The sequence below is a fragment of the Zea mays genome, chromosome 4, assembly GCF_902167145.1.
Source record: "Zea mays cultivar B73 chromosome 4, Zm-B73-REFERENCE-NAM-5.0, whole genome shotgun sequence".
NCBI classification, from domain to species: domain Eukaryota; kingdom Viridiplantae; phylum Streptophyta; class Magnoliopsida; order Poales; family Poaceae; genus Zea; species Zea mays.
The window spans coordinates 109,460,446-109,532,534 of record NC_050099.1 but is presented as its reverse complement, the minus strand read 5'-3'; positions in this window follow the sequence as shown (position 1 = coordinate 109,532,534).

Sequence of the window (72,089 nt, the reverse complement as noted above, 5' to 3'; positions counted from 1 at the left end):
CTAGCCGCCACCAAGAACAGCGGGTTTTGTTTAGATCAAGTTTAGCTCTCGCTACTTACTTGCAAGCGCGCGTGCTAGTTCAGCCGCCCGTCTTCTTGTCTTCGGAACCCCACCATATTGTAGTTTGATCTTTAAACCTACATTTAGATCTGGTAATTCAGTACTTGTTCTACTTGTTCTTGCTAGTTCTTCGATTGCTTGCTGATGTGCACCCGTTGGGTGATTGCCCGATCTTTCGATGAGAGGGTGTGGAATAACTCAATTGGGGGAGGAGACGACGTTCACGGCCCGACTACAGCCTTCCAAAGACGCTGCGCCTTAGCAACCGATACACCACCTCCTATGGCTGTCACGATCTTGTGGAGCGTGACACCCTGGCCACTAGGGCACTCGTCCTGCAAGCAATCGAAGAACTAGCAAGAACAAGTAGAACAAGTACTGAATTACCAGATCTAAATGTAGGTTTAAAGATCAAACTACAATATGGTGGGGTTCCGAAGACAAGAAGACGGGCGGCTGAACTAGCACGCGCGCTTGCAAGCAAGTAGCGAGAGCTAAACTTGATCTAAACAAAACCCGCTGTTCTTGGTGGCGGCTAGGGGGTTTATAAACATGGGAGGACGACCACAAGGGTATTGGGGTCGTGCTGCAACCCTAGGATGCGTCCCTAATGGACCTAACTTGATACACGACCCATTGGGCCAAAATAGGGTGACGCAGCACCATGGGCAGAAAAGGCAGGAAATGTCTCGGTAAGAAAACAATGATTACGGCGGCCTCAGAACAGATATGACTATAATTCCGGATCCATATGAAAGTAGACTTGATAAGCTTTCCATGTTGTGCTTGAACATTCCAATCCGAGCCCGCATCTGACCGTGGTGACCGTCACAAGTTGGTGTTCTTCTGCAGTCCGAATCCAGCATGTTCAAATCCTTTTCCCTTTCGGTCTTCTCCCTGATTCCTAAGCAAAACAAGAGTGCACGGGTCTCCATGGTCTAAATATGATGGACATGAACTCAAGAGTGTAATCACCTGATGGTTGAGTTGACGAGCACGAGCGCGAGTAATGGGACCAGAAATTGGTACTTGTATTGGTATAGATGCATCAGTAGTGTGGATGTCTTCATCATTCTCCCCTTCTTGCATTTGAGTCGTCCTCGACTCAAGCTCAACTTCCTCTCCCAAGTAGGGCTTTAAATCTGCAATGTTAAATGTGGGGCTAACCCCAAAGTCTGCAGGCAGATCTAGCCTATATGCATTGTCGTTAATTTTCTCTAGCACTTTAAACGGTCCATCGGCTCGAGGCAACAATTTAGATTTTCGTAATTCAGGAAACCTTTCCTTTCTCAAATGCAACCAAACTAAATCTCCAGGTTCAAAATTTATTTCCTTTCTACCTTTATCACTAGCAAACTTATATCTAGCATTCATACGCTCTATGTTTTCTTTAGTAGTTTCGTGCAGTTTTAACATCAATTCAGCACGCCTAGTAGCATCAAAATTTAGTTTTTCAGAAGATGGCAAAGGCATTAAATCAATAGGAGCACGAGGTAACAAACCATATACAATCTGAAATGGGCACATCTTTGTAGTAGAATGCAATGATCGATTATAAGCAAATTCAATATGAGGCAAACAGTCCTCCCACATCTTAATATTCTTCTTTAGAACTGCCCTTAACATAGTAGACAAAGTTCTATTCACAACTTCAGTTTGACCATCAGTTTGAGGATGACATGTAGTAGAAAATAAAAGCTTAGTCCCCAATTTTGCCCACAAAGTCCTCCAAAAATGACTAAGAAATTTAGCATCACGATCAGAAACGATTGTGTTGGGCACACCATGCAAGCGAACAATTTCACGAAAGAACAAATCAGCAATATGAGTAGCATCGTCAGTTTTATGACATGGTATGAAATGTGCCATCTTAGAAAATCTATCAACAACCACAAACACACTATCACGTCCCTTCCTAGTCCTAGGCAATCCCAGCACAAAATCCATAGAAATATCTTCCCAAGGAGCACTAGGAACGGGTAGAGGCAAATACAAACCGTGTGGATTTAACCGTGACTTCGCCTTTTGGCATGTCGTGCAACGAGCAACCAATCTCACCACATCTCTTCTCATCTTGGGCCAAAAGAAATGACCAGCAAGTATGTCCTCCGTTTTCTTTGCTCCAAAATGTCCCATTAAGCCACCTCCATGTGCTTCCTGTAACAACAACAAACGAACGGAGCTAGCTGGAATGCATAGCTTGTTAGCTCTAAACACAAACCCATCACTAACGATATATTTGTTCCATCCTTTCCCATCTTTACAATGCAGCAACACATCTTTAAAATCAGCATCATGAACATATTGGTCTTTAATCGTCTCTAATCCAAAGATTTTGTAGTCAAGTTGATTCAGCAAAGTATATCTCCTAGACAAAGCGTCAGCAATGATATTCTCTTTTCCTTTCTTGTGCTTAATAACATAAGGAAACGATTCGATAAATTCAACCCACTTAGCATGTCTACGGTTCAGTTTTCCTTGACTACGAATATGTTTCAAAGATTCATGATCAGAATGAATAACAAACTCTTTGGGCCACAAATAATGCTGCCATGTTTCTAATGTTCGCACAAGAGCATATAATTCCTTATCATAAGTAGAATAATTTAGAACAGACCCACTCAATTTTTCACTAAAATATGCAACAGGTTTGCCTTCTTGTAACAAAACACCACCCAATCCAATTCCACTAGCATCACATTCAAGCTCAAAAGTCTTATTAAAATCAGGAAGTTGGAGGAGAGGTGCATGTGTCAACTTATCTTTCAGCACGTTGAAAGCGTGCTCTTGTACTTTGCCCCAACTAAAATGCACTCCCTTCTTCGTAAGCTCATTCAAAGGTGCAGCAATGGTGCTAAAGTCCTTCACAAAACGGCGATAGAAGCCAGCAAGTCCTAGGAAACTCCGCACCTGTGTGATAGTCTTTGGCATAGGCCATCCATGTATCGCTTCTACCTTGGCTTGATCAACCTCAATTCCCTGTGGAGTCACAACATAACCAAGAAACGAAACTCGATCGGTGCAAAATGTGCACTTCTCAAGGTTACCAAATAAACGTGCATCTCGTAAAGCATTAAAAACAGCACGCATGTGATCAACATGTTCATCCATAGATTTGCTGTAGATTAATATGTCATCAAAGTATACTACCACAAATTTTCCAATGAAGGCACGCAAAACCTCGTTCATTAATCTCATGAAAGTGCTAGGTGCATTAGTTAACCCAAAAGGCATGACTAACCACTCATACAATCCGAACTTAGTTTTGAAAGCAGTTTTCCATTCATCTCCCAATTTCATACGAATCTGGTGGTACCCACTACGCAAATCAACTTTAGAAAAGACAATGGCACCACTCAATTCATCAAGCATATCATCTAAACGTGGAATAGGGTGTCGATAACGTATCGTGATATTATTAATAGCCCTACAATCAACACACATACGCCATGTTCCATCTTTTTTAGGCACTAAAATAACCGGAACAGCACACGGACTAAGAGACTCACGCACGTAACCTTTGTCGAGTAGTTCTTGCACTTGTCGCTGAATTTCTTTTGTTTCCTCTGGATTTGTCCTATATGGCGCACGATTCGGCAAAGATGCACCAGGAATAAGATCAATTTGGTGCTCAATCCCTCGTATAGGTGGCAGCCCCTCTGGTATCTCACTTGGAAATACATCAGAATACTCCTGCAAAATGTTAGTAATAACAGGAGGCAAAGAATGCTGCATATCTTGAATTGAAATCAAAGCATCCTTGCATACCAAGGCGTAGGCAACAGTAGTGGAAGCAAATAATTCATTAACATCAGTTTTTGTTGCAAGCAAGCAATGTCCTTTCAATTTTATCCCATCTTTGTTATTACCAACAACTTTAATATTCTTGTTGTTCTCAGTTTTAGCTTTGGTAGCTTTAGCAACATCATCACGCACAATAGCCTCAGGGGACATGGGAAGCAAAATAATTTTCTTATCATGGTATATGAGAGAATATTGATTTGATCTACCATGATGCATACAATCTGAATCAAATTGCCATGGTCTACCTAGCAGAATATTACAAGCATCCATAGGCACAACATCACAGTCAACAACATCACGATATGAACCAATAGCAAAATTAATTCGTACCAGCTTGGTTACCTTGACCTTACCACTATTGTTGAGCCATTGAATGTGATATGGATGCGGGTGCGGTTTGGTCGTAAGTGCAAGCTTCTCCACCATGTCGCTGCTAGCCAAGTTGTTGCAGCTACCTCCATCAATGATCAAACGACATGAACGCTCCTTAATGACACACTTTGTTTGAAACAACGTATGTCGCTGATTCTGCTCTGCCTTCTCCATTTGTGCACTAAGCACACGCTGTACAATGAGGCTCTCATAATGCTCTGCATCATCTGCACCAATCTGTTCTTCGGGTGGTTCCTTAGTGCCTACATCATCAGCCGCAAGCAAAGCAAGTGTAGCTTCATCCAAATCACTAGCAGAGGAATACCCACCATCGTCTTTTACCACCAAAACACGCTGATTAGGACAATCACGCTGCACGTGTCCATAGCCCTTGCATCGATAACACAGAACATCTCTTGTTCTACCCGTGGAGGCTACTGAAGAGGCACTACCTGCTGGTTTCTGGGCAGATTTGGTTGCTGAATTTGTGGAAGGTGCACGTGGTTTGTCGCCGGAGGAAGGCGGGGGTGCTGGTCGACTTGGCAAGGGAGTTGGAGCTGGTGTACGGCCGGTCATGGACGTAGTCGTGCGCTGTTGCCATGGTGTAGATTTTCCTGCAGAAACATTAGACCTTGCACTAGCACGTCGTCCCTGCACTTCCCTTTCAGCTTTGCAAGCAAGATGAAATAATCGGGTTACATTAGCATAATCTTTATAAGCAAGGATGTCCTGAATTTCCCTATTTAACCCGCCCAAAAATCTAGCCATAGCAGATTCCTCACCCTCCTCTATGTTACAACGCAGCATACCCATTTGTAATTCCTGATAATATTCTTCTACACTTTTAGTACCCTGTCTCAATTGTTGCAACTTGTTTAACATATCACGTGCATAATAAGAAGGAACAAATCTAGCCCGCATGACCCGTTTCAACGCATCCCAAGTTTGTGGCATGTTATTAGGATTCTTCTTACCATGTTCTATCCACCAAACAGAAGCAAATTCAGTAAACTCACTAGTAGCAGCTCTAACCCGCGCATTCTCAGGAAATTCATGGCATGCAAACTTTTGATCAACCGCAATCTCCCAAGTAATGTAAGCATCAGGGTCATATTTACCATCAAAAGGAGGTATTTTAAATTTAACCTTACTAAAAGCATCATCATTACCATGTACCTCACGTCGGTGAAAACCACCCATACCTCTACGGTTAGTACGTAGTCGCCGGCGATTAGGTGCTTCTTGGTCATCTTGTTCAGTATCAGCAACATAGTCATCCCAGTTACCTTCGGCGCCCTCATCACGCCCACCATTGATATTAGCATGCATCTCATCAAACCGCCTCAAGAGTGCGACAAGGCTCTTGTCAATATGAGCAACTGTCATTTCCACATTTGCAAGTTTGGTGTTTGTGTCGATCTGTGTGGCCTCCAATTGCCCCATCTTTTCATTCGTCACCTGCATGTCATTATCAAGACCTTCCGTGTGCGTCTTCACTAGCCTTACAAAGTGTTGTATGATACCCTTGGTGCGAGGAGAGTGTGGCATATTACGAGAAGCATCATCAACCTCCAATCCTGCCATGGTTAGACGAACAGAGGCAACAAGAAAAAAAAAACGTGAAGGAATAAAAACTCTACAACTATTAGGATGTAGCTACTGCAAGGCGCTCACTCTCAACCTGCCACACAAGCTCTTACCAATTCTTACCTTGCACAACAGGAGGGGTCAGCAACCAACAAGTCTGCAACCGTGGAATAAGTGTATCGGTGCCGCAGCAACACGACCTGTCAAACTGTAGTCGAAATATGTAGAGTTGTAGGTGGGCTGAAGCAAGGAATACACTAGTACCACGTTAGTTACAAAAGCAAGCCGAATAATCGTTCAACGGTGGTACTGTGCTGGTCCTAGGCTAAACCAGGCTAGAGACGTGAGCCTAGGCACAAAGGTAGTCACTGAAAAAGAACAACTAGCACAGCACAAAGAGAAACAACAGATTTAGAGATTCAGCCCCCTTCTTCTTCTTTTCCTTTTTTTTTCTTTTCTATTCTTTTTTTTTTCTTCTTCTTCTGTTTTTTTTTGCAGGGGCCTAAACCCTTTTTTTTTTACTATGACAACCCAAACAATAAAGATATTGCTAACAACCCCTTTAAATCAGATTTAACAAATCTTGTTAATATAGGAAGTCCAGAAATCTCTACGATGATTGCGGAGCGCTCAGAACGAATTTTGAGATAAGGTCAGATCCGTTGGAAAGAAGATAAGATAAGCTTTCCAGATTGTATTTAAACTTTCAAATCGGATATGATATGTATCCGTGGTGGCAAAAACGAACCAGAGATGTTTTTGGTGATGGTGGATTTCGTGGTGACCAAAACGTGGTAGAACTCAAAACTCTAAAGGAATAAACTAAGACCAGCAACTCGACACAACCGATGCAACCAAAAACTCAACAAGCCCTAACTAAGTAGTACTAGTAAATGCTCAATGGTTTATAGGATTGCGGTAAAACTAATCTACTATTTTTTGGCTTTTTCTGGACTATAGGAGATAAGAAAACAGCGAAGAAAAGTAAATCTCTCACCGATAAACCTTGCTCTGATTACCAACTGATGTGCACCCGTTGGGTGATTGCCCGATCTTTCGATGAGAGGGTGTGGAATAACTCGATTGGGGGAGGAGACGACGTTCACGGCCCGACTACAGCCTTCCAAAGACGCTGCGCCTTAGCAACCGATACACCACCTCCTATGGCTGTCACGATCTTGTGGAGCGTGACACCCTGGCCACTAGGGCACTCGTCCTGCAAGCAATCGAAGAACTAGCAAGAACAAGTAGAACAAGTACTGAATTACCAGATCTAAATGTAGGTTTAAAGATCAAACTACAATATGGTGGGGTTCCGAAGACAAGAAGACGGGCGGCTGAACTAGCACGCGCGCTTGCAAGCAAGTAGCGAGAGCTAAACTTGATCTAAACAAAACCCGCTGTTCTTGGTGGCGGCTAGGGGGTTTATAAACATGGGAGGACGACCACAAGGGTATTGGGGTCGTGCTGCAACCCTAGGATGCGTCCCTAATGGACCTAACTTGATACACGACCCATTGGGCCAAAATAGGGTGACGCAGCACCATGGGCAGAAAAGGCAGGAAATGTCTCGGTAAGAAAACAATGATTACGGCGGCCTCAGAACAGATATGACTATAATTCCGGATCCATATGAAAGTAGACTTGATAAGCTTTCCATGTTGTGCTTGAACATTCCAATCCGAGCCCGCATCTGACCGTGGTGACCGTCACAAGTTGGTGTTCTTCTGCAGTCCGAATCCAGCATGTTCAAATCCTTTTCCCTTTCGGTCTTCTCCCTGATTCCTAAGCAAAACAAGAGTGCACGGGTCTCCATGGTCTAAATATGATGGACATGAACTCAAGAGTGTAATCACCTGATGGTTGAGTTGACGAGCACGAGCGCGAGTAATGGGACCAGAAATTGGTACTTGTATTGGTATAGATGCATCAGTAGTGTGGATGTCTTCATCACTTGCAGGACGAGTGCCCTAGTGGCCAGGGTGTCACGCTCCACAAGATCGTGACAGCCATAGGAGGTGGTGTATCGGTTGCTAAGGCGCAGCGTCTTTGGAAGGCTGTAGTCGGGCCGTGAACGTCGTCTCCTCCCCCAATCGAGTTATTCCACACCCTCTCATCGAAAGATCGGGCAATCACCCAACGGGTGCACATCAGTTGGTAATCAGAGCAAGGTTTATCGGTGAGAGATTTACTTTTCTTCGCTGTTTTCTTATCTCCTATAGTCCAGAAAAAGCCAAAAAATAGTAGATTAGTTTTACCGCAATCCTATAAACCATTGAGCATTTACTAGTACTACTTAGTTAGGGCTTGTTGAGTTTTTGGTTGCATCGGTTGTGTCGAGTTGCTGGTCTTAGTTTATTCCTTTAGAGTTTTGAGTTCTACCACGTTTTGGTCACCACGAAATCCACCATCACCAAAAACATCTCTGGTTCGTTTTTGCCACCACGGATACATATCATATCCGATTTGGAAGTTTAAATACAATCTGGAAAGCTTATCTTATCTTCTTTCCAACGGATCTGACCTTATCTCAAAATTCGTTCTGAGCGCTCCGCAATCATCGTAGAGATTTCTGGACTTCCTATATTAACAAGATTTGTTAAATCTGATTTAAAGGGGTTGTTAGCAATATCTTTATTGTTTGGGTTGTCATAGTGAAAAAAAAGGGTTTAGGCCCCTGCAAAAAAAAAACAGAAGAAGAAGAAAAAAAAAAGAATAGAAAAGAAAAAAAAAAGGAAAAGAAGAAGAAGGGGGCTGAATCTCTAAATCTGTTGTTTCTCTTTGTGCTGTGCTAGTTGTTCTTTTTCAGTGACTACCTTTGTGCCTAGGCTCACGTCTCTAGCCTGGTTTAGCCTAGGACCAGCACAGTACCACCGTTGAACGATTATTCAGCTTGCTTTTGTAACTAACGTGGTACTAGTGTATTCCTTGCTTCAGCCCACCTACAACTCTACATATTTCGACTACAGTTTGACAGGTCGTGTTGCTGCGGCACCGATACACTTATTCCACGGTTGCAGACTTGTTGGTTGCTGACCCCTCCTGTTGTGCAAGGTAAGAATTGGTAAGAGCTTGTGTGGCAGGTTGAGAGTGAGCGCCTTGCAGTAGCTACATCCTAATAGTTGTAGAGTTTTTATTCCTTCACGTTTTTTTTTCTTGTTGCCTCTGTTCGTCTAACCATGGCAGGATTGGAGGTTGATGATGCTTCTCGTAATATGCCACACTCTCCTCGCACCAAGGGTATCATACAACACTTTGTAAGGCTAGTGAAGACGCACACGGAAGGTCTTGATAATGACATGCAGGTGACGAATGAAAAGATGGGGCAATTGGAGGCCACACAGATCGACACAAACACCAAACTTGCAAATGTGGAAATGACAGTTGCTCATATTGACAAGAGCCTTGTCGCACTCTTGAGGCGGTTTGATGAGATGCATGCTAATATCAATGGTGGGCGTGATGAGGGCGCCGAAGGTAACTGGGATGACTATGTTGCTGATACTGAACAAGATGACCAAGAAGCACCTAATCGCCGGCGACTACGTACTAACCGTAGAGGTATGGGTGGTTTTCACCGACGTGAGGTACATGGTAATGATGATGCTTTTAGTAAGGTTAAATTTAAAATACCTCCTTTTGATGGTAAATATGACCCTGATGCTTACATTACTTGGGAGATTGCGGTTGATCAAAAGTTTGCATGCCATGAATTTCCTGAGAATGCGCGGGTTAGAGCTGCTACTAGTGAGTTTACTGAATTTGCTTCTGTTTGGTGGATAGAACATGGTAAGAAGAATCCTAATAACATGCCACAAACTTGGGATGCGTTGAAACGGGTCATGCGGGCTAGATTTGTTCCTTCTTATTATGCACGTGATATGTTAAACAAGTTGCAACAATTGAGACAGGGTACTAAAAGTGTAGAAGAATATTATCAGGAATTACAAATGGGTATGCTGCGTTGTAACATAGAGGAGGGTGAGGAATCTGCTATGGCTAGATTTTTGGGCGGGTTAAATAGGGAAATTCAGGACATCCTTGCTTATAAAGATTATGCTAATGTAACCCGATTATTTCATCTTGCTTGCAAAGCTGAAAGGGAAGTGCAGGGACGACGTGCTAGTGCAAGGTCTAATGTTTCTGCAGGAAAATCTACACCATGGCAACAGCGCACGACTACGTCCATGACCGGCCGTACACCAGCTCCAACTCCCTTGCCAAGTCGACCAGCACCCCCGCCTTCCTCCGGCGACAAACCACGTGCACCTTCCACAAATTCAGCAACCAAATCTGCCCAGAAACCAGCAGGTAGTGCCTCTTCAGTAGCCTCCACGGGTAGAACAAGAGATGTTCTGTGTTATCGATGCAAGGGCTATGGACACGTGCAGCGTGATTGTCCTAATCAGCGTGTTTTGGTGGTAAAAGACGATGGTGGGTATTCCTCTGCTAGTGATTTGGATGAAGCTACACTTGCTTTGCTTGCGGCTGATGATGTAGGCACTAAGGAACCACCCGAAGAACAGATTGGTGCAGATGATGCAGAGCATTATGAGAGCCTCATTGTACAGCGTGTGCTTAGTGCACAAATGGAGAAGGCAGAGCAGAATCAGCGACATACGTTGTTTCAAACAAAGTGTGTCATTAAGGAGCGTTCATGTCGTTTGATCATTGATGGAGGTAGCTGCAACAACTTGGCTAGCAGCGACATGGTGGAGAAGCTTGCACTTACGACCAAACCGCACCCGCATCCATATCACATTCAATGGCTCAACAATAGTGGTAAGGTCAAGGTAACCAAGCTGGTACGAATTAATTTTGCTATTGGTTCATATCGTGATGTTGTTGACTGTGATGTTGTGCCTATGGATGCTTGTAATATTCTGCTAGGTAGACCATGGCAATTTGATTCAGATTGTATGCATCATGGTAGATCAAATCAATATTCTCTCATATACCATGATAAGAAAATTATTTTGCTTCCCATGTCCCCTGAGGCTATTGTGCGTGATGATGTTGCTAAAGCTACCAAAGCTAAAACTGAGAACAACAAGAATATTAAAGTTGTTGGTAATAACAAAGATGGGATAAAATTGAAAGGACATTGCTTGCTTGCAACAAAAACTGATGTTAATGAATTATTTGCTTCCACTACTGTTGCCTACGCCTTGGTATGCAAGGATGCTTTGATTTCAATTCAAGATATGCAGCATTCTTTGCCTCCTGTTATTACTAACATTTTGCAGGAGTATTCTGATGTATTTCCAAGTGAGATACCAGAGGGGCTGCCACCTATACGAGGGATTGAGCACCAAATTGATCTTATTCCTGGTGCATCTTTGCCGAATCGTGCGCCATATAGGACAAATCCAGAGGAAACAAAAGAAATTCAGCGACAAGTGCAAGAACTACTCGACAAAGGTTACGTGCGTGAGTCTCTTAGTCCGTGTGCTGTTCCGGTTATTTTAGTGCCTAAAAAAGATGGAACATGGCGTATGTGTGTTGATTGTAGGGCTATTAATAATATCACGATACGTTATCGACACCCTATTCCACGTTTAGATGATATGCTTGATGAATTGAGTGGTGCCATTGTCTTTTCTAAAGTTGATTTGCGTAGTGGGTACCACCAGATTCGTATGAAATTGGGAGATGAATGGAAAACTGCTTTCAAAACTAAGTTCGGATTGTATGAGTGGTTAGTCATGCCTTTTGGGTTAACTAATGCACCTAGCACTTTCATGAGATTAATGAACGAGGTTTTGCGTGCCTTCATTGGAAAATTTGTGGTAGTATACTTTGATGACATATTAATCTACAGCAAATCTATGGATGAACATGTTGATCACATGCGTGCTGTTTTTAATGCTTTACGAGATGCACGTTTATTTGGTAACCTTGAGAAGTGCACATTTTGCACCGATCGAGTTTCGTTTCTTGGTTATGTTGTGACTCCACAGGGAATTGAGGTTGATCAAGCCAAGGTAGAAGCGATACATGGATGGCCTATGCCAAAGACTATCACACAGGTGCGGAGTTTCCTAGGACTTGCTGGCTTCTATCGCCGTTTTGTGAAGGACTTTAGCACCATTGCTGCACCTTTGAATGAGCTTACGAAGAAGGGAGTGCATTTTAGTTGGGGCAAAGTACAAGAGCACGCTTTCAACGTGCTGAAAGATAAGTTGACACATGCACCTCTCCTCCAACTTCCTGATTTTAATAAGACTTTTGAGCTTGAATGTGATGCTAGTGGAATTGGATTGGGTGGTGTTTTGTTACAAGAAGGCAAACCTGTTGCATATTTTAGTGAAAAATTGAGTGGGTCTGTTCTAAATTATTCTACTTATGATAAGGAATTATATGCTCTTGTGCGAACATTAGAAACATGGCAGCATTATTTGTGGCCCAAAGAGTTTGTTATTCATTCTGATCATGAATCTTTGAAACATATTCGTAGTCAAGGAAAACTGAACCGTAGACATGCTAAGTGGGTTGAATTTATCGAATCGTTTCCTTATGTTATTAAGCACAAAAAAGGAAAAGAGAATATCATTGCTGACGCTTTGTCTAGGAGATATACTTTGCTGAATCAACTTGACTACAAAATCTTTGGATTAGAGACGATTAAAGACCAATATGTTCATGATGCTGATTTTAAAGATGTGTTGCTGCATTGTAAAGATGGGAAAGGATGGAACAAATATATCGTTAGTGATGGGTTTGTGTTTAGAGCTAACAAGCTATGCATTCCAGCTAGCTCCGTTCGTTTGTTGTTGTTACAGGAAGCACATGGAGGTGGCTTAATGGGACATTTTGGAGCAAAGAAAACGGAGGACATACTTGCTGGTCATTTCTTTTGGCCCAAGATGAGAAGAGATGTGGTGAGATTGGTTGCTCGTTGCACGACATGCCAAAAGGCGAAGTCACGGTTAAATCCACACGGTTTGTATTTGCCTCTACCCGTTCCTAGTGCTCCTTGGGAAGATATTTCTATGGATTTTGTGCTGGGATTGCCTAGGACTAGGAAGGGACGTGATAGTGTGTTTGTGGTTGTTGATAGATTTTCTAAGATGGCACATTTCATACCATGTCATAAAACTGACGATGCTACTCATATTGCTGATTTGTTCTTTCGTGAAATTGTTCGCTTGCATGGTGTGCCCAACACAATCGTTTCTGATCGTGATGCTAAATTTCTTAGTCATTTTTGGAGGACTTTGTGGGCAAAATTGAGGACTAAGCTTTTATTTTCTACTACATGTCATCCTCAAACTGATGGTCAAACTGAAGTTGTGAATAGAACTTTGTCTACTATGTTAAGGGCAGTTCTAAAGAAGAATATTAAGATGTGGGAGGACTGTTTGCCTCATATTGAATTTGCTTATAATCGATCATTGCATTCTACTACAAAGATGTGCCCATTTCAGATTGTATATGGTTTGTTACCTCGTGCTCCTATTGATTTAATGCCTTTGCCATCTTCTGAAAAACTAAATTTTGATGCTACTAGGCGTGCTGAATTGATGTTAAAACTGCACGAAACTACTAAAGAAAACATAGAGCGTATGAATGCTAGATATAAGTTTGCTAGTGATAAAGGTAGAAAGGAAATAAATTTTGAACCTGGAGATTTAGTTTGGTTGCATTTGAGAAAGGAAAGGTTTCCTGAATTACGAAAATCTAAATTGTTGCCTCGAGCCGATGGACCGTTTAAAGTGCTAGAGAAAATTAACGACAATGCATATAGGCTAGATCTGCCTGCAGACTTTGGGGTTAGCCCCACATTTAACATTGCAGATTTAAAGCCCTACTTGGGAGAGGAAGTTGAGCTTGAGTCGAGGACGACTCAAATGCAAGAAGGGGAGAATGATGAAGACATCCACACTACTGATGCATCTATACCAATACAAGTACCAATTTCTGGTCCCATTACTCGCGCTCGTGCTCGTCAACTCAACCATCAGGTGATTACACTCTTGAGTTCATGTCCATCATATTTAGACCATGGAGACCCGTGCACTCTTGTTTTGCTTAGGAATCAGGGAGAAGACCGAAAGGGAAAAGGATTTGAACATGCTGGATTCGGACTGCAGAAGAACACCAACTTGTGACGGTCACCACGGTCAGATGCGGGCTCGGATTGGAATGTTCAAGCACAACATGGAAAGCTTATCAAGTCTACTTTCATATGGATCCGGAATTATAGTCATATCTGTTCTGAGGCCGCCGTAATCATTGTTTTCTTACCGAGACATTTCCTGCCTTTTCTGCCCATGGTGCTGCGTCACCCTATTTTGGCCCAATGGGTCGTGTATCAAGTTAGGTCCATTAGGGACGCATCCTAGGGTTGCAGCACGACCCCAATACCCTTGTGGTCGTCCTCCCATGTTTATAAACCCCCTAGCCGCCACCAAGAACGGCGGGTTTTGTTTAGATCAAGTTTAGCTCTCGCTACTTGCTTGCAAGCGCGCGTGCTAGTTCAGCCGCCCGTCTTCTTGTCTTCGGAACCCCACCATATTGTAGTTTGATCTTTAAACCTACATTTAGATCTGGTAATTCAGTACTTGTTCTACTTGTTCTTGCTAGTTCTTCGATTGCTTGCAGGACGAGTGCCCTAGTGGCCAGGGTGTCACGCTCCACAAGATCGTGACAACCATAGGAGGTGGTGTATCGGTTGCTAAGGCGCAGCGTCTTTGGAAGGCTGTAGTCGGGCCGTGAACGTCGTCTCCTCCCCCAATCGAGTTATTCCACACCCTCTCATCGAAAGATCGGGCAATCACCCAACGGGTGCACATCACTACCTTTGTGCCTAGGCTCACGTCTCTAGCCTGGTTTAGCCTAGGACCAGCACAGTACCACCGTTGAACGATTATTCAGCTTGCTTTTGTAACTAACGTGGTACTAGTGTATTCCTTGCTTCAGCCCACCTACAACTCTACATATTTCGACTACAGTTTGACAGGTCGTGTTGCTGCGGCACCGATACACTTATTCCACGGTTGCAGACTTGTTGGTTGCTGACCCCTCCTGTTGTGCAAGGTAAGAATTGGTAAGAGCTTGTGTGGCAGGTTGAGAGTGAGCGCCTTGCAGTAGCTACATCCTAATAGTTGTAGAGTTTTTATTCCTTCACGTTTTTTTTTCTTGTTGCCTCTGTTCGTCTAACCATGGCAGGATTGGAGGTTGATGATGCTTCTCGTAATATGCCACACTCTCCTCGCACCAAGGGTATCATACAACACTTTGTAAGGCTAGTGAAGACGCACACGGAAGGTCTTGATAATGACATGCAGGTGACGAATGAAAAGATGGGGCAATTGGAGGCCACACAGATCGACACGAACACCAAACTTGCAAATGTGGAAATGACAGTTGCTCATATTGACAAGAGCCTTGTCGCACTCTTGAGGCGGTTTGATGAGATGCATGCTAATATCAATGGTGGGCGTGATGAGGGCGCCGAAGGTAACTGGGATGACTATGTTGCTGATACTGAACAAGATGACCAAGAAGCACCTAATCGCCGGCGACTACGTACTAACCGTAGAGGTATGGGTGGTTTTCACCGACGTGAGGTACATGGTAATGATGATGCTTTTAGTAAGGTTAAATTTAAAATACCTCCTTTTGATGGTAAATATGACCCTGATGCTTACATTACTTGGGAGATTGCGGTTGATCAAAAGTTTGCATGCCATGAATTTCCTGAGAATGCGCGGGTTAGAGCTGCTACTAGTGAGTTTACTGAATTTGCTTCTGTTTGGTGGATAGAACATGGTAAGAAGAATCCTAATAACATGCCACAAACTTGGGATGCGTTGAAACGGGTCATGCGGGCTAGATTTGTTCCTTCTTATTATGCACGTGATATGTTAAACAAGTTGCAACAATTGAGACAGGGTACTAAAAGTGTAGAAGAATATTATCAGGAATTACAAATGGGTATGCTGCGTTGTAACATAGAGGAGGGTGAGGAATCTGCTATGGCTAGATTTTTGGGCGGGTTAAATAGGGAAATTCAGGACATCCTTGCTTATAAAGATTATGCTAATGTAACCCGATTGTTTCATCTTGCTTGCAAAGCTGAAAGGGAAGTGCAGGGACGACGTGCTAGTGCAAGGTCTAATGTTTCTGCAGGAAAATCTACACCATGGCAACAGCGCACGACTACATCCATGACCGGCCGTACACTAGCACCAACTCCCTCGCCAAGTCGACCAGCACCCCCGCCTTCCTCCAGCGACAAACCACGTGCATCTTCCACAAATTCAGCAACCAAATCTGCCCAGAAACCCGCAGGTAGTGCCTCTTCAGTAGCTTCCACAGGTAGAACAAGAGATGTTCTGTGTTATCGATGCAAGGGCTATGGACACGTGCAGCGTTATTGTCCTAATCAGCGTGTTTTGGTGGTAAAAGACGATGGTGGGTATTCCTCTGCTAGTGATTTGGATGAAGCTACACTTGCTTTGCTTGCGGCTGATGATGTAGGCACTAAGGAACCACCCAAAGAACAGATTGGTGCAGATGATGCAGAGCATTATGAGAGCCTCATTGTACAGCGTGTGCTTAGTGCACAAATGGAGAAGGCAGAGCAGAATCAGCGACATACGTTGTTTCAAACAAAGTGTGTCATTAAGGAGCGTTCATGTCGTTTGATCATTGATGGAGGTAGCTGCAACAACTTGGCTAGCAGCGACATGGTGGAGAAGCTTGCACTTACGACCAAACCGCACCCGCATCCATATCACATTCAATGGCTCAACAATAGTGGTAAGGTCAAGGTAACCAAGCTGGTACGAATTAATTTTGCTATTGGTTCATATCGTGATGTTGTTGACTGTGATGTTGTGCCTATGGATGCTTGTAATATTCTGCTAGGTAGACCATGGCAATTTGATTCAGATTGTATGCATCATGGTAGATCAAATCAATATTCTCTCATATACCATGATAAGAAAATTATTTTGCTTCCCATGTCCCCTGAGGCTATTGTGCGTGATGATGTTGCTAAAGCTACCAAAGCTAAAACTGAGAACAACAAGAATATTAAAGTTGTTGGTAATAACAAAGATGGGATAAAATTGAAAGGACATTGCTTGCTTGCAACAAAAACTGATGTTAATGAATTATTTGCTTCCACTACTGTTGCCTACGCCTTGGTATGCAAGGATGCTTTGATTTCAATTCAAGATATGCAGCATTCTTTGCCTCCTGTTATTACTAACATTTTGCAGGAGTATTCTGATGTATTTCCAAGTGAGATACCAGAGGGGCTGCCACCTATACGAGGGATTGAGCACCAAATTGATCTTATTCCTGGTGCATCTTTGCCGAATCGTGCGCCATATAGGACAAATCCAGAGGAAACAAAAGAAATTCAGCGACAAGTGCAAGAACTACTCGACAAAGGTTACGTGCGTGAGTCTCTTAGTCCGTGTGCTGTTCCGGTTATTTTAGTGCCTAAAAAAGATGGAACATGGCGTATGTGTGTTGATTGTAGGGCTATTAATAATATCACGATACGTTATCGACACCCTATTCCACGTTTAGATGATATGCTTGATGAATTGAGTGGTGCCATTGTCTTTTCTAAAGTTGATTTGCGTAGTGGGTACCACCAGATTCGTATGAAATTGGGAGATGAATGGAAAACTGCTTTCAAAACTAAGTTCGGATTGTATGAGTGGTTAGTCATGCCTTTTGGGTTAACTAATGCACCTAGCACTTTCATGAGATTAATGAACGAGGTTTTGCGTGCCTTCATTGGAAAATTTGTGGTAGTATACTTTGATGACATATTAATCTACAGCAAATCTATGGATGAACATGTTGATCACATGCGTGCTGTTTTTAATGCTTTACGAGATGCACGTTTATTTGGTAACCTTGAGAAGTGCACATTTTGCACCGATCGAGTTTCGTTTCTTGGTTATGTTGTGACTCCACAGGGAATTGAGGTTGATCAAGCCAAGGTAGAAGCGATACATGGATGGCCTATGCCAAAGACTATCACACAGGTGCGGAGTTTCCTAGGACTTGCTGGCTTCTATCGCCGTTTTGTGAAGGACTTTAGCACCATTGCTGCACCTTTGAATGAGCTTACGAAGAAGGGAGTGCATTTTAGTTGGGGCAAAGTACAAGAGCACGCTTTCAACGTGCTGAAAGATAAGTTGACACATGCACCTCTCCTCCAACTTCCTGATTTTAATAAGACTTTTGAGCTTGAATGTGATGCTAGTGGAATTGGATTGGGTGGTGTTTTGTTACAAGAAGGCAAACCTGTTGCATATTTTAGTGAAAAATTGAGTGGGTCTGTTCTAAATTATTCTACTTATGATAAGGAATTATATGCTCTTGTGCGAACATTAGAAACATGGCAGCATTATTTGTGGCCCAAAGAGTTTGTTATTCATTCTGATCATGAATCTTTGAAACATATTCGTAGTCAAGGAAAACTGAACCGTAGACATGCTAAGTGGGTTGAATTTATTGAATCGTTTCCTTATGTTATTAAGCACAAGAAAGGAAAAGAGAATATCATTGCTGACGCTTTGTCTAGGAGATATACTTTGCTGAATCAACTTGACTACAAAATCTTTGGATTAGAGACGATTAAAGACCAATATGTTCATGATGCTGATTTTAAAGATGTGTTGCTGCATTGTAAAGATGGGAAAGGATGGAACAAATATATCGTTAGTGATGGGTTTGTGTTTAGAGCTAACAAGCTATGCATTCCAGCTAGCTCCGTTCGTTTGTTGTTGTTACAGGAAGCACATGGAGGTGGCTTAATGGGACATTTTGGAGCAAAGAAAACGGAGGACATACTTGCTGGTCATTTCTTTTGGCCCAAGATGAGAAGAGATGTGGTGAGATTGGTTGCTCGTTGCACGACATGCCAAAAGGCGAAGTCACGGTTAAATCCACACGGTTTGTATTTGCCTCTACCCGTTCCTAGTGCTCCTTGGGAAGATATTTCTATGGATTTTGTGCTGGGATTGCCTAGGACTAGGAAGGGACGTGATAGTGTGTTTGTGGTTGTTGATAGATTTTCTAAGATGGCACATTTCATACCATGTCATAAAACTGACGATGCTACTCATATTGCTGATTTGTTCTTTCGTGAAATTGTTCGCTTGCATGGTGTGCCCAACACAATCGTTTCTGATCGTGATGCTAAATTTCTTAGTCATTTTTGGAGGACTTTGTGGGCAAAATTGGGGACTAAGCTTTTATTTTCTACTACATGTCATCCTCAAACTGATGGTCAAACTGAAGTTGTGAATAGAACTTTGTCTACTATGTTAAGGGCAGTTCTAAAGAAGAATATTAAGATGTGGGAGGACTGTTTGCCTCATATTGAATTTGCTTATAATCGATCATTGCATTCTACTACAAAGATGTGCCCATTTCAGATTGTATATGGTTTGTTACCTCGTGCTCCTATTGATTTAATGCCTTTGCCATCTTCTGAAAAACTAAATTTTGATGCTACTAGGCGTGCTGAATTGATGTTAAAACTGCACGAAACTACTAAAGAAAACATAGAGCGTATGAATGCTAGATATAAGTTTGCTAGTGATAAAGGTAGAAAGGAAATAAATTTTGAACCTGGAGATTTAGTTTGGTTGCATTTGAGAAAGGAAAGGTTTCCTGAATTACGAAAATCTAAATTGTTGCCTCGAGCCGATGGACCGTTTAAAGTGCTAGAGAAAATTAACGACAATGCATATAGGCTAGATCTGCCTGCAGACTTTGGGGTTAGCCCCACATTTAACATTGCAGATTTAAAGCCCTACTTGGGAGAGGAAGTTGAGCTTGAGTCGAGGACGACTCAAATGCAAGAAGGGGAGAATGATGAAGACATCCCCACTACTGATGCATCTATACCAATACAAGTACCAATTTCTGGTCCCATTACTCGCGCTCGTGCTCGTCAACTCAACCATCAGGTGATTACGCTCTTGAGTTCATGTCCATCATATTTAGACCATGGAGACCCGTGCACTCTTGTTTTGCTTAGGAATCAGGGAGAAGACCGAAAGGGAAAAGGATTTGAACATGCTGGATTCGGACTGCAGAAGAACACCAACTTGTGACGGTCACCACGGTCAGATGCGGGCTCGGATTGGAATGTTCAAGCACAACATGGAAAGCTTATCAAGTCTACTTTCATATGGATCCGGAATTATAGTCATATCTGTTCTGAGGCCGCCGTAATCATTGTTTTCTTACCGAGACATTTCCTGCCTTTTCTGCCCATGGTGCTGCGTCACCCTATTTTGGCCCAATGGGTCGTGTATCAAGTTAGGTCCATTAGGGACGCATCCTAGGGTTGCAGCACGACCCCAATACCCTTGTGGTCGTCCTCCCATGTTTATAAACCCCCTAGCCGCCACCAAGAACAGCGGGTTTTGTTTAGATCAAGTTTAGCTCTCGCTACTTGCTTGCAAGCGCGCGTGCTAGTTCAGCCGCCCGTCTTCTTGTCTTCGGAACCCCACCATATTGTAGTTTGATCTTTAAACCTACATTTAGATCTGGTAATTCAGTACTTGTTCTACTTGTTCTTGCTAGTTCTTCGATTGCTTGCAGGACGAGTGCCCTAGTGGCCAGGGTGTCACGCTCCACAAGATCGTGACAGCCATAGGAGGTGGTGTATCGGTTGCTAAGGCGCAGCGTCTTTGGAAGGCTGTAGTCGGGCCGTGAACGTCGTCTCCTCCCCCAATCGAGTTATTCCACACCCTCTCATCGAAAGATCGGGCAATCACCCAACGGGTGCACATCACCCTAACTAAGTAGTACTAGTAAATGCTCAAAGGTTTATAGGATTGTGGTAAAACTAATCTACTATTTTTTGGCTTTTTCTGGACTATAGGAGATAAGAAAACAGCGAAGAAAAGTAAATCTCTCACCGATAAACCTTGCTCCGATACCAACTGATGTGCACCCGTTGGGTGATTGCCCGATCTTTCGATGAGAGGGTGTGGAATAACTCGATTGGGGGAGGAGACGACGTTCACGGCCCGACTACAGCCTTCCAAAGACGCTGCGCCTTAGCAACCGATACACCACCTCCTATGGCTGTAACGATCTTGTGGAGCGTGACACCCTGGCCACTAGGGCACTCGTCCTGCAAGCAATCGAAGAACTAGCAAGAACAAGTAGAACAAGTACTGAATTACCAGATCTAAATGTAGGTTTCCAAATCAAACTCCAATATGGTGGGGTTCCGAAGACAAGAAGACGGGCGGCTGAACCAGCACGCGCGCTTACAAGCAAGTAGCGAGAGCTAAACTTGATCTAAACAAAACCCGCTGTTCTTGGTGGCGGCTAGGGGGTTTATAAACATGGGAGGACGACCACAAGGGTATTGGGGTCGTGCTGCAACCCTAGGATGCGTCCCTAATGGACCTAACTTGATACACGACCCATTGGGCCAAAATAGGGTGACGCAGCACCATGGGCAGAAAAGGCAGGAAATGTCTCGGTAAGAAAACAATGATTACGGCGGCCTCAGAACAGATATGACTATAATTCCGGATCCATATGAAAGTAGACTTGATAAGCTTTCCATGTTGTGCTTGAACATTCCAATCCGAGCCCGCATCTGACCGTGGTGACCGTCACAAGTTGGTGTTCTTCTGCAGTCCGAATCCAGCATGTTCAAATCCTTTTCCCTTTCGGTCTTCTCCCTGATTCCTAAGCAAAACAAGAGTGCACGGGTCTCCATGGTCTAAATATGATGGACATGAACTCAAGAGTGTAATCACCTGATGGTTGAGTTGACGAGCACGAGCGCGAGTAATAGGACCAGAAATTGGTACTTGTATTGGTATAGATGCATCAGTAGTGTGGATGTCTTCATCACAATCCACTTGGGCATTTTGTCAAACACCATAAGGGTGCGGATGGCGCGGGGCTGTAGGGGGATGTCCGGCAGTGAGGGGCTACGGCAGAGAGGTGCGCAGCCATGGGGAAGGAGGAGCAGAGGGGCGCTCGTGTCCATGGCTGTGAAGATGAGGGCACTAGGCACTACAGCAGAAAGAAAAATGGAGGGAGGGAGCGTCGGCTCCAAGAGTAGGGAGGGGACGACGTCCATGGCTGGGGCAGGGGCGAGCTCACGGCTGGGAACAGGGGCGGAGGACCCATTGTGGCTAAGTATAGCTTAAGTCATATCTAATCGAGAAAGGTAATGGTGATCACAAATCATATAATTTATAACTCGCACTTGCACTTTAAGTATTAAGAAGTCATTTAAGTATAATGATAGACAAATGCAATTGTCTAGGTCTCCAAGACTTATCTAGCAAAATTATCAGTATAACATTGTATTATCTATTTTTTTACCACACACATGTTTCTTAACAATTTATTCTCATTTTAGACAATGTTCTACTTTTATATATGTTTGTACATTTTTATTTTGCAATTTAATTAGTTTGTGTGTTAAATATTATACGAAGTAGAGCCATACCAAATTTTTTATCCGTCCTCCGCCACTGGCTGGGAAGGACGCGGCTGGCGAGCTGCAGGAGAGGAGTGCGCCATAGGAGGGAGCAAGGGAGGGCTACACAAGAGAGAGCAGGGGCAGGGAGCCGAGAGGGTGAGGGCAAATGCTAGAAAGGGAGGTCGACGTGCACAGCTCAGAGAGGAGCAACGTGAAGGAGATGGCTTCCTATGCGCAGGGGATAAGCGAGGACTCCACATCGATGGATACGGAGAGGAAGCCAACACCTGTGATTGAGCGAGCAGAGACAAGTCGATGGCCTATAGAAATCGAGCAGAAGGTGTGTACGAAGGGATAAAAAGAGGAGTCTAGACGGTGGAGGATAAGGATCCGAGCGGCTTCAAGAAAATCCCAGGGAGACGACACCATGGAAGATTATCAGCGACAAAAAAATGAAAAGGGATTTTCTATGTTTTCTCACACATTTTTTAAAGACACAGATAGATTTGGGTTCTAGGATTTGGGTTTAAGCGAGATGCAAATAGGATGAACCAAAATAATATTGATATCGCTATTTTACGTTTGATTCAAATTATTTGAAATCAAATAATTTCATTCGCGTCTGAACACTTGATTCCATAGCCATAGATAATTTACCCGAGAATCGAAGCTCAATTATAAATCCTCGGACACGATTTCTCGGTTGACAAGTGGGGACATATGATGAAGACATCCACACTACTGATGCATCTATACCAATACAAGTACCAATTTCTGGTCCCATTACTCGCGCTCGTGCTCGTCAACTCAACCATCAGGTGATTACACTCTTGAGTTCATGTCCATCATATTTAGACCATGGAGACCCGTGCACTCTTGTTTTGCTTAGGAATCAGGGAGAAGACCGAAAGGGAAAAGGATTTGAACATGCTGGATTCGGACTGCAGAAGAACACCAACTTGTGACGGTCACCACGGTCAGATGCGGGCTCGGATTGGAATGTTCAAGCACAACATGGAAAGCTTATCAAGTCTACTTTCATATGGATCCGGAATTATAGTCATATCTGTTCTGAGGCCGCCGTAATCATTGTTTTCTTACCGAGACATTTCCTGCCTTTTCTGCCCATGGTGCTGCGTCACCCTATTTTGGCCCAATGGGTCGTGTATCAAGTTAGGTCCATTAGGGACGCATCCTAGGGTTGCAGCACGACCCCAATACCCTTGTGGTCGTCCTCCCATGTTTATAAACCCCCTAGCCGCCACCAAGAACAGCGGGTTTTGTTTAGATCAAGTTTAGCTCTCGCTACTTGCTTGCAAGCGCGCGTGCTAGTTCAGCCGCCCGTCTTCTTGTCTTCGGAACCCCACCATATTGTAGTTTGATCTTTAAACCTACATTTAGATCTGGTAATTCAGTACTTGTTCTACTTGTTCTTGCTAGTTCTTCGATTGCTTGCAGGACGAGTGCCCTAGTGGCCAGGGTGTCACGCTCCACAAGATCGTGACAGCCATAGGAGGTGGTGTATCGGTTGCTAAGGCGCAGCGTCTTTGGAAGGCTGTAGTCGGGCCGTGAACGTCGTCTCCTCCCCCAATCGAGTTATTCCACACCCTCTCATCGAAAGATCGGGCAATCACCCAACGGGTGCACATCAGTTGGTATCAGAGCAAGGTTTATCGGTGAGAGATTTACTTTTCTTCGCTGTTTTCTTATCTCCTATAGTCCAGAAAAAGCCAAAAAATAGTAGATTAGTTTTACCACAATCCTATAAACCATTGAGCATTTACTAGTACTACTTAGTTAGGGCTTGTTGAGTTTTTGGTTGCATCGGTTGTGTCGAGTTGCTGGTCTTAGTTTATTCCTTTAGAGTTTTGAGTTCTACCACGTTTTGGTCACCACGAGATCCACCATCACCAAAAACATCTCTGGTTCGTTTTTGCCACCACGGATACATATCATATCCGATTTGGAAGTTTAAATACAATCTGGAAAGCTTATCTTATCTTCTTTCCAACGGATCTGACCTTATCTCAAAATTCGTTCTGAGCGCTCCGCAATCATCGTAGAGATTTCTGGACTTTCTATATTAACAAGATTTGTTAAATCTGATTTAAAGGGGCTGTTAGCAATATCTTTATTGTTTGGGTTGTCATAGTGAAAAAAAAGGTTTAGGCCCCTGCAAAAAAAAAAACAGAAGAAGAAGAAAAAAAAGAATAGAAAAGAAAAAAAAGGAAAAGAAGAAGAAGGGGGCTGAATCTCTAAATCTGTTGTTTCTCTTTGTGCTGTGCTAGTTGTTCTTTTTCAGTGACTACCTTTGTGCCTAGGCTCACGTCTCTAGCCTGGTTTAGCCTAGGACCAGCACAGTACCACCGTTGAACGATTATTCAGCTTGCTTTTGTAACTAACGTGGTACTAGTGTATTCCTTGCTTCAGCCCACCTACAACTCTACATATTTCGACTACAGTTTGACAGGTCGTGTTGCTGCGGCACCGATACACTTATTCCACGGTTGCAGACTTGTTGGTTGCTGACCCCTCCTGTTGTGCAAGGTAAGAATTGGTAAGAGCTTGTGTGGCAGGTTGAGAGTGAGCGCCTTGCAGTAGCTACATCCTAATAGTTGTAGAGTTTTCATTCCTTCACGTTTTTTTTTCTTGTTGCCTCTGTTCGTCTAACCATGGCAGGATTGGAGGTTGATGATGCTTCTCGTAATATGCCACACTCTCCTCGCACCAAGGGTATCATACAACACTTTGTAAGGCTGGTGAAGACGCACACGGAAGGTCTTGATAATGACATGCAGGTGACGAATGAAAAGATGGGGCAATTGGAGGCCACACAGATCGACACAAACACCAAACTTGCAAATGTGGAAATGACAGTTGCTCATATTGACAAGAGCCTTATCGCACTCTTGAGGCGGTTTGATGAGATGCATGCTAATATCAATGGTGGGCGTGATGAGGGCGCCGAAGGTAACTGGGATGACTATGTTGCTGATACCGAACAAGATGACCAAGAAGCACCTAATCGCCGGCGACTACGTACTAACCGTAGAGGTATGGGTGGTTTTCGCCGACGTGAGGTACATGGTAATGATGATGCTTTTAGTAAGGTTAAATTTAAAATACCTCCTTTTGATGGTAAATATGACCCCGATGCTTACATTACTTGGGAGATTGCGGTTGATCAAAAGTTTGCATGCCATGAATTTCCTGAGAATGCGCGGGTTAGAGCTGCTACTAGTGAGTTTACTGAATTTGCTTCTGTTTGGTGGATAGAACATGGTAAGAAGAATCCTAATAACATGCCACAAACTTGGGATGCGTTGAAACGGGTCATGCGGGCTAGATTTGTTCCTTCTTATTATGCACGTGATATGTTAAACAAGTTGCAACAATTGAGACAGGGTACTAAAAGTGTAGAAGAATATTATCAGGAATTACAAATGGGTATGCTGCGTTGTAACATAGAGGAGGGTGAGGAATCTGCTATGGCTAGATTTTTGGGCGGGTTAAATAGGGAAATTCAGGACATCCTTGCTTATAAAGATTATGCTAATGTAACCCGATTGTTTCATCTTGCTTGCAAAGCTGAAAGGGAAGTGCAGGGACGACGTGCTAGTGCAAGGTCTATTGTTTCTGCAGGAAAATCTACACCATGGCACCAGCGCACGACTACGTCCATGACCGGCCGTACACCAGCACCAACTCCTTCGCCAAGTCGACCAGCACCCCCGCCTTCCTCCAGCGACAAACCACGTGCATCTTCCACAAATTCAGCAACCAAATCTGCCCAGAAACCCGCAGGTAGTGCCTCTTCAGTAGCTTCCACAGGTAGAACAAGAGATGTTCTGTGTTATCGATGCAAGGGCTATGGACACGTGCAGCGTGATTGTCCTAATCAGCGTGTTTTGGTGGTAAAAGACGATGGTGGGTATTCCTCTGCTAGTGATTTGGATGAAGCTACACTTGCTTTGCTTGCGGCTGATGATGCAGGCACTAAGGAACCACCCGAAGAACAGATTGGTGCAGATGATGCAGAGCATTATGAGAGCCTCATTGTACAGCGTGTGCTTAGTGCACAAATGGAGAAGGCAGAGCAGAATCAGCGACATACGTTGTTTCAAACAAAGTGTGTCATTAAGGAGCGTTCATGTCGTTTGATCATTGATGGAGGTAGCTGCAACAACTTGGCTAGCAGCGACATGGTGGAGAAGCTTGCACTTACGACCAAACCGCACCCGCATCCATATCACATTCAATGGCTCAACAATAGTGGTAAGGTCAAGGTAACCAAGCTGGTACGAATTAATTTTGCTATTGGTTCATATCGTGATGTTGTTGACTGTGATGTTGTGCCTATGGATGCTTGTAATATTCTGCTAGGTAGACCATGGCAATTTGATTCAGATTGTATGCATCATGGTAGATCAAATCAATATTCTCTCATACACCATGATAAGAAAATTATTTTGCTTCCCATGTCCCCTGAGGCTATTGTGCGTGATGATGTTGCTAAAGCTACCAAAGCTAAAACTGAGAACAACAAGAATATTAAAGCTGTTGGTAATAACAAAGATGGGATAAAATTGAAAGGACATTGCTTGCTTGCAACAAAAACTGATGTTAATGAATTATTTGCTTCCACTACTGTTGCCTACGCCTTGGTATGCAAGGATGCTTTGATTTCAATTCAAGATATGCAGCATTCTTTGCCTCCTGTTATTACTAACATTTTGCAGGAGTATTCTGATGTATTTCCAAGTGAGATACCAGAGGGGCTGCCACCTATACGAGGGATTGAGCACCAAATTGATCTTATTCCTGGTGCATCTTTGCCGAATCGTGCGCCATATAGGACAAATCCAGAGGAAACAAAAGAAATTCAGCGACAAGTGCAAGAACTACTCGACAAAGGTTACGTGCGTGAGTCTCTTAGTCCGTGTGCTGTTCCGGTTATTTTAGTGCCTAAAAAAGATGGAACATGGCGTATGTGTGTTGATTGTAGGGCTATTAATAATATCACGATACGTTATCGACACCCTATTCCACGTTTAGATGATATGCTTGATGAATTGAGTGGTGCCATTGTGTTTTCTAAAGTTGATTTGCGTAGTGGGTACCACCAGATTCGTATGAAATTGGGAGATGAATGGAAAACTGCTTTCAAAACTAAGTTCGGATTGTATGAGTGGTTAGTCATGCCTTTTGGGTTAACTAATGCACCTAGCACTTTCATGAGATTAATGAACGAGGTTTTGCGTGCCTTCATTGGAAAATTTGTGGTAGTATACTTTGATGACATATTGATCTACAGCAAATCTATGGATGAACATGTTGATCACATGCGTGCTGTTTTTAATGCTTTACGAGATGCACGTTTATTTGGTAACCTTGGGAAGTGCACATTTTGCACCGATCGAGTTTCGTTTCTTGGTTATGTTGTGACTCCACAGGGAATTGAGGTTGATCAAGCCAAGGTAGAAGCGATACATGGATGGCCTATGCCAAAGACTATCACACAGGTGCGGAGTTTCCTAGGACTTGCTGGCTTCTATCGCCGTTTTGTGAAGGACTTTAGCACCATTGCTGCACCTTTGAATGAGCTTACGAAGAAGGGAGTGCATTTTAGTTGGGGCAAAGTACAAGAGCACGCTTTCAACGTGCTGAAAGATAAGTTGACACATGCACCTCTCCTCCAACTTCCTGATTTTAATAAGACTTTTGAGCTTGAATGTGATGCTAGTGGAATTGGATTGGGTGGTGTTTTGTTACAAGAAGGCAAACCTGTTGCATATTTTAGTGAAAAATTGAGTGGGTCTGTTCTAAATTATTCTACTTATGATAAGGAATTATATGCTCTTGTGCGAACATTAGAAACATGGCAGCATTATTTGTGGCCCAAAGAGTTTGTTATTCATTCTGATCATGAATCTTTGAAACATATTCGTAGTCAAGGAAAACTGAACCGTAGACATGCTAAGTGGGTTGAATTTATCGAATCGTTTCCTTATGTTATTAAGCACAAGAAAGGAAAAGAGAATATCATTGCTGACGCTTTGTCTAGGAGATATACTTTGCTGAATCAACTTGACTACAAAATCTTTGGATTAGAGACGATTAAAGACCAATATGTTCATGATGCTGATTTTAAAGATGTGTTGCTGCATTGTAAAGATGGGAAAGGATGGAACAAATATATCGTTAGTGATGGGTTTGTGTTTAGAGCTAACAAGCTATGCATTCCAGCTAGCTCCGTTCGTTTGTTGTTGTTACAGGAAGCACATGGAGGTGGCTTAATGGGACATTTTGGAGCAAAGAAAACGGAGGACATACTTGCTGGTCATTTCTTTTGGCCCAAGATGAGAAGAGATGTGGTGAGATTGGTTGCTCGTTGCACGACATGCCAAAAGGCGAAGTCACGGTTAAATCCACACGGTTTGTATTTGCCTCTACCCGTTCCTAGTGCTCCTTGGGAAGATATTTCTATGGATTTTGTGCTGGGATTGCCTAGGACTAGGAAGGGACGTGATAGTGTGTTTGTGGTTGTTGATAGATTTTCTAAGATGGCACATTTCATACCATGTCATAAAACTGACGATGCTACTCATATTGCTGATTTGTTCTTTCGTGAAATTGTTCGCTTGCATGGTGTGCCCAACACAATCGTTTCTGATCGTGATGCTAAATTTCTTAGTCATTTTTGGAGGACTTTGTGGGCAAAATTGGGGACTAAGCTTTTATTTTCTACTACATGTCATCCTCAAACTGATGGTCAAACTGAAGTTGTGAATAGAACTTTGTCTACTATGTTAAGGGCAGTTCTAAAGAAGAATATTAAGATGTGGGAGGACTGTTTGCCTCATATTGAATTTGCTTATAATCGATCATTGCATTCTACTACAAAGATGTGCCCATTTCAGATTGTATATGGTTTGTTACCTCGTGCTCCTATTGATTTAATGCCTTTGCCATCTTCTGAAAAACTAAATTTTGATGCTACTAGGCGTGCTGAATTGATGTTAAAACTGCACGAAACTACTAAAGAAAACATAGAGCGTATGAATGCTAGATATAAGTTTGCTAGTGATAAAGGTAGAAAGGAAATAAATTTTGAACCTGGAGATTTAGTTTGGTTGCATTTGAGAAAGGAAAGGTTTCCTGAATTACGAAAATCTAAATTGTTGCCTCGAGCCGATGGACCGTTTAAAGTGCTAGAGAAAATTAACGACAATGCATATAGGCTAGATCTGCCTGCAGACTTTGGGGTTAGCCCCACATTTAACATTGCAGATTTAAAGCCCTACTTGGGAGAGGAAGTTGAGCTTGAGTCGAGGACGACTCAAATGCAAGAAGGGGAGAATGATGAAGACATCCACACTACTGATGCATCTATACCAATACAAGTACCAATTTCTGGTCCCATTACTCGCGCTCGTGCTCGTCAACTCAACCATCAGGTGATTACACTCTTGAGTTCATGTCCATCATATTTAGACCATGGAGACCCGTGCACTCTTGTTTTGCTTAGGAATCAGGGAGAAGACCGAAAGGGAAAAGGATTTGAACATGCTGGATTCGGACTGCAGAAGAACACCAACTTGTGACGGTCACCACGGTCAGATGCGGGCTCGGATTGGAATGTTCAAGCACAACATGGAAAGCTTATCAAGTCTACTTTCATATGGATCCGGAATTATAGTCATATCTGTTCTGAGGCCGCCGTAATCATTGTTTTCTTACCGAGACATTTCCTGCCTTTTCTGCCCATGGTGCTGCGTCACCCTATTTTGGCCCAATGGGTCGTGTATCAAGTTAGGTCCATTAGGGACGCATCCTAGGGTTGCAGCACGACCCCAATACCCTTGTGGTCGTCCTCCCATGTTTATAAACCCCCTAGCCGCCACCAAGAACAGCGGGTTTTGTTTAGATCAAGTTTAGCTCTCGCTACTTGCTTGCAAGCGCGCGTGCTAGTTCAGCCGCCCGTCTTCTTGTCTTCGGAACCCCACCATATTGTAGTTTGATCTTTAAACCTACATTTAGATCTGGTAATTCAGTACTTGTTCTACTTGTTCTTGCTAGTTCTTCGATTGCTTGCAGGACGAGTGCCCTAGTGGCCAGGGTGTCACGCTCCACAAGATCGTGACAGCCATAGGAGGTGGTGTATCGGTTGCTAAGGCGCAGCGTCTTTGGAAGGCTGTAGTCGGGCCGTGAACGTCGTCTCCTCCCCCAATCGAGTTATTCCACACCCTCTCATCGAAAGATCGGGCAATCACCCAACGGGTGCACATCACCCTAACTAAGTAGTACTAGTAAATGCTCAAAGGTTTATAGGATTGTGGTAAAACTAATCTACTATTTTTTGGCTTTTTCTGGACTATAGGAGATAAGAAAACAGCGAAGAAAAGTAAATCTCTCACCGATAAACCTTGCTCCGATACCAACTGATGTGCACCCGTTGGGTGATTGCCCGATCTTTCGATGAGAGGGTGTGGAATAACTCGATTGGGGGAGGAGACGACGTTCACGGCCCGACTACAGCCTTCCAAAGACGCTGCGCCTTAGCAACCGATACACCACCTCCTATGGCTGTAACGATCTTGTGGAGCGTGACACCCTGGCCACTAGGGCACTCGTCCTGCAAGCAATCGAAGAACTAGCAAGAACAAGTAGAACAAGTACTGAATTACCAGATCTAAATGTAGGTTTCCAAATCAAACTCCAATATGGTGGGGTTCCGAAGACAAGAAGACGGGCGGCTGAACCAGCACGCGCGCTTACAAGCAAGTAGCGAGAGCTAAACTTGATCTAAACAAAACCCGCTGTTCTTGGTGGCGGCTAGGGGGTTTATAAACATGGGAGGACGACCACAAGGGTATTGGGGTCGTGCTGCAACCCTAGGATGCGTCCCTAATGGACCTAACTTGATACACGACCCATTGGGCCAAAATAGGGTGACGCAGCACCATGGGCAGAAAAGGCAGGAAATGTCTCGGTAAGAAAACAATGATTACGGCGGCCTCAGAACAGATATGACTATAATTCCGGATCCATATGAAAGTAGACTTGATAAGCTTTCCATGTTGTGCTTGAACATTCCAATCCGAGCCCGCATCTGACCGTGGTGACCGTCACAAGTTGGTGTTCTTCTGCAGTCCGAATCCAGCATGTTCAAATCCTTTTCCCTTTCGGTCTTCTCCCTGATTCCTAAGCAAAACAAGAGTGCACGGGTCTCCATGGTCTAAATATGATGGACATGAACTCAAGAGTGTAATCACCTGATGGTTGAGTTGACGAGCACGAGCGCGAGTAATAGGACCAGAAATTGGTACTTGTATTGGTATAGATGCATCAGTAGTGTGGATGTCTTCATCACAATCCACTTGGGCATTTTGTCAAACACCATAAGGGTGCGGATGGCGCGGGGCTGTAGGGGGATGTCCGGCAGTGAGGGGCTACGGCAGAGAGGTGCGCAGCCATGGGGAAGGAGGAGCAGAGGGGCGCTCGTGTCCATGGCTGTGAAGATGAGGGCACTAGGCACTACAGCAGAAAGAAAAATGGAGGGAGGGAGCGTCGGCTCCAAGAGTAGGGAGGGGACGACGTCCATGGCTGGGGCAGGGGCGAGCTCACGGCTGGGAACAGGGGCGGAGGACCCATTGTGGCTAAGTATAGCTTAAGTCATATCTAATCGAGAAAGGTAATGGTGATCACAAATCATATAATTTATAACTCGCACTTGCACTTTAAGTATTAAGAAGTCATTTAAGTATAATGATAGACAAATGCAATTGTCTAGGTCTCCAAGACTTATCTAGCAAAATTATCAGTATAACATTGTATTATCTATTTTTTTACCACACACATGTTTCTTAACAATTTATTCTCATTTTAGACAATGTTCTACTTTTATATATGTTTGTACATTTTTATTTTGCAATTTAATTAGTTTGTGTGTTAAATATTATACGAAGTAGAGCCATACCAAATTTTTTATCCGTCCTCCGCCACTGGCTGGGAAGGACGCGGCTGGCGAGCTGCAGGAGAGGAGTGCGCCATAGGAGGGAGCAAGGGAGGGCTACACAAGAGAGAGCAGGGGCAGGGAGCCGAGAGGGTGAGGGCAAATGCTAGAAAGGGAGGTCGACGTGCACAGCTCAGAGAGGAGCAACGTGAAGGAGATGGCTTCCTATGCGCAGGGGATAAGCGAGGACTCCACATCGATGGATACGGAGAGGAAGCCAACACCTGTGATTGAGCGAGCAGAGACAAGTCGATGGCCTATAGAAATCGAGCAGAAGGTGTGTACGAAGGGATAAAAAGAGGAGTCTAGACGGTGGAGGATAAGGATCCGAGCGGCTTCAAGAAAATCCCAGGGAGACGACACCATGGAAGATTATCAGCGACAAAAAAATGAAAAGGGATTTTCTATGTTTTCTCACACATTTTTTAAAGACACAGATAGATTTGGGTTCTAGGATTTGGGTTTAAGCGAGATGCAAATAGGATGAACCAAAATAATATTGATATCGCTATTTTACGTTTGATTCAAATTATTTGAAATCAAATAATTTCATTCGCGTCTGAACACTTGATTCCATAGCCATAGATAATTTACCCGAGAATCGAAGCTCAATTATAAATCCTCGGACACGATTTCTCGGTTGACAAGTGGGGACATAATTATTTTGGACTGAAAACCTTAGTCGTTGAGTTCTATTTAATTTGTTTGGGATGAAATCGGAGGACTAAACTAAATTTCCAAATTCGTATTTGCGCGATCGATGAATTTTAAATAATCACCAAACTCACTAATTTCCGGAACAAATACGTTTTGACTTCGCAAAACATTTAGAATAGGCTGAATAGATAGAGATGAAGATGATATCAAAATTATGATAGGTGAATATTAGAACCTAGAGACCGTTATTATTGCCGATATTTCGTCCTTGAGTCCATAAGCACAGTTTAACAGGAGGTAAACGCCAGGGGTGTTACAGAGGCCTGTCCCGGGGCCCTATATGTCGGTACCAGAGCACGATGCGCTCGCACGAGATCGGCTTGGGGACGGGCCCCACCTGTCGGTGAGTGCGGTCGTGTAGGCCAATTGGGCCGAGCGGTGGAAATGAGAAAACTGGCCAGTGCTGGAACGCTTGGGCTGGCTAGGAAAGCATTTGGCCCAAGGTGAGGCTTCCTCTTTTCTGTTTTTCCTTTCTAATTTCAGATTTCAAATTCAAATTCACATTCAAGTTTGGTTTTGAATTTCAAGCCTCAAAGTAGACGCATCAAACAAAAGAATTCCAGCATAATGCGAGATTCAATTCATTATATATAACGCAAAACCTGCGCCACGAAGGGTATAGCAAGACACGGGTCGTTGGATCGGCAACAAAGCGCCCAGATTAGATCCCGTTTGGCCCGAACCCGTATGCGATGCCGACCACCAGATCCAAAATCTGCGGCCAGATCGCACCCAAGCGAATCGTTGTGCGCGAGTTGATCAAGGTCGTCAGTCAGTAGATAAACGACAAAGACACACTCGCCCCGCAGACTAACCGGGGCCGTCCGATGCAGATCCCACACCCCACGGTCGTCTTCTACCCGTCGACAGCACGCGCGCGCGTTAAACCATGGCGGCGGATCGCCGGAGCCGCATGCCCCTCGCCCCTACCGTGCCTAAAAGTGAACCCCGACGAGTGCTACGCGAAGCCACAGTTATGCCGAATAGTAGGGAGGAGTAATTACCCGAGTTGGCGGGCCGACGGAGACTAATCCACGGCGACGGCGGATCTCTGGGTTCACGCAAAGTCCGGCGAGCAATCCCGGCGTTGCAAGTGTCCAATCCCCGGTGAAACGGTCACGACAGCCCTTCTACGAGCCCGAGGAAGATCCTAGACACCCTCGACGGTGCGGACGATGATCGAATCAGAGATTCCCCCGCGGCGGCTCTCAGCTCCCTCATTCTCTGTCTCGGTTCACGAAAAAGGGTAGAGAGATGGGGGTTACGCGACGACTGAGTCCCTGGGAGGGCCTTTATCCTCCACGCGGACGGGTCGGAAGGAGGGCTGCACATTCCCCGCGCGAGATCCACGCAATAGAATGCGACGGCGGCTTCCGCCATGTGAGCATTTCCGTTGAAGGAAGAGCTGACATCACTGGCCCACGTGTAAGTGATAGGCGGTCCGCGCTGGTAAGAGGGGTACACAGGCTGATGGATGAGCTCGGTACGTCAGCGTGCGGGCGAAGTCAACCGTACGAGTGGGGCCTGTCGGTGTTTGGAGCCCGTCCGCGCACCCGGGGTTACCCCTCAAGGTGCTTTTGGGTAGGACGGTGTTGCTGATTGTAGCTTAGTGGTTCGTGCACGACGCACGAGAGACGACCGACAATTTTTTGCAGCTCGGGCCGCTTTGAGAGGCGTAACACCCTACTTCCTAGTGGGGATCTTTATGTGGTGGGTCACAGGACAATTCTCTAGTATGGAGAATGCTAGAGAATTGAGTAGATGGCTGATGAATGACCTGCCTTTCGATGGGGTGCCCCCTAGGCCTTATATATCCGAACGTGGGGCACTACATGCATGTATGATAATGATATATTCCTAAGTAATAGTGAACCGACTAAACTTATCTTCCTACAATCTTGCCGACTTATTCTCATTTGGTTCCGTTGTCCAAGGTGGTCGTGCGGGAGAATCGGATCAGAGCTGTGGATAACGCTCAAACCCCACGAGCCGCCTTGGCCCGCGTTCGCTCATTCCCTGCGTCGGCCCATTCTGCCTGCAGTTCTCCCCTGGCCCACAAAAGGACGATCTTGCGAAACAATAGGCCCAAGGCCTTTCGCGAGGCCTTCTAGCCTTCCAGTGGACCCGGGGGATATCTGTCCCCCACAAGCCCCCAATCTTTGAGTTGATTTTGAATTAATCAGTCCAAAGATTCTAGGTCTAGCTTGCGGTTTTGATTTTCATTTTGGTGATAGGCGCTTTAAAGGTGCACCTGTTGAACGTTGCTTCTGAACTCTGAATGACTCAGTAAAAAAACAATCTTCTGTTGTCATCCTTTGGTACATTCAATGATCTTCGCCTTATGCTTCAGAAATTGGCACTCTGTCACCAGCTTATGCTTTAGAGATCAACATTCTGTCCTTTGGGGTTAAGGATTCATTGGGTGCATCGGAGGTGCACCTAATGGGTGTAGCCTTTGAGCTTTGAGTGGATTACTGAAAATAATCCACTCAAAGATCTTCATCTCATGCTTTAGAAATCATCATTTTATCTTCGTCTCATGCTTTAGAAACCAGCCTTTTATCATCAGCTTATGCTTTAGAGATCAGCACTCTGTCCTTTGGGGTTAAGGGTTCATTGGGTGCACCGGAGGTGCACCCAATGGGTGTAGCCCCCGAGCTTTGAGTGGATTATTGAAAATAATCCACTCAAAGATCTCCATCTCATGCTTTAGAAATCATCATTTTATCTTCGTCTCATGCTTTAGAAATCAGCATATTGTCTTCATCTCATGCTTTTGCGAAGTCAAACAACGTGGTCTGCCCATGCCCTATTAGGTTTGAAATTTATTTGATCAGCGACAGATTGGACGTCTGGTAGATGGCTCTTGGCTGGTCTTCATTTCGCTCTGTGCTTCAATGCTTCTACCGATTAGACTTGTAGTTCAGTAGCTATATTTGGCTTTCCTTTGATCTCTATCGATATCTTCATTCTGCTTAATACATTTATTGCGTATACTGTATGGATGTGACTGCTTCAGAAAATCTATTGAAAATTCCTGGCCGTCCACCCCCCAATGGGTGTCACCAAGGGACGTCTTGGTACGCAGGGCGTTTAGCACACTGTCTAGGAGTAGTAACTTGACGTGACCGTGGGGAGTAATCATATCGCTCAAGCAGTTGACCTTAACCCAAATGGTGTCGTGTTACGCGAAGCGGCGTCTACTGCCTGACTTGCCTTCAGGCGATTTGAATTGCTTATTGAATACTTGCGACTGTTCGATGAGTGTGGTAGGAGATGAACAGTTGCCTCCGGCCCATATAAATAGCCTGGTTGCCCCGTTATTATCTTCACACCTCCTCTGATCATCTGTTGCTTCTTTCTCGACCCCCTCTTCTCTTCCATCTAGCCATGGACAAGGACAAGAAAGGTCAGGGCTCGCCGCGTCGCTCCGGTGACAAACGGAAGTGTTGGGGACTTGTTCTCAAATGCTATGAGTTAAGAACAAGGCAACACAAAAGATGTTAAACATTAAGATCCTTCGTCCTTCGAAGCATTATTTCCCTTAGGATATAACGATCTCCGGACGAAGGTCATGAAGGATTAACCTTCATCACTACAATATACATTAGTAAAAGACGAAGCATATGAAACATAAAAGATAGCGTGAATAATCATATAACATTATTCATTTAACTTTATTAACTCATCATAAAGAAATAGAAACCACATTGAATTATAAATGTACCTTCGGCTTGGAAGGAGATGAAAATACAAGTGTGACGCAAAAGCAAATGCCAAGTCAGCGTGAACAGTACGGGGGTACTATTCACCTATTTATAGGCACGGGGTACAACCCATACAAAATTACATACATGCCCTTTACATTTGGTGATAATTCTATAGCATTCTATCGAGGTCTAAATGGCCTTTTCATCTTTAAGTCGGTTTCCCTTTTCTGCGAACATGCCGAAGCTTTCCTGCTTCACAGCTTCGGCACTGTGTCAACCTTCGTATCTTTTGAGCTTCTCCCTTTCTGATTCAAGTCCGAAGATACCTGTTCACACATTATACTCCAGAAACATTGTTAAATCATGTTTTTGAGGACCTTCGGAAGCCGAAGGCCCCCAACAGTAGCCCCTCGCAATATTAATTTGTTTGAAATAATAAATTCAGATTGCGATATGAACGAAGGCTTTATGCCGAAGGTCCGAAAAAACACCTTCCCTTTGCTAGAATAGCAACATTCAATGACAAGTGGGGTCTTTCAACTTTCAACGCATCAAGCGTATAAATACGGCCATACCGCAAACTTATTTTGCACGCTTTCTGGCCAACCACTCGTGCTCACTCATTTTTTAGCTTTGAAGCTTCGGCTTTTAGAAACAGTTTTTTAGCGCTTCCGAAGATGTCTGAAGCTGCTAAGAAGGCTGCTGCTGAGATGAAGCTGAGTCTTGATGAAGAGAAGAACCTAGGGTTTCTTATAGCGATGTCGAAGTCCAACACAGAAAAGATTACCAAGGAAATTCTGGAGGGGCTGTCTGAAGATACTGGTGACAGTGAAAGTTATGATATGGACAGCGGTGGCGAAGACTCCGAAGATCGCCCCTGGCGACCAAGCCATTCAGTTTATGGTAAATCAACTATCAAAGAGAATCATCTTGTTAATATGAGAGGAAGGTATTTCCGGGATCTGTCCATTGTGAGGGCGGACGAAGGGGAAAAAACTTGTCCACACCCTGAAGAAAATGAAGTTGTGGTGTACCGAAGCTTTTTGAAAGCTGGATTGCGATTCCCCTTGAGCAGCTTCGTCGTGGAGGTGTTGAAAATCTTCGAAGTCTATCTTCATCAACTTACTCCCGAGGCAATTATAAGGCTAAATATCTTCGTGTGGGCCGCGAGGAGTCAAGGTCTGAAGCCTGACGCAAGAAGCTTTTGTAATGTTCATGAATTATTATATGAAACAAAGCCTTGGGGCAAAGAACAGTACCATAACAACTTTGGCTGCTACAGCTTCGTTTCTCGGTCCGGGGCAAGCTGTCCCGTACCAACCTTTCGGAAGAGATGGCCCGGGGATTGGATGACAGAATGGTTTTATGTGAAGAATGACTTATCAGCACGAGAAGACATCAAAGGTATAATTATGCGTCCTATTTGGCAAAGCTTCGGCCTTCGGAGGCCGAAGGTTGAAATGGACGAAGCCGCCGAAGAGTGCCAAAGAGCCTTCGGCGTTGTCTGCTCTTTTATAGGAACAAGGGACTTAGTACAAGAACATATCGCCTTCAGGGTGTGGCCGCTTGCTGAGAAATGGGAAATGCCACAAGAAACCATAAAAGAGACCGACGAAGGTGAGCTTGTGAGACTGAAGTACACCTTCAAATTTGGAGATAAATTTATTGAGCCAGATGATGAGTGGTTGAAAAGCATTGACAATTTAAGTGATGAGCTACTCGGGACCTACTCGAAGGCTGAAGATAATGCAATGTCAGCAGCCTTCGGAGGCCGAAAAAAGAAGAGACTGAATCGGGTATTTGATGCCATTGGGTTTGTCTACCCTGATTACTGCTATCCCATTCGAAGGCAGAAGAGAAAAAACACAATCTCTGCAAAAGAAGAAGCTGAAACTGCTCCTAGCGAGCCAGAACCGAAAAGGAAAAAGATAAAGGTTCTTACGCAACGGCCGCGTTATATTGAACCAGCTTCGGTGTCGGAGTTTACCGGGAAAACTTCTTCAGCCACCGAAGCTGAAAAACTAATCGAGCCAGCCTTGTTGCCAGAGATCGCAGAAACGGCCGAAGTGCCACCAAAGATAGAATCAGAACAATCAAACATTTTGTTGTCAGAAACAAAAGAGAAAACCGAAGCGCCGCTCACAGAAAAAATTGAGGAGGTAAGAGAAGCAACTGAGGGCTCCAAAACATCAGAAGTTTTGAGTCCTACAGCAATCATTGGGACAGCAAAAAACCAAAAGGGGCCGTCAGTGACCCCAAAAAGGAAAAGAATGGTAAATGTACTAGACGTCTTGGAGACAATTAAGTCTTCAGGCACAATTCCAAAAAAGAGTGTTGAAGTTGCTGAAGCTTCTACTGAAGCTTCGGCTCAACAAGCTGAAGCTGAAGCTGGGCCTTCAGAGCCCTTCAAAGAACAACCTTTCGAAGCCGAAGCAGTAAAAATTCCGGAACCAATATTAGTTGAAGAAACGGACACCGTCATCCCCGAAGCACCTGCCGGCATGCATGATTACATCATACGACATGCTTCGGGGAAAAAGCTATCTGAGGAAGAAACTCATGAGGCCAACCATTATGCAAAGGAGCTGAAATATCCGAAGGGGGCAGTAATATTCAATGGAACAAATGAAGATGACTTCTTATACTGCCTGCCTGATAACAAAGAGCTATCCGTCTGCCGAAAGATGGCGAGAAGTATAGGCTTTCCGAAGCTTGAAGCTGGGTTAAGTGCCATGACGAAAGAGGATCTCGCAGACAGCCTCGCGTACAACAGCCTGAAGGTACGGGAATTAAACACTTGAGAAAAAACCCCCTATTTTTTTTTTACGCAACTCATTCCTTTTTTCTTATATGAATTCTTTTTTCATATAGGGCCTGATCCTAAGCAACGCGTTAAGAGCGCAAAAGAGCGCCGAAGATGAAAGTTATGAAATTGCGTTTAATAATTTACGCTCCGAAGTTATCAAACTGAGAAACGAAGCTTTGGAAAAAGATAAAATTTTGCTTACACTGGTAGATAAAGTGAAAAAAGACGAAGCTGCTTCAAAGGCCCAGGCCGAAGCTCAAAAACGCGAGATTAAAGATCTTCAGAAACAGCTGGCTAGAGCTGAAGAGGAGCGCGCGCTTGAGGAAACGAAACGAGAACTTAGTGATTTTATGGTCAACAAATTGGAATCAAAAGTTAAGGAGCTTCGCACATCTCAGGGGAAATGCTATGTCAAATCTGTAGAATGTGTGAATAAAATTAAATCCAGCTTCGCCAGCGTAGGCGCCTTTTCCAGCGAAGAGAATTTCTCTCGAGGCAATCCCGAAGGTCCGCTGGAATGGATTAGCCACGAAGCAGAGGCCTTCGAAGAGATTCTGAACAGTCGTGGCGACATATGTGCTTTTTCGGGCGCCAGAGGAATTGCTTCCGTCTTAGAGAAGAAAGGTTGCGAACATGTAAAATTTTTAGCTCAATCCGAAGCTACCTTATCTACCGAAGACATCAAGGACCCCTCGGCCGAAGCGAGCGCAGTTGGAGGCAAATTTTTTACTGATATCTGGAACGACGGCGGCCGAGGAATGGCGCGAGAGATCATTGAAAGAAGCGAAAAAGGCATTCACGATGCTAGAAGAGTAGCAGACGCTGCCGAAAGGAGTAGGGAGCCCGAAAAACAGTTAGGTACCAACTAGTCGTTCTTGTTGCGTTGTAATTTTCATTTTAAACTTTGCTCGCGATTTGTAAAAGTACTGAAGAAGTGTTCTCTACGCTCAGAAACTGTTGGACGATCTGCCGACCCCCACACAAAAGGGGATGAAGAAATTAATCAAATGGCCGAAACTATCATGGACAAGGTTGTTGACCAACTTCTGAATAAAGCCGCCGAAGCAGTATTGAGGGAAGATTAGGTGCTATTTGGAAAAAACATTTAAAGTGTAATCTATGCAACACTTTGTACATTTGAATGTAATATACAAGTCTCTTTTCATTATTGAATTCTTTACGATGCATGAAACTTTAAATACATACCACTTTTGAGCCTTCGGCGAAAAAACACCTTCCCTTCTTTTCATGCGTCGTGAAGAAGATAGCCTTCGTCAAAATTATTCTGATGAATGACATCGATGCCTCGTGAAAACATTTTCCGAAGCTATTTTCCGAAGCTATTTTCCGAAGCTATGCAACTTTGATATTGATCTGATAAAGTTCGCCCATGTTTCGTGAAAATATTCCCCGAAACTGTATTCCGAAGCTATACAATTTCAATGTCACTTTTTCAAAGCATCCCTTCGAAGGTTGAGAGTGTCCCCTTCTCTTGCCAAATGCGATATGATGTATGATGCTTATGCTATGCAAAATGATGTGATGATGTTATGTTATGCATGTGACATTTGTTCCGAAGGTACACACCAAATATATTCGTAAGCTCTGCATTCCCTTAGGAACGTCTTTGGAGCTTCTTCGTCTTTTACTTAGACGGCATCAGCGTTGACTTTTCGCTGTAAGCCTCCCTTAGGAGCTTCTTCGTCTTTTACTTAGACGGTATCAGCGTTGACTTTTCGCTGTAAGCCTCCCTTAGGAGCTTCTTCGTCTTTTACTTAGACGGTATCAGCGTTGACTTTTCGCTGTAGGCTCTGCATTCCTTTAGGAACGACTTCTGAGCAGAAAACTTACGCTGCGCTCCCTTTGGAACGACTTTTTGTGACTTTATAAACTTACTCTGCGTTCCTTAGAACGACTTTTTGTTACTCCGAAGGATTTTTAGTCCGAAGGTCCTTCTTGGTAACGGAAGAAATTTTAGGCTTCGGCAACTTAGGCCTGTGAATCAAATAAATTTTTCTCGTGGAAACAACGAAATTATTACATGGAAACTATCAATGTTTTTTGCTTCACAGAAAATAAAACTGAATAGAAAAGACTGCTATCAAAGGTAGGATATGTCAATAAATGTGCTTCGACTCTGGCACAGTGCTGTTGACTGTGCGAGCTTCGGACTGTTCTCTGAAGTCCCTCTGCTGTGGAGCGTATTGACTCCCTTCTGGCTGTTGACCTTGCTGCAATGGAGGTGGAGGCGGAAGCTGCTGCCAGGAAGCTTGAGGTTGACTTGCCGAAGCTACAGAAGCCGCAGGGTGGTTATCTATGTATTGTGGGACATAAGGCGGATGAAACGAAGCAGTATGCATAACCTGCTTCGACTGAGCTTGTTGAGATGCAGCTTCGGCTAGTTCCTTTTGCTTCTGGATTGTAACATGGCACGTCCTAGTGGTGTGGCCCTTGCCCTCTCCACAGAATAGGCAAAACAGTCTCCTTGGCTGATCTCCGAATCTTCCGCCGAAGCCCCTGGCGCCTCTGCCTCTTGGAGCTGGTGGCCGAAAGGAAGTTTGTTGTTGCCCCGAAGCCTGTGAGGAGCACTGCGGCCTGTTTTGCTGACTCCCCTTATCATCATTCTGAGTGCTGTGAATGGAACGGACATGCCTCGGGTAGTATCTTCCTCCGAAGCCCCTGGTCATCTCAGAAAATCTGAAGGCCTCCTCCCTTCTTTGGCGAAAGTCATTGTCAGCACGAATGTACTCATCCATCTTTTGGAGCAATTTCTCCAAGGTCTGAGGAGGCTTCCGAGCAAAGTATTGAGCTGCAGGTCCAGGACGAAGCCCCTTGATCATGGCTTCGATAACGATTTCATTGGGCACCGTTGGTGCCTGCGCCCTCAATCGTAAGAACCTTCGGACATACGCCTGAAGGTATTCTTCGTGATCCTGAATACACTGGAAGAGAGCTTGAGCTGTAACCGGCTTCGTTTGAAATCCTTGAAAGCTGGTCAGTAACATATCCTTCAACTTCTGCCATGAAGTGATTGTTCCTGGCCGAAGGGAGGAATACCAGGTCTGAGCAACATTCCTGACGGCCATGACGAAAGACTTCGCCATGATTGCAGCGTTGCCCCCGTACGAAGACACTGTTGCTTCGTAGCTCATCAAGAATTGCTTCGGGTCGGAGTGGCCGTCAAACATGGGGAGCTGGGGTGGCTTATAGGATGGAGGCCAAGGAGTAGCCTGCAGCTCAGCAGACAGAGGAGAAGCATCATCAAAAACAAAATTTCCCTGATGGAAATTATCATACCAGTCGTCTTCGTTGACGAAGCCCTCCTGATGAAGGTCTTTCTGATGAGGCCTTCTGTTCTGCTCATCGTGAGTGAGATGGCGAACTTCCTCAGAAGCTTCGTCAATTTGCCTTTGCAACTCAGCTAGGCGGGCCATCTTCTCCTTCTTCCTCTGCACTTGTTGATGTAGCATCTCCATCTCTCTGATTTCTTGGTCTAGCTCTTCTTCCTCAAGTGTCGGGCTGACGGCTTTTCTCTTCTGGCTTCTGGCCTCCCGAAGAGAGACGGTCTCCTGGTTGTGGTCCAGCGGTTGTAGTGCTGCAGCCCCAGCCGCTGAAGCTTTCTTCGGCGCCATAGCGAAGGTCTATAGCTTCCGAAGGTGTTCACGAAGACTCGAAGTGGAAGTGAGTTCACCGGAGGTGGGCGCCAATGTTGGGGACTTGTTCTCAAATGCTATGAGTTAAGAACAAGGCAACACAGAAGATGTTAAACATTAAGATCCTTCGTCCTTCGAAGCATTATTTCCCTTAGGATATAACGATCTCCGGACGAAGGTCATGAAGGATTAACCTTCATCACTACAATATACATTAGTAAAAGACGAAGCATATGAAACATAAAAGATAGCGTGAATAATCATATAACATTATTCATTTAACTTTATTAACTCATCATAAAGAAATAGAAACCACATTGAATTATAAATGTACCTTCGGCTTGGAAGGAGATGAAAATACAAGTGTGACGCAAAAGCAAATGCCAAGTCAGCGTGAACAGTACGGGGGTACTATTCACCTATTTATAGGCACGGGGTACAACCCATACAAAATTACATACATGCCCTTTACATTTGGTGATAATTCTATAGCATTCTATCGAGGTCTAAATGGCCTTTTCATCTTTAAGTCGGTTTCCCTTTTCTGCGAACATGCCGAAGCTTTCCTGCTTCACAGCTTCGGCACTGTGTCAACCTTCGTATCTTTTGAGCTTCTCCCTTTCTGATTCAAGTCCGAAGATACCTGTTCACACATTATACTCCAGAAACATTGTTAAATCATGTTTTTGAGGACCTTCGGAAGCCGAAGGCCCCCAACAGGAAGCGTGAACCGAGTCCTTCGTCGGAGGACTTCGGTGACTCCGAGTACTCCGAGGAGTTTTCTTCCAAGCCCGAGGGATCGCCGGTCTATGCTTCCCCCCCGGTGTCGTCCGACGACTCGGACGATTCCTAGGGGATAGCCGCCGAGGTGTGGACGTACATCCGGTCCATCGAGCACGCCGGGCTTGAGGGTTTGGATGAGTCGGAGGTCTCCTCGGACGAGGAGAACTCTTCCGACTCGTTCGAGGAAGGGAGCGGCGGCGACGTCAACGACGATGGCGGTGACGGCGGCGATGACGGCGACGACGGCGGCAGGGGCCGCGACGACGGCAAGGGCGGCAGCAGCAACAGTAAGGCTAGTGGCAAAGCGCCAATGACTTAAATATTAGTATAGATAATTAGTAGCAGCAGTAGTAGTAGTGAAATAATGTAGTGGTAGTCAGTAGTATAGTGTAATGTGAGTAATGTAGTAAAGTATTTTAGTAAAAAGGGGAAAAAGGCTGATTCATAATGGGTCAGTTTTTGAGTTTGCAAAGACCCCTTCCACTATGTAATGAAGAAATTTCAGTTGTTCCGAGCAAACTTTCGTTTTTTCGTCGTTCCTTCTTTATAGTCGATTGATAGTTCGTCTTTGCGCCTAACATTGCCGATGTTATTAGAAATAATCACCGAGCGATAACTGATGACACTGGCGTTTTAGAGGTAACTGCTGAGTCATGCTTGGCACTATCGGCGTTTTAGAGGTAACGACCGAGTTATGCTTGACACTGCTGGCGTTTTAGAAGTAACGGCCGAGTGGTGCTTGATGTTGTCGGCGTTTTAGAGGTAACAACCGATTGGCGCCTGACACTGTCGGTGTTTTAGAGGTAACGACCGAGTTATGTTGACTCTGTCGGCGTTTTTAGAGGTAATAGCTGAGTTATGTCTTAAGTCTCGCTTTCCCGAGTGATGACTTGGCACTTTTTAGAAATAGCGCCCAACCTGGGAAAACCCCATTTATGATTTATACTCATGCCGACATGTGCTTTTGATTTTTGAGCCCTAACTTCACATTTCCGCCTCGAACCACTCTTTTGTTTCCCTAAGATTTCGCCCCCGTTCGTTTTGCTGGCGAGATTGCGATGGCGCCCAAACGGAAGAAACAGAGCTCCTCCGTGGCCATCATCCCACCAATCGACCCCAACAGTCAGTTGCCATTCGCGGGTAACTGTGACGGAACCTCCCAAGTCATTAGGCCCACCTACAGTTGTCCTTGTCCAGCGGACCTCGGACAACCCTGTAGATGCACCTAATCACTCGACAAGTTCGGTATCTGTATCCTTCACCTTTTTCCCAAGAGCGTTTCACCCGTCACGCAGATATTATAACACATCGGAGGAACGAATAAGCGGAAGCAATTATAGTAACTTAATTTACATGAAAATATAGAAAGAGTGTTATTATTATAGACCAGCGGTATAGGAGTGCGGAAGTATTATTATTACAAACTCGGGAGGCAAAACCCCTCCCACTTAAAAGTATAATGTTTTTAAAGAGGAGGACAACATCCTCTCAAGGATTCACTCTCGAGATTCTTTCTTTGGCACCACCTGCAAAAGCAAGTTTGTTGCTTCCTCACCTACAACAACATGGGTTCGAAAACCCTGAGTACGAAGTGTACTTTCGCAAGTCTTACCCGTCAAAATAAAAGACTCTCAAGGATATGCTGGCTTGAGGGAGTCAAGGTAAGGCTTAATCAAGGATCAAGACTCTGTTTCCAAAAATGCTTACTAACAGTGGATCCTTAAAAATCCAGTTTTATTAGCAAGTTAAGTCATTACCTGAATCTAGAGTTCTTTCTACCCTAGTTCAAGCACTTGGCCTATACTAGCCATCTTTTATCATCCCTTTAAGTTTACTGGAATGCTACGTGTAAGTCAGTGACCAAGTCTTCATGTCCGAGAAGTAACGGCGATCCGAATCAATTAATACTCAGCTGAGGATCTCCAATCACACGACATATGTAGCACTTAACCCTTGCATACGTCAACTCGCCATCGGGGTTCTTAAGACCAGATCGGGTTCACGCCAACCGAGAGCACAGATACAGCACCGTCTAGCCTCTTGCCATGGAGGGTACACGCTACTCTCGCCATCTCTCCACTCCCATTGCGTGTTGTCCTATTCTAGTATTAGTCTGCCCGAGGCAAAGCTTACCGATGATGAGGCATGTGACCAGTTAAAAGGTCCTCGATCATCAGGCCTACATCGACACGATCCTTAATCAACGCAGACGGAGACACTACATCGAGACTCTCTTCTCGTGCAAGTCACCCGCCCGGTCTCAGCTTTATCATTTACAACCCCAAAGTTTGGTACCTGGCAGAGGCACATCTTTTCCGATGTTGAACCCATCACGACCATGATGGATCCACCATCAAGTTTTATTTTTGAAAACATCCCATCCACTTGAAGCATCATATTTTGTCAAAACAAAACATTTTGTTTTTCTAGAGCAAGACTAAGCATCAGAAAAACCTTCTTTTATAAACTAGGTGATCAAGGAAAGGTAATCGATCTTCCAAGGAAGGAAATGCATCAATTGTTTAGCACACAACTCCTACCACCTAATGCATCAAGCAAGTGAGAAAGATTTTAAAATAACAAGGAGGTGGCAAATGCACCGGGCTTGCCTTGTGTTATAGGAGAGTCGGGTTCTGCTCCACAAATGTCAAAATAAAAGCAGTTCCTGGTAGGTAGGTCTTCAGGTGGTGGTGGTGGTGTAGCTCCTTCTTCTTCAACCACTACTTCTTCCTCGTTCTCTATATATAACCATATATAACCATGAATGCTCATATAATGCTTATGAAATGCAGTAATAGAAAAGGTTTATCAAGTTGTATCTTGAATACAACTCTCCTTCATGGTACGCCAGGAAACTAGGGTTTTGGAGTTAGTTCTTCATTTCAGAGGGCAGACCCTACCTAAAAGACTAGGGTTTTAAGTTTAGGAACCAAACAATGTCCAAAGCAAGTCAAACTTAACTCAAGGGTTCTAAGTACCATGTTAGACTTATCTAAAAAGTCCTGTGATTTTTGGAGTTGCCTAGTAATTTCTAAAATTCTAGAAGTATAGGTTTTAGCCCTTTTAAATACTGAATAATTTTTGCTTTGGGCTAAAAATCTTAAAACCATTTTTATTAAATACTATAGAAATTTAGGAGTCCAACAAAATTGGTCTAATATTTTTAGCATTTTTCTAGAATTTTCTATGATTTCTTTAATCCTGGCAGAAAAAGAAAAAGAGAAAGGGTGAACAGTGGTAGGCTGAAATTGGCCCGAGTCGGCCCACGAACGGGGAAATACGTGCGCGCCTGCGCCCGCGTTGCCGGTCTTGGGAAAAGGCTCCTGGTTAACCAAATAACTGGTGAAGAACCCCTAGCCACTATTCATTGTCTCTTTGACAATTGCACAGAGGTCCTCCGACTCCTGTTTCTTCTCCAACCTGACCCATGGCCACGGCGCGCTCACCGTCGACCACCTCTTTGCCAAAACCGGCCATGAACGGCGTTAACTGACTGAACTAAGGGTCGAACTAGCATCTCTGACCCGAGGCGAACCTAAACCATGCCTCAATTGAACCAATCCCGCCCCGGATTCTCCCACCCACCACGGTGGTAAACACCGTACACAAATCAAGGTGTTACGGTTGATTGGTCGCGGTTTAGCTCGATGGGTTCAGCCGACACGCATTACAAGCACACGTGGGTGTTGAAACACGGATAGGGAGAGCGAGGGCGATCCTGGAGATGGTTGGCCACGGAGCGCGGAGAAAAGCGTGCTCTGTAGGGTCCGACGAGGAGGAATGGGCGTCGCGGCGGATTCCGGTGGAAACAGGGGGCCACGTCGGGGCTATACGGCCGTAAGGGACTACCAATTCACCGTGCACTACCAATTTGGGGAAAGGAGGAGGAGACAATGCGAATTTTGGCTTCAACCGAGCTCACTGAAGAACTGTGAGTGCCTCGCCGTGGTTCATGGCGCTATTTATAGGGACGGCGACCCGGCTAACGATCCGCGGCCACGAAATGCATCGTTAGCGCATGGCTACCACGAAAGGAACAGGCACAGTGAGGTAAGGTGATGGCGTGAGTGACACGGCGACAAAATACCGCGCCACGGCGAGCACCGGCGAAAAATCTCCGGCCAGGCTCCAGCTAGGCTCGCGGGACCGTGAATCAGCCCGTACTTATCTTGCTGCGGTCGTTCCTATCTCCACTTCACCTGCACACATCCGAAACCACTGTAACCAGAGATCTTTTCCTTCTGCAGATATTTCCGGTTCTCTGATCTTCATTGTTCTGCTGAACCGACCTCCTTTCACCCCCTCTTTCTCTTGATTCTTGTTAAGAACAGGGTAATCTCCATTAAGAAAAAATTGTTCACCAGACAACAGCCTTCAAATTTGCTATAGGATTCTTGGTTCAAAACTGCATAGATTTTTAGATCTGGTGCTCTCAAATCGACTGCATCTCACTAAGACCATGTGTGTTCTGAATCTAGCTTTCAGTATTGCCCAGTTCACATGGCTTGTTTCTGACAGAACAACTTCACACCACTAGTTCTTTGATTTTTGTACAGCAATATAGTAAGTCGATTGTACCAAAGTTACTCCTCTACAAACCAGCTTTAATCTTGTTACAAAGGTTTTAGTCAAATACCCTTCAAATTGAGCTCCACATGGTCCCAAAGTCAGCCCTCTACAACTGTTTTTCTGAAAACTACAGAGCCATAGTCTGACAGCTCAACTTTGAGGGGGGTTTTCGTTAAACTCCTCTAGGTTTTAGGGTTGAGTCCTTTAATCAAACTTATTCTCTTATCATCTTGATGTACTGATTCACGACAAAATCCTCATGAATGAAGAGATACACAGCTTTAAAGATGGTCCCAAATTACTGGAATTCAGACTTAGTCATATGGTTTTCATGGGTCTTTTACAAAGAGGTCCAAATCTCACTATTCAACTTGCAAATCCTTCAATTATGAAAGTTAGTGGGTTTGAGGTGCTCTTTTACTTTGATATTTGCACTTTGGTCCAAAAGTGCACAAATTTTACACTTAGCCACCTAGGGTTCCAAATTAGGGTTTTTCAAGGGTCTTTTCAGGGTTTTTAGCACTTTAGGGTTTAGATGCCACTCAAGTCCTTCCAAGTGGATATCTTGGGATTATTTCTCATATCTTTTGAAGTTTTCTCATACTTGGGCTTCCCTTGTATCCATAAGCCCAGATTTAGGGTTAAGTACTTTATACTAGAGTTAACCACACATCAAGTCATATCAGTACAACATATTTGAAATTTTTTTACCTAGTGAATGCACTCTAGGTATGACAAACACATGATATGCTAATGCTCATGATGTTATGCTCAAGTTTTAGTGACAGTAACACCAGGGGTGTTACAGTAACCATATGTCTATAATTTCAGAATTTGATCTTCTGCGCCTTGTGGATGTCGGGGTTTTACCTCCAAGAGAACTCGGTTCTTGGCGGATTTGCTGCGGAGTTACTGTTCCGACGGAGGACACTCATGAGTCCGTCGTCTATGTTCCCTTTCTTATACGTGGTCTCGCTCTTCCCATTTCTCCCTTCTTCCACGGTCTCCTTGATTTTTACAATCTGAATTTGACCCACTTGAATCCTAATTCTATTTTGCAAGTTTCCATTTTTATTCATCTGTGTGAGGCCTACCTCGGGATTCTTCCCCATTTTGGATTATGGAGGTATCTGTATCATTGTCGGCCTGGGATGGCTGGGGGACAGCACCAACTTGTGAGCGGCGCCAGTCTGGAACTGCGTCGCGAGAGGAAATCAGAGTACCTCGACAACCCGGTGAAGGATAGCATCAAGGGGTGGTGCCTCGAGTGGTTCATCGTGGAGAATCACTGGAAGTCCCTTCCCCCTCGGTCAGGGAGGCAGCCAGATGTCCGTACTCCAAGCTGGGTAGAATCTTCGACCCCTTCGGAGGTAACAGAGGCAAAAGTGTTGCTTGCTGAAGTCTGTTTATTGAAAGACAGAGGTTTGATTGCTGAGGTTGTGGTTGCTGACTTTGTCTTCAAGAATATTCAGCCTTTGAAAGACAGGGCATACCCAGCTTATCTGTATAGTGGTGTCAATGACTCTACCCGGGTTACCAACAAGAAAATTCCCATTGAAGATTTGGTGAGCCAACTGGACATGATTCTGAGGTGCAGAGTGTCAAATGTTGGTGCTCCTATTGCCTATTCTGCCTGGAATCTGCCACCTCATAGGTCATTTTTTGAGTTTGTGTCCAACCCTCCTGCTAGTAATGATGGTCTGGGTCATAGAGTGCGACCCTCTCCCGAGGACATTGAGGCTCTAATTGCCCCTTTTCGGAATCTTCCCAATAATGAGAAGCAAACTCATTTTGAGATGCCAGCTAGCCCAGACGATGCAGAGATAGATGTTGTGCTTAGTATATTGGCTAGGGAATCTTCCGACTCGACCCTTGCTGAGCCGATGGCTATCATGGCTAGACGAGAGTTTGGCAAAGCAGTGGAGACTCGGAAGCCTAAGGGTGCTCGCCCAAAGCGTCCCTGCCAAGTTAGCCGCCCGACTGCACCTGTTGAGGAAAAGAAGAAGAAGAAGAGGCGACTTCGGCGCTGTCATGCTTGGACCAGGATGCAGGTCCTTCTGCCCTGGCTCGTGATGAAGTGCCAGCAGAGGTCCTTCCTGAGGTTGATCCCAATGGGTGTGATCGTGCACCAGCGGTTGTCTGTATATTTGATGAAGATCAAGAAGAAGAAGAAGTCCCGCTGATTCGTAAGAACATCCGGCATTATAGAGGTAGTGAGGGGGGAGTGATATTCCTTCTCCAGCTCTGTCAGCTCTTGTCAGCCTTCAGGAACTGTCAATATTGGATTTTGATCAGGCCCTTGAGGAGGTCGTCCCTGAGGATATGCTATCGGAGCCAATTGCAGATGACGTGATGGCTGTTTGTTCAGAAATTCCAGACGTGGGATTGGAGGTATCCCGAGCAGTGTCTCGTGCATCGTCGAGTTTGGAAGGCAATCTTCAATGCCAAGACGTTGGTCCGAGTTGCCCGACTCACATGGAGGTGACAGGGAAGCTTTCAGCCTTAGAGGTGGCTGCTGTAGAAAACCCAGCCCCCGAGGGTGGTGCTGGCAGTTACCCAGCCTCCGAGGGTGTCACCGGTAGTGATCCGGCTCTGGTGGGTAGCGCAAGCTATAACCCAGACCCCGAGGGTGTTGCCGGTAGTGACCCGGCTCTAGTGGGTGGCGCAAGCTGCAACCCAGCCCTCGAGGGTGTTCAGGTGAGCTCTCCTTCGCACACCTCCATCGACGTCCATGTTGGGTCGTCTCCACCTCGATTCGATGGGGCGACGGTGAAGCATGCTTCTACGGTTTCGAACAAACAAGTCGCCTTGGAGGTCAGCGAGCTAGATGCGAGAAGTCTAGTATCCACCGGTGGGGCTGAACTCACCCCTGGCAACATTCTTCAAATTGTTCCTGCTGATCTTCCTCCGTCAAGCCATGACATAGCTCCCACTGACTTGGGTTTACCATCGTTCTTCTCCAATCTTTAGGTGAGTCAACTACTTGCTTTTATTGTTCTTCTTGATAAATTATCTTTCTTATACTTATTTGTCTTCGACCACAGGCTTTGGTTGATGGAATGTCTGCCTAGCTGAGGTTGTATGGTGCTACTGTCCCAGAAGGAGCTCTGTCTCTAATGTAGTGGAACCCATTGCTGCTTCAGAAATAGATTGCTGACTCGAAGGCGTTGAACGCTGGTTAGTGACCTTGTTTCTTCCTTAGTTGTTTTTATTGATCAACTTGTTTTTAACCATGTATCCTTTTTCAGCTGCATTATCAGATTTGACTCGGCGGTTCTCTGAGCTTGAGGAAAAATATCTTCAAAGTCAAGACAACTTAACCCGGCGGTACTCTGATCTTGAGGAGAAGGATTCCCAGGGTCAAGCCGACCTGGCCCGAGTCTCTTCTTCTCTATAGATGACGTGCGCTCTTTGAACTCTTCTCTCAATGCTCAGCTTGACTCAGAAAGGATGGCATATGAGGTAAGCTCCCTTGGTTGACTTTGCCACGCTTATTGCTTACTGGGTGCTGAGTGTTGATTCTTGTTCATAGGAGGAAAGACAAGCACTTGTGGCCTCTCGTGATAATCTGGACAGGTTATACCGTGACGCTAGCAACTCCTTGACTATTTTGGAAAGGAGTCACCACTTCACTATGTCGGACTTGGACCATCATCGTCACGAGCTGCAAGTATCTCAGGATGAAGTTCAGCAGCTTGGGCAGCAGTTATCGGCCAAGGATTCAAACATTAAAGATCTTCGTGCTTCGAAGAAACTCGCCGCACAGGAGCTGGAAACTGCTTGATTGGTTGCCAAAGCTTCAGAGGAGAGCTGCGCCGTTCTGAGGGCTCAGTGCGACAAGGCTATGGACAAAGCCATTCGCGCGGGGCAGATCTTGATGAGGAGGCCCGGTGTAGTGGTTCCTGATGACATCGTCGCCGACGTCAAAGCTGCACCTGATGCCTCGAGTCGACCTTCTTCCTCGATTGCTCTTGCGAAAAACATTGCCAGCAGAGACGTTTCATTGTTTACTTGAGTCGATTTTCCCATTAGTAGGGTATAGTAGCTCCCCTAAGCCGAGTTAGTGTGAACATGTTGCATGGACTTAGGTCGTCGCCGACTTAAGTCGATGGCTTCGTTAGTAGGGTATAGTGGTCACACTAAGTCGAGTAACTGTGAGCATGTTGCACCGTCTTTAGTCGTCGCCGACTTAAGTTGATGGCTTCGTCAGTAGGGTATAGTGGTCACCCTAAGTGGAGTAAGCGTGAGCATGTTGCACCGTCTTTAGTCATCGCTGACTTAAGCCGATTGCTCCGTTAGTAGGGTATAGTGGTCACCCTAAGTCGGGTAAGCGTGAGCATGTCGCACCGTCTTAAGTCGTCGCCGACTTAAGCCGATTGCTCTGTTAGTAGGGTATAGTGGCCACCCTAAGTCGGGTAAGCGTGAGCATGTCGCACCGTCTTAAGTCATCGCCGACTTAAGCCGATTGCTCCATTAGTAGGGTATAGTGGTCACCCTAAATCGAGTAAATGTGAGCATGTTGCACCATCTTAAGTCATCTCTGACTTAAGCCGATTGCTCCGTTAGTAGGGTATAGTGGTCACCCTAAGTCGAGTAAACGTGAGCATGTCGCACCGTCTTAAGTCGTCGCCGACTTAAGCCGATTGCTCCGTTAGTAGGGTATAGTGGTCACCCTAAATCGAGTAAACATGAGCATGTTGCACCGTCTTATTTCGTCTCCGACTTAAGCTGATTACTCCATTAGTAGGGTATAGTGGTCACCCTAAGTCGAGTAAACGTGAGCATGTTGCACCGTCTTAAGTCGTCTCCGACTTAAGTCGATTGCTCCGTTAGTAGGGTATAGTGGTCACCCTAAGTTGAGTAAACATGTTGATTCCGAGTCCAGTCGAATCGAAGTCAGTTGATAGTCAATAGTTTGAATGCCTTTGAAAACAAAAACTTTATTGATGACAAACTCTCCAATTAAAGAGTACAATGTTGCTTTGATAGCTTTTGAGGCCTTGCTAAGGGTAAAACTTTCTAAGATGCTCTATGTTCCATGAATTCCCTACTTCCGTGCCATCCATTTGAGTAAGCTGGTATGAGCCTGGCCGAGTGACCTCCGATACAATGAATGGCCCTTCCCATAGTGGTGACAACTTGTGTCGTCCTTCCCCCGTTAGAATTCGGCGAAGGACCAAGTCTCCCTCTACAAAGGATCGGTGTCGTATGGCTTTATCATGATAGCGCCTCAAGGTCTGCTGGTATCTGGCTAATTGAATTACTGTGTTCAATCGCTCTTCCTCCAGCACATCAATATCCTCTAGCCTGGTAGCTTCTGCTTCAGCTATGCTTTCGAAGACCAGCCTTGGTGGCTCGAACTTGAGGTCGGCGGGTAGCACTACCTCAAAGCAATAGACCATGAAGAATGAGGTATTTCCATGTAGAGCTCGACTAGGTTGAGTTCTGAAGCTCCAAACCACATACGACAACTCTCTGATCCACTTTCCTGCAAACTTTTTCATTTTTGTCGAACACTTTCTTCCTGAGTGCTTCCAGTATCATTCCATTGGCCCTTTCCTCCTGACCATTGGCTCTTGGGTGTGCTAATGATGCGTACTTGATCTAGATACTCTGTTGTCCAAGGTGGTCGCGTGGGAGAATCGGATCAGAGCTATGAATAACGCTCAAACCCCACAAGCCGCCTTGACCCGCGTTCGCTCATTCCCTGCGGCGGCCCATTCTGCCTGCAGTTCTCCCCTGGCCCACGAAAGGACGTTCTTGCGAAACAATAGGCCCAAGGCCTTTCGTGAGGCCTTCTAGCCTTCCAGTGGACCCGGGGGATATCTGTCCCCCACAGCATGATCATAGCCAACCTTTTCCAAAATGGAGACGGCCCCACGGGCACCGGCAAAAGCACAAAAATCCCCTATGTCACTAAGAATCTCCTCGAAGGCTTCGGCCTCACCGTTAATCCATTGGATAACTCCATCGGGGTCACCACGGATGAATGTTTGCTCTAAAGAAAATGCACCTACTTTGGAAAAGTTGTTCTTCAGATTCTTAGCGCATTCCATAGCCATATCGTAGCATTTTTCCTTAGGTGCACGAAGCTCGTCAACATTTCTCTATGCCCTTGATCGTCCGGTTTCACATATTTCATGCTTTGTCAGCTCTACATTAAAATTTTTAGTTGCTTCAGCAACTTTCTTTTCTAGCTCTTGCGGTTCAGCTTTGTGTGCTTCTGCTTGGGCAGATAGCTTAGCTTCACTGGACTTTAGCCTTTCAACCAAAGATAGCAAAATCCTGTCTTTTGCGAGAGCTTCATTTCTCAAGGTTATAACCTCTGATCGGAGGTTTCCAAGTGCTATTTGACCGCTCTCATCCTTTACATCATTTTGAGCCTTCAGAGCCTTGCTGAGGATTAGACCCTACCAAGCAAAAAGAGCTTACAAACAATAAAAATAAGAATTACCAAAAAATAGATTGAAAACTACCAAATTCGAAGCCAAAACGTGCAAACCTTCAAGCTATTGTAAGCAAGGCTGTCCGCAAGCTGATCCTTTGTCATAGCAGACAAACCAAGTTCCAGCTTCAAAAATCCCATGTAATTCATCGTTTTGTGGCAAACATTGACCTCCTTACTGTCAGGCAGACAGTACAGGAAGTCGTCTTCATCATCCCCTCCATATACCAAGGACCCTCGGGGGTATTTCAAGTCCTTGGCATAGTGTTCTACTTCGACAATTTGTTCTAATGATAACTACTTTCCCGAAGCTTGTCGAACAATGTATTCCAAGTCACCATGAGGAGGTGCTTTGGGAGCAGGAGATTTAGATTTTTTAGGAGCACTTTCTTCCACCAGCCCTATTGGCGAGGCTTCCAAAGGTCCGGCTTCAGCAAGAACAGTAGTTGTACTTGCAGTAGTTGCTTCTTTTGCGTCTCCAGATGTTTCACCAGATGCTTCGGTAGAAGTAGAAACTGGTGCTTTCATGAATTCCAAAACAACATCTAAAACGCTAGCCATTCTTCTTTTCCTTGGAGTCGCTGTTGTAGTGCTTGATGGCTTCGATAGCCCTATTACAACTGGTGGGCTCAGCACCTTTCGCTGTTCTGCTGCCTTTTCTAATTCTGGCTCTTTGATCGAGCTTGCACTAGCTTCGATCGGCATCGCAGGAGCTGTTTCTATGGCTAATGGGACAGCCTCTGTACTTTCAATAAGCTTCGACACTTCGACCGTCCCAATAGGCTTCGGCCAACGTGTTAGTACCTTGGCCGTCTTTGCCTTCGGCACGCTGGAAGAGGTTAAAGCAGCAACTTTCCTCTTTCCCCTTGCCTTTGGACCAGAAAACAATAATCAGGGTAGACAAACCCAATAACATCGAAAACCCTGTTCAGCCTCCTTTTCCCTTGAGTGCCGAAGGCAACTGTCATAGCTTCGTATTCTGTCCTCGAGTTGGCTCCAAGTAGCTCGTCACTCGTTGCCTCTATAGCATCTAGCCAATCATCATTTGGCTCGTCAAATTGACTTCTGTACCGGAAGGTGTGTTTGAGATAAACCAAGCCACCCTAACTGGAGCCAGCGGCAGCTTCCTTCGACATTTCCCATTCATTTGCAAGAAGCCATGCTTTGAAAGCGATGTACTCTTGAACTAAATCTCTGGTACCAATGTAGGTACATATGGTGTTGAAGGCCATTAGGCATGCCTACACTTCATTCCAAATTGCGATTGATGGCCTCCTAATGCCGAAACATGACCATACGGGATGTTGAATGACGCCCCTCACATCTTCCCTCTGATTCAAGTCATTCTTCAGTAAAACCATTGCTTCATCTAAGAGCCCGGCCACTTCTTCTGAAATGTAGGCACAGGGTAATTTGCCTCAGAGTAGGGCACGAAGATGTAACAACCAAAGTTGTTATGGTATTGTTCTTTTCTGGTCGCCTTCGTCTGATAACTCGTGAATGTTGTAGAAGCACCTAGCATCCAGCTCAAGTCCCTGACTCCTAATGGCCCATATAAAACCCCCACTTTGATAAGAGCTTCAGGGGTAAGTTGATGAAGGTATATCTCGAATGTCTTCAGAACCTCAACTAACATCTTGTGGAGCGGAAAGTGAAGCCCAACTTTCATGAAGCTCTTGAAGACCACCACCTCATCAGCTTCAGGAAGGGGAATGGTGCTTTCTCCCCCAGCCCTCACTATGGAAACATCATGAAAATATTTGCCTTTCATCGCTTCAATTTGCCCTTGATTGACAGTTGACTTCCCAAAAACAACATGGCTTGGCCTCCACGACCGATCTTTGACATCTTCATTCCTACTCTCCACGTCAAAACGGTCGCTATCGCTGGAATCCTCAGACAACCCAGCCAACATCTCATTGGTGATCTTTTTCTGTGTTGGTATTCTCCATAGCTTCATAAAACCCAGACCTTGCGGGGTCTATAATCTTCTTCTCCTCAGCCATCCGGGTGATGGTTGCGGCAGGTGCCGAAGCTCAAAAGTCAACCGAGCTCGCAAAAGAGAAGAAGGCTAGAATGGCAAACACAACGCAAACAACTAGATGGCACGAAAAATATTCGTGGCACAGCCTTCTATATATATACTTAGAGACCCACATCTCGGTGGGTCCCACGGTTCAGAATGATTCGCTATTCTACCGAAGGGAAGGTGTTTTTTCGGATCTTCGACTAAAGGCCTTTGTTCACATCGTAGTATGAATTTGTTACAAAGAAACAAATTAATACTATGAGGGGCTACTATTGGGGGCCTTCCTCTTCTGAAGGTCCGAAAAAACATGATTAACCATTTGTTTTCAGCATGATATATATCATTACAGGGAGCTTCAGCTTCAGGATGGAAGTCTTTCCCCCATAACAAAGGCATACGAGGTGAAGATATGATCCGAAGATGATAAGAATGAACGCCGAAACTATAGCCAAAGAGTAATAGCTTCGGCTTATAATGTTGATGAAGACTGAACATGATGCTGGCCGGAAGGGAAAAAGACTAGCTAGTCCTTAATGATTTATGTTATGGTCATAAGTAAATGTCAGGGACATAAATGTACTTTTATCCGAGCTGCGTCCCGTGCTTATAAATAGATGAACAGTAGCACCGTACTGTTCACGCTGAATTGTAAACTCTCACGTCAACACCATCAAGCAAGCCAAAGGTATCAATGTAATACAGATTCTGTTAATACTCATACATGCTTTATGGAATGCAAATATGAATGAATCAATGAGTTATGTTCGTTATCTTTATCCTTATGTATTCTTATTTATCTATAAGATGATGAAGGCATGTCCTTCATGACCTTCGGTTGATGATCATTATATCAACGAGGAGGTAATGCTTTGGAAAACGAAAGTCCTTAATACTTAACAATTGTGTTGCCTTGTTCTTGATTCACAACATTTGAGAACAAGTGACCAACAATATCAATCAAAGCCAACAAGCAAGCCAACAAAGGAAAAGGGGCCAAACGCATCTGGGTGCCTGTAACGCCCTAAATTTGGGGGTACAATTTTTTTCTCCAATATTCACCAAATTCAGGCGTTACACTTTTTTCTCTTCCTATTTCGCTCCTTCCTCCTATTTTCAAAGCAATATAAAGATTAGTGTCCGTATCGCGTGTAAACAAAATCTAAGTTGATATTGTTGTTGCATCATGCCGAATCATATTTATTTTGTCTGATGTTATGCCTAATCATGATTCACGGATTAATCTCAATTGGAAGCAGGCCAGAGCGAGTAGAGGATAGTCAGCCCGGCCTATGGCGCGGCCCGCCCTGGCCTAGGTGCGCGTGCCCAGGCCACCCCCTCCCCTTTGCGCGCCCCTCCCTCTCATTCTCTCCTTCATACGCAGCAACCTCCCTCTCCCTCTCTTCCACCTCTCTCCACCTCTCCCCTTGCCCTAGGTTGGATCCCGGTGAGCGGTTGCTGCCATTCGTCGAGCCCGTGGTGAGCTCCCCCTCTCCTCCCTCTTGATGTAGCTGAGGTGCCCGATCTTTCGGCGAGTAGAGATAATTCCGATTTGGCGGAAGATGACCCTTGCGATCCGACTACGACGAGCAAGCCCGAGGCGCCAATGCAATCGCTGAACCAACTCCCTGTGGTTACCGACCTTGCTGATGCGAGATCGGCCTGATCACGAAGATCGTTTCCTGTGCGCAATCGAAGAACGAACAAGAACAAGATGCGAGCAATCTAATCTATTACTCGAGGGTGGAGTTCTGAATACACGAAGACAGCGCAGATTTGCGCGTGTTCGAGAGTAGCTAAGGCTAACGTAAAACAAAACTCGAGAATAAAGGAGGCGCAGCTCCTGGATAAATAGAGGGGGCGCAGCCCCTAGGGGCGGCCAACCCTAGGTCGTCCACTATGGGCCGCAGTTGGGCTGCTCGTCTATTCTTCTGGGCCCTCATTCTTCAGTAGCATGACGAAGTTAAGATCTCTGGCACGGGCTCGAGTGATTGGCCCAGCTAATGAAGGAAGTGGCGCTTGATGTGGAGGTGCTGCTGGTGTAGTCGTACTCATAGTGATGTCCTCATCATCCTCCCCTTCTTGAAGTGAAGTCGTCCTCGACGACAACTCCTCATCCTCGGCCATATATGGTTTCAAATCTGCAACATTAAAACTAGTGGAAACACCAAATTCCGCAGGCAGGTCAAGGATATAAGCATTATCATTAATCTTTGTTAGCACCTTAAAAGGACCAGCAGCACGAGGCATTAATTTAGAACGACGCAAAGTAGGAAACCGATCCTTTCTCAAGTGCAACCAAACCATATCACCTGGCTCAAAAGTAACATGTTTTCTTCCTTTACTACCAGCAACCTGATTTTTAGCATTAGTAGCAGCAATGTTCTGTTTCGTTTGTTCATGTATGGTAATCATTTGTTCAACATGTGCAGCAGCATCTACATGTGGGGCGTTCGCAGCACTAAGTGAAATCAAATCAATAGGTGCCCTAGGGATGTAACCATAAACAATCTGGAAAGGGCACATCTTTGTAGAAGAATGCGTGGCATGACTGTAAGCAAATTCAACATGAGGCAAGCAATCCTCCCAACGTCTCAAATTCTTGTCTAAAACAGCCCTAAGCATGGTAGATAAAGTTCTATTTACTACCTCAGTTTGTCCATCAGTCTGAGGGTGACAAGTAGTGCTAAACAACAATTTAGTTCCCAATTTATTCCAAAGAGATCTCCAAAAATGGCTTAGAAACTTAGCATCGCGATCAGAGACTATTGTTTTTGGAATACCATGTAAACGAATAATTTCTCTAAAGAACAATTCAGCAACAATGCTAGCATCATCAGTTTTATGACAAGGTATAAAGTGAGCCATTTTAGAGAATCTATCAACAACCACAAAAATACTATCCCTCCCCTTCTTAGTTCTAGGCAAGCCCAAAACAAAGTCCATAGAGATATCAAGCCAAGGAGAAGAAGGGACAGGCAAAGGCATATACAAACCATGGTTGTTCAACCGTGACTTAGCTTTCTGACAAGTAGTGCAGCGTGCAACAAGGTGCTCCACATCAGCGCGCATCCGAGGCCAAAAGAAATGGGCAGCCAACACCTCATGCGTTTTGTAGACGCCAAAATGCCCCATGAGACCGCCTCCATGCGCTTCCTGTAACAACAAAAGACGAACCGAGCTAGCTGGAACACACAGCTTGTTAGCGCGAAACAGGAACCCATCCTGTATGTGAAATTTGCCCCATGGTATCCCATTAATACAATGGCCGAAAGCATCTTTAAAATCAGCATCGTCAACATATTGATCCTTCACAGTGTCCAAACCAAACATTTTAAAATCTAATTGTGACAGCATGGTATAGCGACGAGACAAAGCATCAGCAATAACATTGTCCTTCCCGTTCTTGTGTTTAATAATGTAAGGAAAGGACTCAATTTTTTTCGACCCATTTAGCATGACGACGGTTCAGATTTGTTTGGGTACGAATATGTTTTAAAGCCTCATGATCAGAATGAATTATGAACTCACGATGCCAAAGATAGTGCTGCCAAGTATGCAAAGTGCGCACTAAAGCGTAAAGCTCCTTATCATAAGTAGAATATTTCAGACTAGCACCGCTTAATTTTTCACTAAAATAAGCAACTGGTTTTCCTTCTTGTAACAAAACAGCACCTAGCCCAATACCGCTAGCATCGCATTCAAGCTCAAAAACTTTATTAAAATCAGGCAATTGCAAGAGGGGAGCTTGGGTTAACTTATCTTTCAAAGTGCTGAATGCTACCTCCTGCGAATCACTCCAAGCAAACGGCACATCTTTCTTTGTAAGCTCATGTAGAGGCGCTGCAATGGAGCTAAAATCACGAACAAATCTGCGGTAGAAACCGGCAAGTCCAAGAAAGCTCCGAATTTGTGTGACCGTCGTCGGTGTAGGCCACTCCCGAATGGCAGCAATCTTGCTGCTATCCACCTCAATGCCCTGCGGAGTAACCACATAACCAAGAAACAAGACACGTTGCGTGCAAAATGTGCACTTTTCCATGTTACCAAACAAGCGAGCAGCACGCAAAGCGTCAAAAACAGCACGCAAATGTTCTAAATGCTCCTCTATAGACTTGCTGTAAATAAGGATATCATCGAAATAAACAACAATAAACAAACCTATGAAGGCCCGTAGAACTTCGTTCATTAAACGCATAAAGGTGCTGGGAGCATTAGTCAATCCAAATGGCATAACCAACCATTCATATAAACCAAATTTCGTTTTAAAAGCCGTGTTCCATTCATCACCGAGTTTCATTCTAATCTGATGGTAACCGCTACGCAAATCAACCTTAGAGAAAATAACGGCACCACTAAGCTCATCTTGCATATCATCAAGGCGTGGAATAGGATATCGATAACGAACTGTGATGCTATTAATAGCACGACAATCTACGCACATACGCCATGACCCATCTTTCTTTGGAACGAGTAAAACAGGAACCGAGCAAGGGCTAAGAGACTCACGAATGTAACCCTTATCAAGCAGCATCTGCACCTGGCGCTGGATCTCCTTCGTCTCATCTGGATTTATACGGTACGGGGCACGGTTCGGAAGAGAAGCGCCGGGGATGAGATCGATCTGATGCTCAATGCCACGGAGGGGAGGAAGACTCGGTGGTAAGTCCGTAGGATAAACATCAGCATACTCCTGCAAAAGGTTAACAACAGCAGGGGGTATATCCAAAGACGGTGCATCATCAAGCGGAACAAGCATTCACGAGCATACAAGTGCATAACAGGGCATATGAGCTTCATGGAGATCATCAAAATCAGCACGTGTAGCAAGTAAAACAGGAGAGTGCAACTTGATTTCAGATTTAATAGGTGCGGCTGATGTCGATTTGACTTGTTGTGCAGTTCTAGCAGCCCTAGTAAGATCATCTTTCAAAATTTGGTCAGGGGTCATTGGATGTATAATTATTTTCTGGCCTTTAAACATGAAAGAATAATGATTTGAACGACCATGATGTAAACTATCAGTATCATATTGCCAAGGTCGACCTAATAACAAAGAGCATGCTTCCATAGGAATAACATCGCAATCAGCATAATCAGAATAAGAACCCAGCGAAAAGGGGACACGTACCGAACGTGTTACCTTTATTTTACCACCATCATTAAGCCATTGAATGTGATACGGATGTGGATGTGTGCGAGTGAGCAAGGATAATTTCTCTACCAACGCTGTACTTGCCAAATTGTTGCAGCTGCCACTATCGATGATGATGCGAATCGACCGTTCGTGCACGACGCCCTTGGTATGGAATAGAGTGTGTCGCTGATTTTTTTCGGCCTGGGCAACCTGTGTACTGAGAACACGCTGCACAACAAGACTCTCATACCTATCGACGTCGATGGGATCAACGTGGACTTCCTCATTTTCTGCATGGTTAGTGGCAATCATAGCATGACTAGTTTCCTCAGAATCACTGGCTGAAGAGTACTCACCATTGTCACGTATAAGCAAGGTACGCTTGTTTGGGCAGTCCCGAATCATGTGCCCAAACCCTCTGCAACGATGGCGCTGAATATCCCGTGTACGTCCTATGGAAGAAGCGGCGCCTTTGGCAGGGGGCGCCACTGGCTTGGTCGTCCCTGTGCGTGATGTAGTGCTAGGCGTAGAAGGTGCAGGGCTGGAAGGAGTTGAGCTGTGTGTTGGACCCCGGCCTGCAAAAGAGTTAGTATATGTCTTTGATCGTCGTCCCTGCACTTCACGTTCAGCTTTGCAAGCATATTCAAACAATGTGGTTATATCAAAATAATCCTTATAATCAAGTATATCCTGAATTTCCCTGTTCAAACCACCACGAAAACGCGCCATAGCAGCGTCATCTGACTCAACCAAACCACAACGAAGCATACCCTTTTGCAACTCCTGGTAATATTCCTCAACAGATTGTGAACCTTGTTGAAAACGATGCGTTTTGTTAAGCAAATCACGAGCATAATAGGAAGGAACAAATCTGATGAGGACATCACTATGAGTACGACTACACCAGCAGCACCTCCACATCAAGCGCCACTTCCTTCATTAGCTGGGCCAATCACTCGGGCCCGTGCCAGAGATCTTAACTTCGTCATGCTACTGAAGAATGAGGGCCCAGAAGAATAGACGACCAGCCCAACTGCGGCCCATAGTGGACGACCTAGGGTTGGCCGCCCCTAGGGGCTGCGCCCCCTCTATTTATCCAGGAGCTGCGCCTCCTTTATTCTCGAGTTTTGTTTTACGTTAGCCTTAGCTACTCTCGAACACGCGCAAATCTGCGCTGTCTTCGTGTATTTAGAACTCCACCCTCGAGTAATAGATTAGATTGCTCGCATCTTGTTCTTGTTCGTTCTTCGATTGCGCACAGGAAACGATCTTCGTGATCAGGCCGATCTCGCATCAGCAAGGTCGGTAACCACAGGGAGTTGGTTCAGCGATTGCATTGGCGCCTCGGGCTTGCTCGTCGTAGTCGGATCGCAAGGGTCATCTTCCGCCAAATCGGAATTATCTCTACTCGCCGAAAGATCGGGCACCTCAGCTACATCAATTGGTATCAGATTTCCAGGTTGATCGGTGAGTTTATCGAGCGTTTTTTTTCCTACATTCCACAAAACCACATAAAAATTCAGGTTAGATCTTATCCCAGCACCTTTTGAGCCTCGCACTTTCTTTCAATAATCTGCATTGTTGAATTTGTGTGCTTTCGCGTCATTTGTTGCTGGTTGCATTGTGTTCTTCCACCATTCAAACCCTAGCGCCGCCACCATCTCCCGTTTGATCACGCCACAAATCGAGTCAACATTGTTTCCTTGTTTTTCTCCTTCGGTTACGTAAAAAAAACAGAAAAAAACAAACCGAGTCAACGGCCGTTTCCTTGATTTTCTCCTTCGGTTACGAAAAAAAACAGAAAAAAAACAAACCGAGTCAACGGCCGCTTCCTTGTTTTTCTCCTTCGGTTACGTCAAAAAAAACAGAAACAAAAAAAAAAGAAAATGAAGGAGAAAGGATACGGTTGTTTCATCCCGGTCGTTTTTAAAACATAACTTGAGGTACCTTCCGTAAACCGGGCATAACTTTTCGCTCGGGTGTCCAAAAAATCTGAAATTTTTACAGGAGCTTGTTGACACCATTCTGAGCCCGGCCAAACTGACCTTCGGTCTTTTGGTTTCGACAAAATTGTCAAAAAAATTCAGGAAAATAAAGAAAAAAATTCGTCAAAGTTCTCGCACGCTTTTCAGAGAACTTCCTGATTTTCTATAGACCACATCTGATATCTGTTTTAGGTGGAACTTCGTGTAGCTCCTATCTTGTTGCTTCTTGTGCTGAGAAAAATATCAAAAAAATCATACAAAAAAGAAAAACAAAATCACCTGTGATTTCTACTAGTGCCTTTTTGGCATCACTAGTACAATATTTACGGTACTGCCATTCTGCTAGTTCCATCCATCCTTTGCACCTGTGGCCAGCAATATAGTTTCGTGTTTTGCACTATAATTCAACTTTGCATTATTGTTTGATCGTGCTAATCCTTGACTTGAGTGCAGCCTACCCAAAACTCCACATATTTCTACGACGAGAAGGTTTCTGTTTCGCCAGGCAATCGCTCATCCAATCTTTCACCGGTTCCACCTGTTGGTTGCAGTTCACCACTGTGGCTTGGTAAGAACGGATAAGAACTTGATAACAGCACTAGTGTGAGCGCCTTGTGAGCAGTACACCCCTGTTTTTGTCGTTGGTTTTTTCTCCTTTTGGTGTTTTGGTGTTTGCGCTAACTATGGCAGGAGCACACGACATGGTGGATGCCCAGTTGCAGGAAGTCAGGGGACAAGTTGATGGACTTGCTGCTGACATTAGAACGATGCATGAACGGCTTGATTCAACGATCACTTCGACGACCGAGCGTTTCAACCAACTTGACCTTGCTCAAACGGCGACTCGCACCACACTCGACACCATCCTGGCACGCCTTGATGCATTGACCACAAAGATGGAGCAGGAATACGGCGGTGACACTGAGCAGGACGATGGAGATCGCCGTGGTCATGCACGTCGTGTGGTTCGTCATCCCCCTAATGACTTATTTTCTAAGATTAAATTTAAAATTCCATCTTTTAATGGTAAATATGATCCTGCTGCATATCTTGATTGGGAATTGGAGGTAGAACAGAAATTTTCATGCCATGATATTCCTGCTAATAGCCAAGTGAAGGCTGCCATTAGTGAATTTACTGATTTTGCTTTAATTTGGTGGCGTGAGTATAAACAAAAACTTCCCATTAACAGTGTCATTACTTGGACCCAATTAAAAACTGCCATGCGCCACAGATTTGTTCCTTCCTATTATGCTCGTGATTTGCTTAACAAAATGCAGCGTTTTCAACAAGGTTCACTATCTGTTGAGGAATATTACCAGGAGTTACAAAAGGGTATGCTTCGTTGTGGTTTGGTTGAGTCGGATGACGCTGCTATGGCGCGTTTTCGTGGTGGTTTGAACAGGGAAATTCAGGATATACTTGATTATAAGGATTATTTTGATATAACCACATTGTTTGAATATGCTTGCAAAGCTGAACGTGAAGTGCAGGGACGACGATCAAAGACATATACTAACTCTTTTGCAGGCCGGGGTCCAACACACAGCTCAACTCCTTCCAGCCCTCCACCTTCTACGCCTAGCACTACATCGCGCACAGGGACGACCAAGCCAGTGGCGCCCCCTGCCAAAGGCGCCGCTTCTTCCACAGGACGTACACGGGATATTCAGTGCCATCGTTGCAGAGGGTTTGGGCACATGATTCGGGACTGCCCAAACAAGCGTACCTTGCACGTGACAATGGTGAGTACTCTTCAGCCAGTGATTCTGAGGAAACTAGTCATGCTATGATTGCCACTAACCATGCAGAAAATGAGGAAGTCCACGTTGATCCCATCGACACCGATAGGTATGAGAGTCTTGTTGTGCAGCATGTTCTCAGCACACAGGTTGCCCAGGCCGAAAAAAATCAGCGACACACTCTATTCCATACCAAGGGCGTCGTGCACGAACGGTCGATTCGCATCATCATCGATAGTGGCAGCTGCAACAATTTGGCAAGTACAGCGTTGGTAGAGAAATTATCCTTGCCCACTCGCACACATCCACATCCGTATCACATTCAATGGCTTAATGATGGTGGTAAAATAAAGGTAACACGTTCGGTACGTGTCCCCTTTTCGCTGGGTTCTTATTCTGATTATGCTGATTGCGATGTTATTCCTATGGAAGCATGCTCTTTGTTATTAGGTCGACCTTGGCAATATGATACTGATAGTTTACATCACGGTCGTTCAAATCATTATTCTTTCATGTTTAAAGGCCAGAAAATAATTATACATCCAATGACCCCTGACCAAATTTTGAAAGATGATCTTACTAGGGCTGCTAAAACTGCACAACAAGTCAAATCGACATCAACCGCACCTATTAAATCTGAAATCAAGTTGCACTCTCCTGTTTTACTTGCTACACGTGCTGATTTTGATGATCTCCATGAAGCTCATATGCCCTGTTATGCACTTGTATGCTCGCGAATGCTTGTTCCGCTTGATGATGCACCGTCTTTGGATATACCCCCTGATGAAGACATCCACACTACTGATGCATCTATACCAATACAAGTACCAATTTCTGGTCCCATTACTCGCGCTCGTGCTCGTCAACTCAACCATCAGGTGATTACACTCTTGAGTTCATGTCCATCATATTTAGACCATGGAGACCCGTGCACTCTTGTTTTGCTTAGGAATCAGGGAGAAGACCGAAAGGGAAAAGGATTTGAACATGCTGGATTCGGACTGCAGAAGAACACCAACTTGTGACGGTCACCACGGTCAGATGCGGGCTCGGATTGGAATGTTCAAGCACAACATGGAAAGCTTATCAAGTCTACTTTCATATGGATCCGGAATTATAGTCATATCTGTTCTGAGGCCGCCGTAATCATTGTTTTCTTACCGAGACATTTCCTGCCTTTTCTGCCCATGGTGCTGCGTCACCCTATTTTGGCCCAATGGGTCGTGTATCAAGTTAGGTCCATTAGGGACGCATCCTAGGGTTGCAGCACGACCCCAATACCCTTGTGGTCGTCCTCCCATGTTTATAAACCCCCTAGCCGCCACCAAGAACAGCGGGTTTTGTTTAGATCAAGTTTAGCTCTCGCTACTTGCTTGTAAGCGCGCGTGCTGGTTCAGCCGCCCGTCTTCTTGTCTTCGGAACCCCACCATATTGGAGTTTGATTTTGAAACCTACATTTAGATCTGGTAATTCAGTACTTGTTCTACTTGTTCTTGCTAGTTCTTCGATTGCTTGCAGGACGAGTGCCCTAGTGGCCAGGGTGTCACGCTCCACAAGATCGTGACAGCCATAGGAGGTGGTGTATCGGTTGCTAAGGCGCAGCGTCTTGTGAAGGCTGTAGTCGGGCCGTGAACGTCGTCTCCTCCCCCAATCGAGTTATTCCACACCCTCTCATCGAAAGATCGGGCAATCACCCAACGGGTGCACATCAGTTGGTATCAGAGCAAGGTTTATCGGTGAGAGATTTACTTTTCTTCGCTGTTTTCTTATCTCCTATAGTCCAGAAAAAGCCAAAAAATAGTAGATTAGTTTTACCGCAATCCTATAAACCATTGAGCATTTACTAGTACTACTTAGTTAGGGCTTGTTGAGTTTTTGGTTGCATCGGTTGTGTCGAGTTGCTGGTCTTAGTTTATTCCTTTAGAGTTTTGAGTTCTACCACGTTTTGGTCACCACGAAATCCACCATCACCAAAAACATCTCTGGTTCGTTTTTGCCACCACGGATACATATCATATCCGATTTGGAAGTTTAAATACAATCTGGAAAGCTTATCTTATCTTCTTTCCAACGGATCTGACCTTATCTCAAAATTCATTCTGAGCGCTCCGCAATCATCGTAGAGATTTCTGGACTTCCTATATTAACAAGATTTGTTAAATCTGATTTAAAGGGGTTGTTAGCAATATCTTTATTGTTTGGGTTGTCATAGTGAAAAAAAAGGGTTTAGTGATGAAGACATCCACACTACTGATGCATCTATACCAATACAAGTACCAATTTCTGGTCACATTACTCGCGCTCGTGCTCGTCAACTCAACCATCAGGTGATTACACTCTTGAGTTCATGTCCATCATATTTAGACCATGGAGACCCGTGCACTCTTGTTTTGCTTAGGAATCAGGGAGAAGACCGAAAGGGAAAAGGATTTGAACATGCTGGATTCGGACTGCAGAAGAACACCAACTTGTGACGGTCACCACGGTCAGATGCGGGCTCGGATTGGAATGTTCAAGCACAACATGGAAAGCTTATCAAGTCTACTTTCATATGGATCCGGAATTATAGTCATATCTATTCTGAGGCCGCCGTAATCATTGTTTTCTTACCGAGACATTTCCTGCCTTTTCTGCCCATGGTGCTGCGTCACCCTATTTTGGCCCAATGGGTCGTATATCAAGTTAGGTCCATTAGGGACGCATCCTAGGGTTGCAGCACGACCCCAATACCCTTGTGGTCGTCCTCCCATGTTTATAAACCCCCTAGCCGCCACCAAGAACAGCGGGTTTTGTTTAGATCAAGTTTAGCTCTCGCTACTTGCTTGCAAGCGCGCGTGCTAGTTCAGCCGCCCGTCTTCTTGTCTTCGGAACCCCACCATATTGGAGTTTGATCTTTAAACCTACATTTAGATCTGGTAATTCAGTACTTGTTCTACTTGTTCTTGCTAGTTCTTCGATTGCTTGCAGGACGAGTGCCCTAGTGGCCAGGGTGTCACGCTCCACAAGATTGTGATAGCCATAGGAGGTGGTGTATCGGTTGCTAAGGCGCAGCGTCTTTGGAAGGCTGTAGTCGGGCCGTGAACGTCGTCTCCTCCCCCAATCGAGTTATTCCACACCCTCTCATCGAAAGATCGGGCAATCACCCAACGGGTGCACATCATTTAGGCCCCTGCAAAAAAAAACAGAAGAAGAAGAAAAAAAAAGAATAGAAAAGAAAAAAAAAGGAAAAGAAGAAGAAGGGGGCTGAATCTCTAAATCTGTTGTTTCTCTTTGTGCTGTGCTAGTTGTTCTTTTTCAGTGACTACCTTTGTGCCTAGGCTCACGTCTCTAGCCTGGTTTAGCCTAGGACCAGCACAGTACCACCGTTGAACGATTATTCAGCTTGCTTTTGTAACTAACGTGGTACTAGTGTATTCCTTGCTTCAGCCCACCTACAACTCTACATATTTCGACTACAGTTTGACAGGTCGTGTTGCTGCGGCACCGATACACTTATTCCACGGTTGCAGACTTGTTGGTTGCTGACCCCTCCTGTTGTGCAAGGTAAGAATTGGTAAGAGCTTGTGTGGCAGGTTGAGAGTGAGCGCCTTGCAGTAGCTACATCCTAATAGTTGTAGAGTTTTTATTCCTTCACGTTTTTTTTTTCTTGTTGCCTCTGTTCGTCTAACCATGGCAGGATTGGAGGTTGATGATGCTTCTCGTAATATGCCACACTCTCCTCGCACCAAGGGTATCATACAACACTTTGTAAGGCTAGTGAAGACGCACACGGAAGGTCTTGATAATGACATGCAGGTGACGAATGAAAAGATGGGGCAATTGGAGGCCACACAGATCGACACGAACACCAAACTTGCAAATGTGGAAATGACAGTTGCTCATATTGACAAGAGCCTTGTCGCACTCTTGAGGCGGTTTGATGAGATGCATGCTAATATCAATGGTGGGCGTGATTGATGTAGCTGAGGTGCCCGATCTTTCGGCGAGTAGAGATAATTCCGATTTGGCGGAAGATGACCCTTGCGATCCGACTACGACGAGCAAGCCCGAGGCGCCAATGCAATCGCTGAACCAACTCCCTGTGGTTACCGACCTTGCTGATGCGAGATCGGCCTGATCACGAAGATCGTTTCCTGTGCGCAATCGAAGAACGAACAAGAACAAGATGCGAGCAATCTAATCTATTACTCGAGGGTGGAGTTCTGAATACACGAAGACAGCGCAGATTTGCGCGTGTTCGAGAGTAGCTAAGGCTAACGTAAAACAAAACTCCGAGAATAAAGGAGGCGCAGCTCCTGAATAAATAGAGAGGGGGCGCAGCCCCTAGGGGCGGCCAACCCTAGGTCGTCCATTATGGGCCGCAATTGGGCTGGTCGTCTATTCTTCTGGGCCTTCGTTCTTTAACAACATGATGTAGTTCAATTCTCTTGCACGGGCCCGAGTCACTGGCCCAGGTGGAAGGGGTGGCGCCTGGGCTAGAGAAGGCGTTGCTGGTGTAGATGTGCTCGTGTTGGTGTTGATGTCCGCATCATCCTCCCCTTCTTGAACTGAAGTCGTCCTCGACGGCAACTCCTCATCTTCTCCCGCATACGGTTTCAAATCTGCAACATTAAAACTAGTGGAAACACCAAACTCCGCAGGCAGGTCAAGGATATAAGCATTATCATTAATCTTGGTTAGTACCTTAAAAGGACCAGCAGCACGAGGCATCAATTTAGAACGGCGCAAAGTAGGAAAACGATCCTTTCTCAAATGCAACCAAACCATATCACCAGGTTCAAAAGTAACATGTTTTCTTCCTTTACTACCAGCAACCTGATTTTTTGCATTAGTAGCAGCAATGTTCTGTTTCGTTTGTTCATGTATGGTAATCATTTGTTCAACATGTGCAGAAGCATCTACATGTGGGGCGTTCGCAGCATTAAGTGAAATCAAATCAATAGGTGCCCTAGGAATGTAACCATAAACAATCTGGAAAGGGCACATCTTTGTAGAAGAATGCGTGGCATGATTGTAAGCAAATTCAACATGAGGCAAGCAATCCTCCCAACGTCTCAAATTCTTGTCTAAAACAGCCCTTAGCATGGTAGATAAAGTTCTATTTACTACCTCAGTTTGTCCATCAGTCTGAGGGTGACAAGTAGTGCTAAACAACAATTTAGTTCCCAATTTATTCCAAAGAGATCTCCAAAAATGGCTTAGAAACTTAGCATCGCGATCAGAGACTATTGTTTTTGGAATACCATGTAAACGAATAATTTCTCTAAAGAACAATTCAGCAACAATGCTAGCATCATCAGTTTTATGACAAGGTATAAAGTGAGCCATTTTAGAGAATCTATCAACAACCACAAAAATACTATCCCTCCCCTTCTTAGTTCTAGGCAAGCCCAAAACAAAGTCCATAGAGATATCAAGCCAAGGAGAAGAAGGGACAGGCAAAGGCATATACAAACCATGGTTGTTCAACCGTGACTTAGCTTTCTGACAAGTAGTGCAGCGTGCAACAAGGCGCTCCACATCAGCGCGCATCCGAGGCCAAAAGAAGTGTGATGTGCACCCGTTGGGTGATTGCCCGATCTTTCGATGAGAGGGTGTGGAATAACTCGATTGGGGGAGGAGACGACGTTCACGGCCCGACTACAGCCTTCCAAAGACGCTGCGCCTTAGCAACCGATACACCACCTCCTATGGCTGTAACGATCTTGTGGAGCGTGACACCCTGGCCACTAGGGCACTCGTCCTGCAAGCAATCGAAGAACTAGCAAGAACAAGTAGAACAAGTACTGAATTACCAGATCTAAATGTAGGTTTCCAAATCAAACTCCAATATGGTGGGGTTCCGAAGACAAGAAGACGGGCGGCTGAACCAGCACGCGCGCTTACAAGCAAGTAGCGAGAGCTAAACTTGATCTAAACAAAACCCGCTGTTCTTGGTGGCGGCTAGGGGGTTTATAAACATGGGAGGACGACCACAAGGGTATTGGGGTCGTGCTGCAACCCTAGGATGCGTCCCTAATGGACCTAACTTGATACACGACCCATTGGGCCAAAATAGGGTGACGCAGCACCATGGGCAGAAAAGGCAGGAAATGTCTCGGTAATAAAACAATGATTACGGCGGCCTCAGAACAGATATGACTATAATTCCGGATCCATATGAAAGTAGACTTGATAAGCTTTCCATGTTGTGCTTGAACATTCCAATCCGAGCCCGCATCTGACCGTGGTGAC